The sequence below is a fragment of the Macrotis lagotis genome, chromosome 7 (assembly GCF_037893015.1).
Source record: "Macrotis lagotis isolate mMagLag1 chromosome 7, bilby.v1.9.chrom.fasta, whole genome shotgun sequence".
NCBI lineage: Eukaryota > Metazoa > Chordata > Mammalia > Peramelemorphia > Peramelidae > Macrotis > Macrotis lagotis.
In genome coordinates, this window is record NC_133664.1 from 5,863,188 (window position 1) to 5,935,276 (window position 72,089).

A 72,089-nucleotide genomic window follows, 5' to 3' on the forward strand; every position below is an offset into this window, starting at 1 on the left:
AATTCCATTTAATTGCATCCTTTGAAGATAGTTGATGTGAAGAAATGAAAAAAACAAGGGTGCTTCGTTTTCAGGAAGTTATAAGAAGTCTTAAATTCCTTGATTCAGATTGATTATTTGGGGGACTGTTTATTGAAAGCCCTCTAAATAGAAGCAGGGTTCTTTTTTTCTCCCCCTTAGAAGCAGGTGATATCATTTCAATATTTTATTTATGAAGAACCTGGCAGTCATCATCTTTTCCCTGGCAAGGAATGACTCTAGGACCACAGTTGTTTGTCTGAATGAAACTTTGACAGTCCACTTCATATCTTCTGGCAAATGGAAAAAGGAAAGGCTTAGGGGTCCAGATAAATAATCTTCAAATGTGATCACAAATGAGAAAAATACCTCGTCTTTGTTACTTCTCTTTCTTAAAGTACAATGAATGACAGGATAAGATATTACAAGACAATTAGCTTTTGAACTGGATTAGGATGCCTGAGTTTTCAAATCAGAAATTTAAAAATTTTCTATTTGTGAAAGTATTGGCATTTTTTTTACTAAATAAGTAAGACATCAACTATGGTATCAATATTGCTTACAGATCTGTTCACTTTGTGGGTTATCTTTCTTAGGAAAACTTGAACAAATAATGTGTTTATATTAAATGACTATTTTCTGAATGAAGAAATTCAGTTACACAATTTGAAATCTTGTAGAATTTCATCGTCCAAAATGTCACTGCCAGGGTCAAAACGTATCTGTGTAAATACTGGGAGGAATGAACCAGGCTCATAGCTGAGAGGTTAGTTTCTTCAGGAACCATGTCGATCATTATTGATCTAGGATGATTCCAGCCCAGCTTCCCTGACTGCCGAGTTCTTTCTCCTGTATGTGCTTAGCTCAGAATTATAGTTACATATATTGAAATCAGTTCATTTTTTTATCCATATTCTATGTGTGTGGAATTGACCATTAGAGGCCATGGGTATTATTGGTGCTCTTCTGGAAGAGGAAAATTGATAAATCTGAAATCATCTGAGATAAGGGTTTGAATCTTTTCTAATATCAAATCAATCTGGGCCTTCTCTGAGGCTTATTCATCTACCATTAATATTTATGTAACTTCATTGAAATAAGGATAAAATAAGATAATGAAAATAAAGCATTTTGTATACCTGAAAATTCCATATGTGAGTTAGATATTTTTCTTTTGTTATGATTTGTAATTTCTGTGAGATCATGTTTAAAGGTTGCATATGGTTAACTTTCTCCCTTCTCTTTCATTTTCAATTCAAACCCTTTTAACCAGATCTTATTGTATCTAGGCAAGTCTATTTCTCAGGGACCTGTAACACATATTCATTCCTGTTCAAGGGTCTATTTATCAAATGGTTGTGGCCCAGAATCTAAATTTCATTCTTTTTTTTAGGTTTTTTTTTTCAAGGCAAATGGGGTTAAGTGGCTTGCCCAAGGCCACACAGCTAGGTAATTATTAAGTGTCTGAGACCAGATTTGAACCCAGGTACTCCTGACTCCAGGGCCAGTGCTTTATCCACTGCGCCACCTAGCTGCCCCTTAAATTTCATTCTTTAATACCACCTTCTTTGCTAACCAGTTGTTCATTTCCCACATTCTACTTTTTTCTATTGTCACCAGCTTCCATGGACAGCAGTGATTTCATGATTCCTAGAATGCTTTCCTGCTCCCATCTAGTGTTATCCTTTGTGCTTATAGAAATATCTTTCTATAAGTGTTTTAATTGACTGTTGCTTTGTTTCTGTCTTTGTATCAAAGGGCAGTTGGGTTGTGCAGAAGAGTATGGGAAGACCTGACATCAAATGTGATCTAAGACCAGATGGGACCATGGACAGGTCATTTAACCCATTTACCTCAGTTTTCTCATCTGGAAAGTAAGGTTAATAAAAGCACCTACCTCCCAGGATTGTTGTGAGGATCAAATGAGATAATTACAAAGTATTTAGAACAATGTCTGACACATAGAAAGTTGGTTGATTTTTGTCCTTCATTATTGAAGAAGACCAAAGCAACATCACTCTGTCACAGACATGTTACAGTGTGCCCAACTGTGACTGATCAGACTAATCACAAATAGACAATGAGGTAGTTTGATTTTCTTTTTAATATGTCTCCTCAATGCTCAACAGTGCCTTGATTATGGGATAGGCATAACAAATTCTGGTTGGATTAGTTTGCAGGAAGAATTTATTTTTAATACACTTTATATATTTTGTTAAATATTTCCCAGATATATGTGAAAAATATTTAATATTCTTCCTTTTTAAAATTTTTTGAGTTTCAAATTCTCACCCTTACTTGCAGTTCATTGCATCTGTCAGTGGACCTTGGAATCAGGAGGACCTGAGTTCAAATTTGACCTCAGACACTTGCTAGTTGTGTGTCCTTGGATAAATTACTTAACCCTGATTCTCCAATTGTCATGATTCATATCTGGGCACTGGACCCAGATGACTCCAGAGGAGAAAGTGAGGATGATGATTTAGCATAATCCCTCTCACTCAATTGCATTTCTCACACATGCCAGTACATCACCTCCATGATGTCATGGAGAATGAAGGACAAACATCACTATTTCATAATTCTGTTCATTTAGTCCCAGAGTTTGTCTTGGCATGTTGATTCCCAAGTATTTTATATTGCTTGCAGTTATTTTAAATGAATTTCTCTTTCTATTCCTTCCTGCTAGATTTTGTTGGGGATAGAAGAGCAGATGACTTAGGTGGATTTATTTTATCTCTCTCAACTTTGCTAAAGCAGTTAGTTGTTTCTATGAGATTTTTTTTAGATGCTTCTCTAGGGTTCTCTAAGGATCATCAGCAAATAGTGATAGTTTTGTTTCCTCATTGCCTATTTTCTTCCTTTGCTATCTTATTCTTGTCTTATTTCTATAGCTATTAGCATATTAAATATTTCAATTCAATATTAATTTATCTTTTGGTATTGAGTCATAGTGATGATGATGATGGCCATCCTTGTTCCACTTCTGATATTATTGAAAAGGCTTCAGTTTATCCCCAACGAAGATCATGTCTGCTCTTGGTTGAGCTAGATACCACTTTTCATTTTCAGAAAGTCCCCATTGATTCCAACATCTTTTGGTGATTTTTAATAGCAGTAGATCTTGCATTTTGTCAATGGCTTTTTCTGCCTCTTTTGAGATTTCCACATGATTCTGTTGTTGACAGGATCAATGATGCTGATATTTCCCAAACATTGAACCAACCCTGCCTTCTCACCCAGTCTTGCATGATCTTTGTAATATATGACTGGAATCTTCTAGATATGATTTGATTTAATGGGTGAAGACTTGGCAAAGAAACATAAATTGCAGCTTACTCTTCCTATTTCCTTTTCTTTTTCCCCCTTCCCCACTTAGTCTTGCCTCTTCCATAGGCCATCATGGCCCTCCTTGTTTTTCAGCTAAGCACAAAAGAGTCAAACTGGGTCCCCCTTCTCTCTGGGATGCCCAAGACTGCCTCTGACCTGGATCTGAGACTCCAGGCTTCTACTCTGGGCCTGCTCGCAATCCCCCCTCCCCAAACTAACTGAGCTAAATTTTATTGCCTCCTTTACAAACCTCTTTGCGTCTACTAAGAACCCCTGACAGGCTTCAATTTCACATTTTTTCCAAAGGCAAGCTGCTTCTCAGAGGGACTTTACCTTGTTTTGTTTTTCTTTTTATGATCATAAACATAACTTGAACAAAACATATGAAGAATCTGAAGAGTAATTTCCTCCCAATCTGGAAGAAGCTGGATGCTGGCTACATGTGAAATTGATTCCCCAGAATTACTCGTATCATTCCCTAAGTGGTTGTTATGATGTCATACTGACAAAATTATCTCAATGGGGTAATTTCTCCAGTGGTGTGCACTAACATACACTGCTGCTCCGAGATGTGGCTCTGCCATGAGGGTAGGGTGCTGGGGCGGCAGAGCAGGTTTTAATGCCCTCTGTAGATGACTTATTCCTCTATGTTTGCTTCCTGTTTCAAAGGGTGAGTTCATTCCTGCCATTTGGAATTTGTTCTTTCAATCTGGTTCAACTTGACTTTCCCTTTTGGGGCCAAAAAGTGTGTGGGGGGTGGGGGTTCAATTCCCATCTACTGAGGATTCACTAAAACTCTTCTCCCTCTTCCTGACCTGCTTTTCTTTCAAAGAGTTTATGACCCACCAAAGCCTGCATGCTAGAAGACACTACTGTAATCCCCCCCTTAAGTGAAGAGGAAGAGGAAGGTTGCTCCAAATGGGCTTAGGCATTCAGCAAGCATCCAAGAAAGAGGACACCTCTGTCCCTGGCCTTACCTGGACTGGTCTCCCCTCCTCTAGTCCCATAAGCCACTCAGTCAGGTCAACTTCTGGACTGATTGCAGTCCTGGGGAGGTGAGCTGCCAGGGTGGAGAGTGAGCTGGCCATAACTCACACATTAGACTTGGGCAATGACAGGCTGAGTCAGAACCCAAAAGCCAACTGAATGGGGCATCTGTGACAGCACCAGCCCATTGCCTAGTCCCCTGGATGAAGCGAAGTGGACAAGGCAGATCTGCCTTCTCCTGTGACCCCCTGCTAAAACATCTGACTACTCCATGGTCTTGTCAGGTACCCACTAGTGTCAAAAGCACTGAAATCAGAGGATCTGGTTTCAATTTCAGCCCTGCCTCTTGATGGCATTTGGAGAAGTCATAGATTCTCTGGCCTATAGTCCCCTTTTCTATAAAATGGGGCAAGTACAAGATCTTTCTTCCACCATTAAAGTCTACCACTAATGTCTTGGTCATAAGTTTTTAGGGCCAACCTCAAGCATCTGCCCTTTCAGTTTTTGCATGGAGGGCCCTTCTACCTCTAAAGTCTACAAACTCTTAGCCAACCTCTGCCTTTTCATCTTTTGCTCTGAGGGCCCCTCGTGCCCATAAGACAACAATAAAGACAATCCAAAGATGGCAAGGCACTTATTAGGCATTCTTTCATTTACCAAAAATTCTATAAGAGTGAAATTTCCAAATGTCTGAGTTTGAGAGGGGATGTATCTAGTTGAGTTGCCTATGGGCATATGGCTAGTAATTGTTAGAGGTGGGATTCACACCCAACTCTTCCTGACAAGAAGCCTAGTACTCTATGCACTTTATCAGAACACTGATATGATTGTTCCCTAGTTCAGGAAGGCTGCAGTTTAGTAAGGGCAAAGAACAAATAATAACAGTTCTGATACATAGTCAATGTTACTTGATCATATTACCTCTAGCTTCTAAGTTCTGGGTTCAAGATAAACAACAGAGAAATCATTTTTGACCTTCATCATTCCCCAAGCTACAGAGTCAATATTTTTGATGTGTTCAAAACAACCCTAAACAGCTAACCAAATTTCCAGGACAGCAACACTTTTCTTATAAGGATCAATAAACACATCAAACAGCTTGTCTTTTCCTCTTTGTTCCTAGCTGGGTCAGAAGCACTTGAAGAGCCATCTAGCCTGGGCACCATGCCCATGGTGGTCCCAGACAACAACTGCCCATCCATTGTGGGAAGAGATCAGGAAGCCCATGAGATGATAATCATAAACCCTCAGTCATACCCTGCCCCCAGTTTACCTAGGGCTTCAGATGATTCAATTCAACCAAGGGCTTGTCCTTTGCCATCACTAGAAGACATTCCCTAGGGTTGTCAGAGCTCCTGACAGCTTCCTGTTAGACCTGAAGACTTGCCTATCATTATTCTGCTCTTGAGAAGGTCCTGGGGCTTGTGAGGGCAGGGGCTTCCTTGCATGGCCCCTTTCTCATTCCTCTCAAAAAAGAAACACAACTAGTGAACAGTTCTAAAACACTGCAAGGACCCCAAAATATTTTATATAGTTTAGCTCATTTGAACCTCATGACCTGTCTTGAAAGTAGCTGTTAGTCTGACCCTCAGTTTATATGTGAGGTTGGATTTGATCTCAGAGCACTTGAGCCACTAGAAATTAGGTTATCTTACAAACACAAAATCCTTCAAGATGGGGACTTTTCAGTGGTACAGCAAAAAAAAAGAAAAAATCCAGAAGCCTTCTCTCTTGTCCACTCAGAAATATGACTGTAAGTTTCATTCCCTTGGATAAATTGCTCTTATACAAATTTCAGCTTCCTTTGTAAATGATTTTATTCAGGTGAATTAAATTAAAATTCTGGGCCATAACTTACTTGGGCTGATTAAAGGCTGGATCGTAGCTCAAGCTGTTGGTGAATTTGCTTTTTTCATTTATTTTAACAGAGAAATGACTCTGAATTGCCATATTTTTTTGTTTCATCTTTCCTCAACAGTTTACTCCAAAATTCATTCTGCAGAGGAGATAGTTTTCTAAAAGAGAAAGGTGCCTCTCCAAGAACCCCAAGAAGAAGAGGGGAGCACACATTCTCATGGGCTTTAGTTCTTACCCAGAATCCTTTTAGACAAGAAAGTCTGTGTTTCTTAAAATGAGTTTTCTCAAGGTGAGATGAAGTTCATTATTTCTTAAAGAAATGTGGATCTTTCTGTTTTGCAGGAGTTTCAGAATCACTTTAGTAGTGAAATCAAAGGTCACCTTTATAGTCTCTGTCTTATCAACCAGGAGCCCAAGGAAAAGGAGAGGTCAGCAACAAGATTCAGGGTGCACAGGGCAGGTCTCAGAACCCAGTATGGTCTGGAGCCTCATGGAGACAAGCTCCCTGCCCTCTGGGGACCCTCCATGATGAGCTCCTCCCTGCTCTCCTGGACCAGAGGGAGAAGGGTGTTGGGCAGTATCCAAATGCCAAGAGAGGAAGAGCTGAGGATGGCACAGATGAAAAGCTATGGTGTCCATTCCATGCCAGACAGTATGGTCAAGTGGAGAGAGATTTCTCCTCCTAGGCAGCAGGATCTGAGTTCAAGTCCTTCCTTAGATACAAACCAACTAAAGGACTTCTAACACCTTGAACTTTTGGTGTTACACCACACACACACACACACACACACACACACACACACACACACACACAATAATACCACCTCAATTCTCTATAAATTATAGAACATGCATGCATCAAAGTAGTGAAGACAGTTTCCTCAGTGCTAGTTTCCTAGGCAGCTAGGGGGTTTCATAGTGCACAGAGTGCCAGGCCTGAAATCAGGAATACTCATTTCCCTTTATTCAAATCTGACCTCAGATACTCTCTAGCTATGTGACCTTAGTGAAGTCACTTGGGGAAGTCCTGTTTGCCTCAGTTCCCTCATCTATAAAATGAACTGGAGAAGGAAATGGCAAACCACTTTAGTATCTTTGCCAAGAAAACCTCATGGGATCACAACTGAAATGACTGAACAATGACAAAACTTTCCTATCCTAATGAAATCATATGACATCCTTCCAGTGATGGGAATTATGCAAGATATGAGACAGAGACAGACAGAGAGAGACAGAGAGAGAGAGAGAGAGAGAGAGAGAGAGAGAGAGAGAGAGAGAGAGAGAGAGAGAAAGAGAGAAAGCACAAAGCCTTCCCTCCCCTCAAGGATCTTGCATTCTGATATGGAAGAGGCAACATGGGGCAAGTAAAAAGTCCAAGAGCCAGTTTCTGGGTAACTGATCATTTCATCAATCATTCTAGAACATAATTAATAAAAGGTGTCAGTGACTACCCCCAAAACTAAAAACCCTTTATGGGACCCACTCAATGCTTCTATGCCCTTAGAAGAGTGTTACTGAGGGTGGTGGCAATAGACAAGTGAAGAGAGAGGATGGATATTATCATGAGAAGAGATTCTCTCTAATGGAGAGCAGGGGAAATGACTTTGGTGATGTCATTTACTTCCAAAACACCCCCAGTTTGTGGCAATCTAATCAAAGTATTTATCCCCACCCAAACTTGAGTTGGGGATCGATAGATCTGAACAAGATTGAGGAGAAAATAAACACAGGCTCATTATCAGTAATGTCTTTCAGTTGCTATCCTGGCTTAGTAGAGAATAAGGTTTCAGAAAGGGATAAAGCAGGACTCACCTAATATTAACAATTAGCTGTTTAATAATTATTTCTCTTACTGTACAGAGGAAAGCAAGGAATCTCAGAATCTCAGAATCTGACAACTTTCAGGGAGTTTTACTACCACCTAGTCTAACCCAGACAAAAATATAAGATGCCAAATACCTAATGAGGATAAATGTAAACACTTTGCCAACATTAAAGCTCTAGAGAAGTGCAGGCTATCATCACTACCACCTCCACCACCACCACCATCATCACCCTCATCATCATCATCATCATCATCATCATCATCATCATCATCATCATCATCATCATTCTGACACCTGACAAGTGTGTGGATAATGGAGAGTTGACTTTTCCAAAACCCTTGAAAATTTTCCAAGTACTTTCTGTAAATTAACTTTTTGGATCCCCAAAACAAGGCTGTGAATCAGAATAGCAGGGATCTGGCCTCCCCATGTCCATGGTGTTTATTCATTTTGTCCATCTTCAATTTTGAAGAAGGCCATGACATCATAGGATACCTTGACAAGCACATAAATTGGATTTAAATGAGTGCTTAGCCTGTGCTAAGTCACCAGTCCCACTTTCTTGTCTGGAGCCATCTGAATTCAGTGATCAGATGTGAATCAGGATGACTGAAGATGGCCCTGAATGGGAGGCAATCAGGGTTAAGTGATTCATCCAAGGTCACACAGCTAGTAATTGGTCAGTGTCTGAGACTGAATTCAAACTCCCATCCTCCTGACTTCAAGGTCTGTGCTCTATCCAGTGCCACTCAGCTGCCCTTATACCCTAGCATACCCATGGGCATAATAGAAAGCACCATCCAAAGACAGATCTCCCATAGAACCAGAGTTGGGACCAATAACCAAATTCAATGGAACTTCAAAGTTTGTCAGATCTCCAAGGTCACAAAGGAGAAGGAATGTTTAACAAGAACATGAAAAAGGAAGTGTCCCAAGAGTTCCTAAGAAGCACAAACATTGGGGTGGAGTGAATTAGGTGAAATTTAATAAAGTGTAAAATTCTACACCAGGTCAAAAAGTCAATTTCATAAGTAGAGTGACTTTAAATTATTATTATTATTATTAATTACCATTGTTTTATTGATAACAAAAACAAATTTGCAACTTCAACACGTTCATTGAATTACAAAAATCAATCATTGCATCCACTTGCTCAATATTCACCGTATATGAAAAATTAAATTAAACAAAAGAGTGACATAGCCCTGAGATCATTTCTTTCTAAACTTGATTGAAAATAAAAATGACAACAAAACAATAATAACGACAGAAAACAGAGGACTGAGTATAAATTGGGTCCCTTATATATTTACAGTCTTCTCATGCCCTGAAACAGCAAAGTAGCACAGTGGACAGAGCACTGGGCCAGGAGTCAGGAAGACATGAACTCCAATGAAATCAGCTAAGAGACCCTGGGCAGGTCACTTAATCTGTGTTTGCTGCCTCAGTTTCCTCAACTGTAAAACAAGGAAAATAATATGGCCAACTTCCTAAGGCAATTCATTCCCATTACTGTTGCTATCCTAAATTCATAGGGCAGAATAGATTTTAGACTTGGAGTCAAGAGGATGGGAGTTGGAATCCAGGCTCAGACACAGATGCCTTCCTAGCTGTGTGACACTGGGCAAGTCACTTCACCCTGATTGCCTCACATCCAGGCCCATCTCCAGTCATGGGACTCCTATCTGGCCACCAGACCCAGACAGCTCTGGAGGAGAAAGTGAGATTTGTGATTTAGCACCCCCCCCATTCAAATCCAATCCACGTGCTTATCACTGCCTTTTGTGAGAAGGAAATACGAACATCATCATTCTAAGATCTAGAAATAAAAATGAAAACAGTTACAAACACAAGCCATTCCGGCCAGCTCCATTTATTGCTCCCATGCCTTTGATCTGGCTCTCTCTCCCCTCAGCTTCTTAGTTTCCCTAGATTCTTTCAAGTTTCAGCAATAGACCTTCCCCTTCCCCAGCAGGCCCTGTGTAGTTCAACCCTCCCCTCTAAGACTACCACCCATTGAATCTGGAAGAACCTTATAGACTAGCATTATGTAGATATTGTCTCCCTTTAGGACTGTGAGCTCCCTGAGGGTGAGGGCTTTTGCCTTGTAGCCCCAGTCCTTAGGGACACTGGAAGCCTGATCCACAGGCAGCATTGATTAAATGTTCTTTACTTCATTGCTAGATGACCCCTAAGTTGTTTAGTGCTAAAATGAAACGTTATGTGTCTTGCCAAGGTGACTTTCTCATCAAAATCCCTTCCAACCTTTAGAAGCACTCAATAAATATTGAAATAAATAATTAATGGCAAATCTAATTGACAGCATTTAGAGAGAAGGTTGAAATCTCCAGCGTAGACCAGGAAATGGGGGGGGGGGGAAGTTAACACCTAGAAAGGGGCACAACCCTGAGCTGTATAGGAGGGAGAGGAGAAGGCGGCATTCTAGTAGCAGCAAAATTAGTTTATTCTGATTGCCAAGGAATCTTCTTTGGGTTAGCCATCATTGCTAATATTTATATAAGCCTTTAACATTTCCAATTCACTTTCCAAACATCATCTCCCCACCACTCTGTGAGGTAATACAACATAATTACTTCCATTACACAGATGAATAAGCTGAGTCAGGGAGATGAAAAGACTTTCCCAGCTTCATATAGATGCTAAGTTCTGGAGCTATGATATAAGCATAGGTCTCCATTGAGATTAAATGGTAACTTCCATGAAAATGGATTCTAAAATTGTTTCTAAGTGCTCAGAAAACCATTAATAACATATTTTCATGCTCTAAAGTTGTTTTAATTCTCATACGAAATGCCAATCAATATCAGATTCATGGTTTCTTCAGTAAGAACTCCCATTGTGGAGATTCCCTCTAAAAAAGCAGATCATTACCTGCCTATAATTGTGCTGATAAATAGATGTTAAGGAGGTGACCAAAACTACAGAATTTTGGAAGCTTGTCCAGGGTCACAGAACTTACAAAACCAGAGGTGAGATATGAGCCCAAGTGAGTCCAAGAGAACCCAAGAAAGCTTGTAGCTCAGTCCTCCAACCACTGTACCAAGTTGCCTCTCTTCTCATAGGAACCTAGTAATAGCCATGCCACTGGGGAATTCTTTCATCATTTGGATGGCGTCCTACCAGGAGAATATCAAACCCTATCAGAGTGTTTGTGGAACGAGATATTTTTCTTTCATAGCATAATTACAAAAAACCTCCATTAATTTTCTCGATTTTTAACTACAACATCCATGAATTCACTTTCTATTTATTATTTGTATTGTTGACTTGCATTTACTGATTAAAATTTGAGTTCCTTGAGGACAGGACCCATGTTGTTCTCTTTGTAGCCTAGCACTTAGCATGGTGCCTGCCTTATAGCAGGCTTTTAAATATTGGAAACAATGCTGCTTCAGGGGGTCTGGCCTAGCTGAGGATCAAGGTCATTTCTGTCAATTCTGTCATGGGTTTTCATAGAAGCTCACAAAAACTACTCTCATCCAAGGAGCAGCATTCAATTCATTAGATGCTAAGATGGAGACAAACAAAAATATCTGATCATGGATAACTTGAAAATGATCCTTGTCCTCAAATATGAATCACACGTTATCAGTGATCCTCCAGGATCTCGATAAAATATGGCTCAGCGTGGAGAGCCTCCTGAATCTTTGTGAAAGCAGCCTAAAAGTTGGGGTCTGCCTTGTAATCATCTAGCAATTAGGGAAAAGAAAAAGACCAAGATCAGTGATCAGCACAAACTGGCAGCAGATTTCCATCAGTGACCTGAAACCTGCCAACTAAAAGCTGTCCTACAGAAAGCCTTCCCCAATCTCTCTTTATTCTAGGACCTTCTCTCTGTTAATTATCATTTTTATTCATCCTCCATTTATCTATTTATTCAGCTTTCCTGGCACATATTTATTTGCATATTGTCTCCCCCATTAGAGTGTAAACTCCTTCAGGGTAGAGACTGTCCTATCTTTTGGTAATCTTAACTTTACTCAGGAAGTAAAGTGTAAGTAGCCAATAAATATTAGTTCCTCAGAGGATTTGAACGCCAAACACATTTATATTTGATCCTAGAGACAATAGAGAGAGTCATTGAAGTTTATTAAGTGGGGATGGGGGGTGAGTGACAGGATTGTTCCTATGTCCCTCACCCCTAAATCTCTTCTTCATCAGCCTGACATGGGTCCTGAAAAATCTTGCAGATGAACCCTGTTAAAAGAGTCCGCAAAGGCTCATCCAAAATGCATGGTGATGAAGTTCACCATGGTCATCTGAATGAATCTCTTAGATTAGCTGCATTCACTGAGCAGGGCCAAGAATGGAAGTCACCCTGAGGGTGGTCTGTTTTGTGGGTTTTGGGGATTATCTAGGAGTCACCTTAGGAGGGTGAAGGGGGTGGAAGAGACATTGTGGGGCAGAACAGGGTCATAAGTAAGACACAGGGGAGAAGAGGAGGCCAAAAGACAGCAAGCTTGAAATTCTACTCCCCATGGCCTCGTGAGTCTTGTTGGGAAGCATCTCCTGCCATTTTCTCCAGCTTGATCAGTTAGAAATTGGGTCAGGTGGAAAATATTGACAGATTGTTTGCTGTATTCTAGGCAGAGTGCTGCATCCTAGGGAGACCAAAAAGGAAAAAGCCCAGTCTATGTCCTCAAGGAGCTCACATTCTCAGGAGAAAGACAACCTTCCAATTACCAGCTAGGTAGAAGATATATGCAGTGTGGAAGAAAATCATCTGAAAAGGAAGCCGAAGGAAGTAAAAGAGTTTAATTCTTTGCTCCATGACCTGAGCCCATCCCCACCTCCCAAATAAGAAAACATCCTTCTGTTGAAGGAAGATGCTGCAATTCCAAAGCAGTCTTGACTAAGGTAAGGTCCAGAACGTGTGGAGTCTCTTTAGGTATCCCCAGGGCCTGCCAGAGCTAGCTCAGTCTCAATCTGGCACAACAATGAGTAGGCTGACCTGTAAAGAAAGGCCAACCAACTTTCCTTTTTAGTTTTTGTTGTTATTGTTAAATTTAAGGAGCAAGAAAATCATGGAGATGCCCTCAAGAAAATTTTGCATATCCTTTTCTCAGTGACTCATACTCTAGTCATACAGAGTTTGATCCAATCAACTGTTCGGTGTGCCCAGCAAGCAGACAAGACTTCTCAGTTACACTAATGACTTTCAATTAGCTTTTATTGAATGATTACATCTTTAGCATCTCCTGCTCAATTCCTAGGTGATATTGAAACATAGGAAAAAATGGATGGCAGGGATGAAAAATAGAGTGACATTCATATCACTTTTTTTTTTATTAATGAACAAATGTTTTGAAGGACGTCAAAATGCACACCACATCCTCAAGTTGGAAACAAGAATGGCCCCAGGCCTCCCACCATCTTGGCTACTTTGTTCAGGGGTCTATAATATATTCACAAAGGAGGTGGGAGGAATAAGGCATCCCTGTATTTACAACAATGGGTTTCAGTCTATTGATTTCAACATGTTTTTATTTCTCATCTCCACAGGAAGTCTGAGGTCATTGATAAAGTGTTGGCGTTCATGCTCAGATGGAGACCATATCATTGAAGTTATATTACTCCGGACTTATTCTACAGTTTGAATTATTAATATTGTAGAGGAGAGAATGAGCAAGGTGATTTAAGTGGGGATAGTAAGATTCTAACCCACAAAGCCTACTGACCTGGAGACAAAGTAGGCTTATTTCTAATACTGACAGGTGAAGTCTAGGATCGGGTAAAGTGATGAGTTTCTCAGTAAAACCACAGCAAAAGGAAAGAAAAGTTTCTTTGAGAATATAAAAACCTGAGAGCAGATCTCAAATCCCCCAGGACAGAGTCATCCATCAGGTGGAAAAATCTCATTCTCTATGCAGCCTAATTCTCAAGTTGAAGAAGGATGTCGGTTCAGTGAGAGGCAGACACTCACTTCTAAGTTATGCGCGTTGCCCTCAAGAACCACTGGACAGCCCTGCTCAAACTGCTCGATGAAAAAGGATTATCCATAGGTCACCAAGACTTAGCATAAAGACCTAGGATGGTAGATCAAGTCCCTTCATGGCTCCTCCTGGAGATTCATGATGTCTCAATTCTTTATCTTCTGCTCTTTTTATGTATTAAAAAAAATGGCCAATAAGATGGCATCCCATCCCTGTTCAGTTCCCTCCTTTCTGGGTTACTTTAAGCCTCTTGCACTCTAGGGTTGGGCTAAATCAATCTTTCATGAATATCTCCCCTCCTAGATTGCACCTCCAGCCAGTTCAGGTCTCCAGAGAATTTTAAAAAAGAGATTTATCAAGTAACAAGTAACACCTCAGGAAAAAGAAACAGGGTTTTTAATTGCTTTGTGTGCTCTGTAATTGGAGTCAGGCACCTTCTTGAGGCACTCACTGCCAGGAGGAGTGAGACCCCACTTGGCCCTGCCTAATTAATCCTGTGATACAAACCTTCTGGCTTCAATTTTCACATTTCTGTCTCTTTTTAGAGGTGATAATAAAACTAAAAATTTATGTTGGTTACTGTATGACTATAACCGTGCCAGCGGAACACAAATAAAGCCATCTGGACCAAGGAGACCTTGTCTTCTCATTTTGGGATGTTCTGCTGCGGGAGGGGCAGGGCCGTGCTTTGTGATACCAAGAGAAGGGAGCAGGGAAGAAGAGGAGGTCAATTCTTTCTCACAAGTTGGGGGATTCAGTGAAACATATGTCTCATTCCTTTATTGACCAAAAACAATCTCAAATAATTTCAAAATGGCATTGGACCCTCTAGAAGCTTGACGAATTATAAAACGATACTAAACTTCTAACGAGCAACAAATTGGGTAGCTTGGCCTTGACAAGATGGCAAGGGGCAGTGCCTTGTAAAACAGCTTTGCAAGTTGTTGAGGCCAAGCGGACAAGACCATTTTCCACATCCCCAGCAACATCCGTTTGACAACGGGAGGAGGCCTTAAGAGTCCAACTTTCTTTAAGGTTCTATTAGCACATAATTAAATCTCCCTATTAAGTTTCTGGCAATCATCAATGTCTCCAGATCTAGGCTAATTGAGTGTTTGAAAAGAAATCTATTTTCTCTGGGAAGATCTTGCAAACTATAGCGCCACGAAAAAAAAAAAAGGTGTTGGATTTGGAGCTAAAGGATTTGAGTTCAAATCTTTACATCACTGAAACTTTTTTGTGTGACTTTGGTCAAGTTACAAAACCTTCCTGGTACTGTATTTCTTCATCTCTAAAATGAGGGCATTGGACAGTTTTGATTTAGGTCTTGTATCTAGGTTTAAGAAGAAATCCGATGAGATTATGCTAGATGAATTCAAAGGTTCCACCTAGTCCTTTGTCAATGAACCTTTGATGGTATACCATGGGTATCAGCTTCATTCTCCCATTAGAGCAGGAAGTACCCTGTCAAGCTAGTGTTTCTTTTCTGTGTGATAGACATGGTCAAACATGCCAATGTCATCCTACAATTTGGGGGTTTTAAGGAAAAACAAAGGTAAGAATCACATAGATGGAGAGGTAGGTCAAATGACAATGAGATCACGTACCTATCCACATCACAGTTCTATGACAAATGAACTCACTTTCTTTGTCTAATTTTATTCTCTTTTAATCCTCTCTCTGCTAATTAGGAAGTTATAAATGGAAATATAATAATATTATTAAACAATAGCTTATAACTCAAATAATTCTCTTTTGCCTTGTAGCAAGAAAGCACCTTATGCCATAGCTCAAATTTTCCACTAGAAATTTCACCAGAACAGCTATATTACTGGTGCTTTTCAGGCCCCAAGTCTGTCCTTTTTGTAATGTCTCATTACGTTTAGGTGACGCCTCAGTTTTAGCTCAGATGTAATGCCAACTATTCTTACTAAAGAAAAGCAAATTATGGATAGAAGCTTGGGTTTTGGAATCAGGAGGATACAATTTCACTGATTGTTTGTTTCTCCAGCTCCTAGCATATCATTTTATCTCTATGTCCCTCAGGCAACTCCCTTGAATTTAAAAGTGAAATAACACAACAGGCCATCTGAATTAAGAGACAGGGTTCCCACTTTGAGCATTATCCCAACAAAATCTCTGGGTTCCCAGGTTTGGGGGAGATATTCCCTGGAGGATTAAAAGGAAAGCAATGGCAAGAATCACATGGACTGAGAGGGAAGTCATATAACAATGAGATCATATGCCTAACCACATTATAATTCTATGACAAATGAACTCAATTTCTTTGTCTAATTTTATTCTCTTTTAATCCTCTCTCTCTCTCTCTCTCTCTCTCTCTCTCTCTCTCTCTCTCTCTGTATATACACATGTATGTATGTTTGTTTCTTACTAGGTACAAACAAATGGTTAAAATGTATGGAGGTTGCCTGGTTTCTACCAATTGTACCTTTCATTTTCTCACAATTTGAGTAAAAAGACCTTTGAAGATGAGTGCCCCAAGAGTTGGAATGAATTTGCAGAAGGGGACAATGGGTGAACTCACCATTTTCTTCAATGGTATCTTTTCAAATGACTGCAGTCATTATTAGCCCCCACACATACTGTCAACATCTTAGGCAAAAGTTTTCCCTAAAGTTTTTAAGTGCTTAGTATTCAAAAACAGAAAATAGACAAAACTGCTGCTTTTCAAGACTTTTCTGTATCTAAAAGAGACCTATTTGGACTCTGAGGCTATGACTTTTGTGTCCCAGAAATTGTCAAAAATGCTAATGTCTTTATAAAAATATTTTGCTGGATTTCTTTTTACCATTGCCAATGCAATACAACCTACTATTGTATAGTTTTCTTCAGATAGGGTAGAAATTGGTAGGAACTAGATGTGGTGACTCCTAAAGACACCCAGAAAGGAAAAGAATAAAAGGGGGGAAAGGGAGAAATGGAACAGCTGGAAAGAACCAAGTGCTTACCAGAGCTGGGGAAAGCGAAGGAGCAGACCTGCCTCTGACTGCTCTTGTTGGGATTCAATATGTCTCCTTCCAACTGAATTCTAATGAGCGGCTCACCCCTCCTTTCAACAGCTCCTCTAAGGAGGAAAGTGGAATGTCTTACAATGACAATTGTCAAGTACAAACCTCTGTGAATAAAAAGTAATTTCATATCATTCTCTTCTGATGCTATGTGGGTGCGTGGGGGTGTGGTGGGGGATAGAATAAATTAATCGAATTAACCCATTTATCTAAATTAAATGATAAAATGATCTTATACTTTGAACCAAATCAGTCAGAGGCATTTCAATAGAGTGTAAAAAGAGATGACTCTGGGGGGGCCAAGAAAAAAACATTGCACCCTAGGGAGAGCATTTGAATTGGCGGAGGGAACCTGCTCCCATTCTAGACATCATGTATAAACCATCAAGTCTGTTTGACCCAACACATGGTGGAAGTTGGGTGAACATCTGGTAGTAGAGAGAGCCACCTCTCAGAAGGAATCAAACTGGAAAGAAGCGAGAACCTTGTCTCCCTTTGCCTCCCACCCCCTTACCCTACCTGATCAGAGAAAGAGTACTTTGTCATCCTCAAAAGGAAGATCTGAAAGACTCCCCTAGGGACCATCAGGATTGAGTCATGTGGGCCCTCAGGTTGAGCCTATTTTTCCCTGTATGAACTGATGGGAGAGTGTGATCAACTTTAGAGGGAGGTTTTTGTAGCATGTGTTTTCATCCTAATGATTGTAACTAATTGTTATAAGTAGTATTTAGTGAGACCTTATATCTATGACTTCCTAAAAGCTACTTCATTTTGGTTGATGGACTATGGTATTAGAACCCTCCCACCCCAATTCCTGAAAATAGTTATAAAACCCTGAGGGACTTGAGTAGTTGAATTTTGGGTTTTCAATCTGCTTCTGGAAGGAGTTAGCCAAAGCTCCCTAGCATAGTCTGCACACATTTCAACAGAGGACTTTTGCCTTGCTTTATACATAAGCAAACTTTCTCTGAGGACTTAGTTCCTCACCATTTTGTGAAGGGCAGATGACTCTGGGATTCAGAAGGGTACTCAAAAGGGTACAAACTTGGGCCCAGTATACAAAATTGGAAAGGTTTGACTTATAGATTCAACAGTTGTGCTGCCCTATCTCAGGTTCAGCTCTTCAGTTTGCAAAGCTCTTTTCTGAGAAGTTGACACCATGACAATGGATTCAATGGATCCTTAGGAGTCAGGATCAGGCTCAGAAAGCAATGAAGAATCTGCCTGTGCAAAATACTGCATTCTGGAAGCATAAAGATAGTAAAGGAGTGAAAGGGAAAGAGAACATTCCAAATACCATTTCTTTTATCCACATATGAAAAAATGGTCAAGGAGCTTCAGGCAGATGTGGATCCCAAGCTGTAGCAGCAACTTGCATTACACAGCTGGATCAGCCCCTGATTTCAAGTCAGTAAACCTGAAGTCCCATTCTGTTCTCCTGCCCGGGACTTGTCTGGCTATGGGCAAGTTCAATCCTCATTTAGAAAACAAAGGAAGGTTTGTATGAGAGGAACTCCCAGTTCTAAGTCTAGGAGCCTAATCACACCTCTACCACAAATGTCCTGGCATCTGTTGAATGTGACAATAAATGGAAATACCTTGGCAGATAGGGCACACCCATGACAGATTAAAACAGTGTTGACCACAATTGAAACTCAATTGTCTAGCAACTGAGTGTGTAAATAAATACTTTCTGCAGAAACAAAGTCAGCCTGGTCTACTTATACAGGAAATCTGGGGAGCTGGGTCTTAGAAGACCATACTGGGGGTAGGGAGAAGGCAAGTTCTGGAATGTCAGCAGTTGTGATTAGTGCTGGCATTGCTAATAACTGATATTTTTCTTGTCTTGATCTTTCAATTCTCCAATCTGTCAACTGATCTATGAACTCATCCATGGGTGATGAAGATCCCAGCCTATGCATCACTATTAATGGTGAGTGGTCCTTCTGTATGGCCTCCCATCAATTCCCCTTGAGCAGAGAGGGTTCACTCAAGGTGTTAGGGGACTCCCTCTAAATCTCTTGACATATATTTGTCTATAATTGAGAATTTGACAACAAAGAAATAACAATCCAATAGAAACTATGCTATCTTGGTTGGGACTTGACCCAGAGCAGATAATGCCATGAGTCTATCATAAGCAGGGCCCCAGACAGAGGACCCTGTTTCTACAAGATGCTTATTTAAGAAGCAAGAAAGGAGTAGATGCCTCTCCTTCAGGGGCATGTTCCTGCCCAGGGTCAATCTGGGGGTTTCCTTGCTTGGTACTCGAGCTATCTAGGGCACCAGCACAATGCCAACCACGTAGCCGAGGCAGCAATGCCAGCAAAGACATAGGAACAGCCCAAGAGGTGGCAATGGGAGATATACCAGCAGCAACACCACCAACAATGAGACTACCAACCCCTGCTTCAGGAGCGATAACCTCAGAGACAATGGCAGCACGGCAAGAAGAACAGCAACAGCGATAACCCCACAAAGACCAGCGGCCAAAATATCCCCCCCCAGAACACCAGTAACAGAAGCTGCACTGTAACAAAGCAAAACAATTAACAATCGTCTCCAAATGATTCTGAAGGAAACCTGTTGAGTGTATATGGAAACCTAATTTGTGGAGCAAATTAAAACTATGGGAAGAAGATAAAATTCATGATCTCTCTGTCACTCCACCTGCCACAATAGTTGTATCAATGATGCTTTCAGAGAGCCCACAGAGGTGAAATCATTGCCACCATCATCATCATCACCAGGATATACTGTAGTTTGTTTTACAAAGTGCTTTAGAATTATTGTCTCATCTGATCATCATGATAACTGTGGGAAATAGATACTGCTATCATCACCATTTTATAGATAAGAGAACCGTGACATCTAGAGGTTCAGTGACTTACCCAGGGTCATACAACCAGTAAGGGTCTGAGACAGAATTTGGAATCAGGTACTCTTCCCTTCAAATCCACTACTTTCCCCATGGGACAGCTTGGTGGTATAGTGGATAGAATACTGGCCTTAGAATTAGGGGGACCAGGAGTTTGAATCCAGCCTCAAACACTTGACTAGCTTGTGACCCTGGAAAAGTCACTGAACCCTGATTGTTTCACATCCAGGGTCATCTCCAGTCATCCTCATTCATATCTGACCACTAAAATCAGATGACTGGAGAAGAAAGTGAGGCTGGTGACTTAGCACAGCCTCCCCACAAATCCACTACATGTGCTTGTCATGGCATCACTTCCCTAATGCCATGGCCTTCTTTGATAAGAAAGGGCAAAAACATCATCATTTACCACAAGCAATAAGTATTTATTAAACATCTATTACTTAGTTATCTTATTCAAATGAAAAAAGTAGCTATTTGTTCTACCTGTGCAATGGCCCATAGAGCATTAAGTTAAACAAAAAGAATAGCAGGAAAGGGACTTGTCCTTGGGCTCTTTCTATCTGGATTCCATCAAGGCCAAGAAAAGGGTGAGATTATATTTTAAAAAAATCATAATTCTGAAAACATTTCATAAACACCTATTCTATGTATAGGGGATTAAAAATCCCTGATTTCTTAGAAGTTACAGTCTAAGTGGGTTGAAGACATGTGCCCCCACGATCCAATACCATGTCAGAATTTGTGATCTTGACTTAGTGTCACTCTTTAGATTTTTCTCTTCCAAGATGGATTTTGGAGTGAATGAGTTCACAGCCTCAAGAATCAAACCTCCCTAAGAACAGAATCATTCTACTTCCTTGGACTTTCTTGGGCTTAGTTTCCTGAGCAGTCAAAGGAAGCCATGGCCCCCAAACTTCTATCAGTCTAGCTGCCTGATCTGAGGAACTTAAACCAATCTGTCTAGTCAGCTTAATAGGGAATCACTTGGATTGTCCTGAAGATGAGACCAACCACTCTCTCACATCTATGAGGAAGGATCCCAATGAAGTTCCCTCATCCTAGAGAGCCTGGACCTGTGAGATCTGATGCCTCCCCCACCTGACTCACTGAGGCAGTTGAAGGATGGAGCAGGAGGCAGAGAGTTCCAAAGCTAGGCCTGCCCTTGGTTCCCTTGGCCTTCATGCTAGCTTGACTCTCTTCCCAGCAAAGCTAGAAGAAACCAAAGTCATAGACCATCTGAGCTCTGTCCAAACTTCAGTTATGTTTCTGAATTTCTGGTTAGAAGTATAATATATGAATGCTCTACCACTTTTATTGTGTTCCCCTTAAAATTTATATTAAGTAGATTGCTACATTATGGTAATGTACTAAATTACCTAAAGCAAAGTAATACGATGATTAACTAGCCATAAACACTGGTTTATGGTCAGTTTGTAAAGTATTTCGATGATTAACATTATACATTTCCATATCAGTTGCAAACTGCAGGATGAAATATCTTTGGATTGACTCGGAGCTATTAAGAATAATGAAACAGTGGTATAACTTAGGATCCAGTTACATTTCTGCAAGTAAACTAGCTTTTATAGCTCCTTGCCAAGTGCCTGTGAAATTCATTACTTTAAAAAGAAATGCCCTGGGCTCTCTACGTCCATCCGGAAAATGAGATGGGCATTCACATTGCCATGTGTGGTAGTCGTGGCAAAGGAAGCTGACTCAACGTAGCTCACTGTGTTTCTCCATGGGGTTCTGTACTATGGGACCATGAAGTGTGGACTTGGGGTATGCATTCATTCATTTGCTATTGACTTAGACTGTCAGCTCCCCGAGGGCAGGAACTGAATTATTTTCATCTTTGTCTTCCTGGTGTCTAACTCATTCCCAAATATTTGACTTTTGTTCAACTGTTGCAGTCATATTTGACTCTTTGTGCCCTCATTTGGGGTTTTCTTGGCAGATACTACTACAGTTTTCCGTTTCCTTCCCCAGTTCATTTTACAAATGGGGAGACTGAGGCAAATGTGGTGAAGTGACTTGTCCAGGGACACACCACCAGTAAGGTTCTGAGGCCAGATTTAACTCAGGTTTCCCTTACTCCAGGCCTGTTGCTCTATCCACTGTGGCATCTGGCTGTCTTTGTTAAATATACAGTAGGCACTTAATGATTACATGATTATTGATTGTTTGGTTTTGATTAAGTGCAATACAAGGAAGTGAACCTTGAATTTAAAGGCAGAAATCTGACTTCCAATCTCGCTTTGCCACTTCATGGCTACCTGACTTATAGACAATTAACCAGTCTAGCTCTTGGTTTCCTCTTCTGTAAAAATCATGGAGTTAGCCTAGAAGACCTCTGAGATCTTTGCAGCACTAAACCCATAAGGCCCATGAAATCAAGTCAAGGTGATTAAGGAATAGGATTTTTGACTCACACACCCTTTAATTTGTCCAGGTCACCAAGCTGTCCTCTTCATGGAGGGGCTGGCTCCACCATGCTGTCCTTATTATGAAATCCCAATGCTCAGTTAAATCATGGCTGAGGTGGTAAGTATTTGCAGAACTGGGGGAGGGGGATCGTGAGATTATAAGGATTCAAAAATCCTTTAATTTACTCTCCTTCCTGTTCTAAAATAGTTGCCAAAGGTATAGGAAGACTAACCATGGCCACAATGGCTCCCAGTATCTGGGTTGATATGGTCCATACCAATGGAGAAGCTCATGGAACTGGGCCAGAACAGGGCTTGGAATGTCCTGGGCAGGTCTCCACCTAAGCCATCTGCCAGAGTTGGCTGTCCAGGCCTCAGAGAAGAATTGTGTGTATTTTGGGACAGTGAGGCAGCTGTCTCACCACCACTCCAATTTCCAGGGACAGTCTTTGGCATGAAGTTAGAGAGTTTACAAAATATTCACACTGGACCAAAATCACTTTTAGCTAAATTGTGTTTCCATTTCTTTTTTATACAATAAAAGAATTATAAATTCTGAATCACTATTGTGGGCGCTTCTAATTTGAATAGTCTTTCATGCTGCAAAATTCTCTGAGTGGAAAGGGACCTGCAGTTACATCCAGTCCAAGCCATACCTGAATACAAATTCCCTCCAAAGCACTATACTTCACAAATGGTCATTCAGTCATTGATGTTAGCATCTGGTGAGTCGTTTGGTTTGGTTCTAGATCTGTGATTTCACTGGTGCAGAGAAAACTCTCCAACCATGAAGATCAACAATTGTCTGTGATCTTGGGGAGGTGCTTGGATTGATCCTGGAAGGCTAAGTGACCTTCCCAAAGTCACAAAATCATGATGTATCCAAGGCAAGACCTGAGTTTAAGCCTTGCCTTGGATGCATAATGACTGTGACTTAGTCTACCAGTGATTGGGGGGGAGAGGGATTGAGAACTCCTGGCTTCCTTGGTCATCTGGAACTTGAAGGAGGAAGGGAAGTCCACCCTCTTCACCAACAATTCAAAGAAACCACAGGTCCTGGAGGAGCCAAATTAGCCACACTCTCAAATTTCTCTCATTTTCAATGTATCAACCACAATAATAATTGATGATGATGGTGAAGGTGAGCATTTCTATGGCATTTTTAAGTTTGGTATCTCAGTCCATCTTCACAATTACTGGGTGATAAAGATGCAGTTATTATGGTCATTTTAAAGTTGAAGAAACAGGCTGAGGAAAGGCAAGCAACTTGTCCAGGGTCACATATCTAGGAAGAATCTGAGGCTAGATTTGAACTCACGTTTTTCTTGACTCCATGTTCAAAATTCTATCTACTGAATCAACCAGTTGTCTCCAAGTAATTTTCAAAGCAAGACAAGTCCCTCAGTGCTCCTTCCAAAGTGGATAGAAATCTGGAATAAAATTGTTCACCGTGATATTCCATGGACATTGAGATTCATGTCCAGGCCAGTCCTATCAGTACTGATATGTGTCCCACACCAGCAGCACCCATTTGGATGAGAGGGGCTCCCTAAACCTTCATCTGGAGGGAGGGGGCTGTTTGCTCTGTTTCAGAGTGGATGGTGCCACAAGCAAGGGGAAGGAGAAAGAGCAGGAAGAGAGTGGGAAGACAGTCCTGAGGGGACCTGCTCTTCTCCTGATCTGAAACTACCTAGTGACCTGATAGAACAGCAGACAAACCCAGAGGTGGTTCCTGGACCCATCTCCCTGGACTGACCTTTATACCCCACCCTGAGGAAGGAAAGCAAGAGAGTCAAGGAAGGTCTCTGTGGGGCATTGCTCTGGTGAGTCTCCTTGCCTCCTGGAGGGGGCTGTGGATTAGCCATTGCTTATTCGTCTGGGCCATGTGTGTCCCTGGGAAAACTGAATGCACTGGGCTGTGCCTGTGGTCTTAGGCCAAGGGTCTGGGCAGGAATGACTCTGTGTCCAAAGTGACTGATGGAAGGATCCTAAACAGAATCCAGTCTTTTATCTCAGGGTTGCTTATGTTTGCATACTTTGGTCACAAGATCCTGAAAGTAGCAGTCATTTGCAAAAGAGGACAGGGTGCCCAGCCAGGGACCACTTCCCTAAGTTGCCACACACTTTGTTGGCTGTGAGAGCTCACAATACCAACAAGTCAGCTAAAGAATTCAAATAAATTAGAAGGTTAGAAATGAACTAGATTTGGAGCCAGGGATCAGGAATCTGGACCTATGCGTGATATTGGGCAGGCTTCCCCCTCATCAGGGGCCAGGTGAGGGGACTGCCAAGATGCCCTTTGGGATTTCAGTCCAGTCTTTTCCCTAGCCATGAATCTCTCTAACTTTTCTATTCAGAGCATCTCCAACACTGGGGCCTTGAATGTAGTCCCTAAAACCACCCTGGGCTATGATTGGTGAGCTTCCCCCCCCCACACCTTATTTTGACCAAATCTAGGCTTCCCCTATATTTCCCAATATTTCCATACCACCCTCTTTTTCCATGTTTGAGATCCTGGTAAGGCCTGATCCCCTATCTAGACCTCAGTTTCCACTTATGTAAAATGAATAGGTGAGTGTATACTAAAATTGGAGCAATGTTCAAAAGATTGCCATGGCCCCTGGGCAAGGATAACAAGCAAACCTATGATATAATAAACGAATACAATGAAAATATCAGACTAGATGACCTCCAAGGTCCTTTTGAGCTCTAGAATTATGGTCCTACATTGTGCCTCAGTTTCCTCATCTGTAAAATGAATATGTTGGCCTGGATTATCTCTCAGTTGCCATCCACCTAAATGTCTCCCCCTACTATTGCAACCCCACCTATGTATATGCAGAGGCATGTGTGTGTATGTGTGTGTGTGTGTGTGTGTATGCATCATTTCAGCTATGTATGTTTATATATGATCCAAAAACCTGATGACACGGCAGACATGATCACTTCCTATCTAGCACAATTCTGGTGTCCTGTCACAGAACACATGTGACCTCCCCTCCCACCCCCAGGTTTCTGTTGCCTTTATTTGACCACCTCATAATTAAAATTGCAAACAATTTGACAAGTCCTGTGCTATTGATAAGGTTCCGATGAGGCAGCCAGGCTTGGGGGTAATGCACAAGGGACTTAAGGCTGATGTTGGCATTCCTTGATTGTTGGGATGAGGGAGGAAGAAGAAAACCCGAGGCCTGCACAGTCGGAGTGTGGAGAGCCCCATTAGGCAATCGGGCCTGCTAATATCCAGGACATTAAGTATCTTGCAATAGCTCTCCCGTGCTAACTGTAATCTCACTATCTGAAGGAAAAGAGAAATCTCCTGCATCATAGAAATATATTTCCATTTTCAACTTTACCAAGCAATTGCCCATGTGGAAGGAGGGGCACTGCCTGGGGATTAATGACCAGCCGAGGGTAATGACTCCTGGCCCCGTGCGAGGCCATCAACGCTTCTCAGTTGGTTATTAATCCCCAGGAAGCAGGCATCAATCTGTCAGGGCTGAGCCAGCATTTGCTGCCAATGAGTGGGGCCGGAGAGTGCCAGCAGCCGACTGCTCCGAAGCAGGACCCTTCCAAAAAGGACAGCCATCCCAAGGAAAGGGGGCTCCCTGGGAAGTAGAGTCGGACGGTCTGCCCATCACCTCTTTGCCCTCTGGTCCATCACCAACTGCCTTGCCTTCTAGATGAAAGATCAGCGATTGGCTTGGGAAGACTAGAAGTTTCCTGAAGGCAGGGGCTCCATACCTCTCACAAAGTCCCTTTCAAATAAGACCCAATAAACCTCAATGGATGATTTATCTATTATCTCTCCTTATCAGCAGACATGAACCCCACATCAATAGGCAGCTCAAGAACATCATTGCCGAGGAACCCAAGATAAGCAAGAATAAAAACCTTTCTGAAAGCTGCTTTTCACATAACATAGACATAACTAAAACAGCAATAAGGACACTGACTGGGCTTTAATGTTTACAGAAGCCTTTAGAAATAACTCCGTTGATCCTCAACATAAGCTGGGGAAGGAGGAACTCTTATTCTCCTTATTTTATGGATGAGGAAGCCAAGGAAGATTTGTCTGGGGCCACTGAACCAATAAGTAAGTATCTGAGGGCAGAGCTTCTGGAATTTCAGGCCCACCTACATACATACATTTCATTTCAATTTTGTGCTTGGTCTGGGTCAAAATGGTTCCCAAAAAAGATGGGCCTTTCTTTTATTTTTAACTTAGGCAATTGATAGCTTATGTTTTTGATTATATCATTGATCAAGGAACAGCCCTCCCCTCTCAGACAGTTATTAATAAACCAGTCTATGAAGTATTACCTGGTGACAGTGGTTCAGAGTGCATAGTACATAGACAGGCTGTGTCCACGTGCATCACATGTATACACACATACAAAGACATGCAGTCTGTGTGACCATGTGTCATTCACTTCTCCCTCATCCCTCTAGGCAACCAACTAAGCTGCTAAATTTCCAAGAAAGGGCCACATTGGATTATTATAGAGATTCCCTAAATGGAGGAATGCTCTGGACCAAAATGTTCACAAGTCATGTTCCTGTCCTCATTGCCAGGCACCTGGAGAAGAAACGACAAAAACAGAAACTTCTGCCCTCAAAGAGCTTCTAATCTGGCCACAGAAGACAGCAGATTTTGGGAATTTGTGTGTGTGTGTGTGTGTGTGTGTGTGTGTGTGTGTGTGTGTGTGTGTGTGTGTTTGTGTGTGTAAAGAATAAAACAAAGACTAAAGGATAAACAAAGAAAAAAAGGAAAGATAACTCAGTGGAGGAATCATCCTGTCCACCAAGGTCAGCTTCAGAGTTTTTCCCTGGAGGCTTCACTGTTCTCTACATGTGATACTTTTCTTTCAAGAGTTCAGAATGACTTTCATTTTTTTTTCTTTCTGTCTTTTTAAAATTTTTCGCAAAGCGGTTTGTGGAAATCAAAGAAGATAGTTATTTTCTGTGAAATGATTTTTTTTTTTTTGCCATACAGTTTTCAAAGGATTGCCACAATTAGACCAATTAAAGTTTCTTTTCCATTAACGATTGAACTAAAACTCCCCACTCAACCTTCACGTATGTTAAACGACTCGAGCAGCCTGGTTATGGTGGGGTGCTATTTAGGGCTGACTTCAGTGTATTCAGGGGCAGGGCGGGGGGCTTGGAGGCAAAGCAACTCTCATATATATTATACATACATGTGTGTGACAGAGGGACAAAACCAAATAGAGAAAGGAGAGATGGAGAAACAGACAGACACAGAGACAGAGAGAGACAGAGAGGGACAAAGAGAAAGACAAACAGAGAGACAGAGGGAAAGGCAGATGCGGGTGCTGGTCCAGATGGAGTTGGAAAGCTGAAAACGTAAAACCCAGCCCCTTCTGCTGACTCCTCCAGAGTGCTCTCCTCTCTTCTGGTGGAATGGGAAGGACATCAGACTGAAGGAGTTGGATCTGGAGTGTTCTGAAACCATGGGTGAGTCTCTGGCTCTCTCAGGGACTCAGTTAACTATGGAATGGAAAAGGTGAACTGATATCTCTAAAGTCTCACTTAGTTTGATCATTTAGTTTAACCCATTAGGTTTTAACCCCCTCTCTTAGTTATTTATTTCAATTAGTGAGGATTCTGATTTAACAAAGAGCCTCTTTTTCTTCAAGGCACAGGTCAATCAGACTCTTCCTCCTCACAACTGCTAGGGTCACCCCCCTGCCCCAGTTACTTTTTATTTGTATCAATTGTGTTGTTCAGTTGTTTCAGTTGTGTCTAGCTCTTTAGGACCCCATTTGAATTTGGGGGGCAGAGGGGTTTGACATATACTTTTCCAGTTCACTTTAGAGATGAGAATTGAGGCAATCAGGGTGAAATGATTTGCCCAGGATCACCCAGCTAGTGTGTGTCTAAATCTGGATTTGAACTCAGGTCTAGGCCCAGTACTCTATTCACTATACTATTTAGCTACTTCATTAATATTTATCTATATAGGCATCTCTGGTACCCCGGATGTGGCCAGTATCACTTTCAGACAATTCCACAAACATAGCTAGGCACCTAAGTGAAACACTCCCCTGGAGAGGATGGAGGGATGATAGATAGAACCCCAAAAGGCAGAATGCTTTTCAAGCCCTACCTACCATTCTCATGTTATAGAGGTGGGAAAAAATGTCCAAAGAAGTTGATTTCTCCAAAATGCTAGAGGCAGAATTTGAACCTGTGTCCTTGTTTATGGAGAAACACAGTCCAGTCTTATGTTTTTATTTCTTCATTGTTATTTCTTGAATCAGGGTTATTTAAGCTTCCTTCCAATTTTAGGGATCACCCACTATCAATCAATCGATGAGCATTCATTAATTCATTAAGAACCTAGATTTGATTCCATGAATCAAAGGGTTATTGAACTAGAGAAGAGGCCCACAGGGCCTCCTTGGAGGCAGAGATGTCCACACCACTGAGGGTTCAGAGTGTTCTTCTTTGTGTCATCTGTTCATGTGACATCTCCTCAGTTGGAAAGTCCGTCTTCTCCCTATCCCTATCTCCAGGGCTTTAGCATTATATTATCATTATTATTATGATGTAAGGTTGCTACTTAATATTGAGTTTAGTTTTGCATTTTTCTCTCTCCCACATGAAATGCAAACTCCCTGTCACCCTTGGAGTCCAGGGATTTTACATCTATATCTATATCATCTATATCTATGTTTATATCTATATCTATATCTATCTAGATATAAAAAATTAAATTATTACATTATCTAAAATTATATATTATGTATGATTAAATATACATGCATATTTATACATACATACACATATATGTTTAATTGTTATATCCTTAGTCTGGCACTCAGTAGGTCTTTAATGAATGCTCATAGATTGAATGATTGATTGATTGATGATAAATTTAAAGGAAACTTCAATAGCCAAGACGAGCCCCACTAAGTCCAGGCCAGACTCCTAGTCTAAGCTTAGAAAAAGACTCTTATATTTGTTCCTGTGAAAACTCACGAGTGCTGATCCAACCCAGACCTGAAGTAAGGGATGATATCCAAGGGATACAAAACAAAAGTTTGTCTAATAAAAAGCTAATAAAACACTTTTTCAGGTTTAGGGAGGAAGGGAGGGAGGGGACAGTCATAAACCTTACCCATCTGAGTCTTAACTCTCAGGTTCTTAGTGGGATCAAATGAGATTGTATCTGAAAGGCATTTCCCAAGCAAAGTTATTCATAAATTATCATAATGAGTTATTATTATAATTTAATCAGCTTAGCATAGTCAGAAACACCATTATCTGGGTCCATGCATTAGACTCAGTTTCTCTGACTCGGAGCTGATACTGCCCTCTAGCTGCGGAATCCAATTTTCTTTCTATGCACAGAGACAAGCAAGCTCTCAGCTCAGAGACTTTTCTAGAAGCCACCTCTGTTGAGGAGGCAGGAGCCGCTGGGAGGTTGGGCAGCCTCCTCTTCCCACCCAGCTCCCTCCTAACCCACCAGCCCTCAGCTTTCCCTCAGGTTTTGATAGCCAAGATTTCCAATGGGGGGAACTCTTTCTTTCCCATAGGCCTGGCCCTCGCCAAGCTCCCCAGACAAGCACAATGGAAACCAATTCCTTTCGCAGCGTCTCCGGCTTTCCCATGTTTTTGCATAATGAAAGGGCTAATAGAACATAACAAATCCTAAACTGTTTTCACAAGGAGTAGGGGAAAGATGTGGAAAAGGATGCTCCGGCTTGCTTCCTTCTGTTCACAATCTAAGGAGATACAACAAATGGTGTTCTTGCTCTTTCTGTCTGTTTCCCAATCTGTTTGGAGAGTAGCCACCCTCCCGAGCCAAACCTAATATCTGACACTTCCTGACATCGTGAAAGCCTCCATCTGCCCATCACGGGGCCTGGACTCTGCAAAGGCGCCTTGGCTCGATCCCGGACCAAGCTTCCCTTGGAACACAGGGATCCCTTTTCAAGGGAGCCGGGATGAGCCCACAAAAGGGATCATGGCAAAAATCACATTTTCATGAAATTCCATATGAAAATGCGAAGGACGTCCCCAGGCCCCTTTCCATGAAACAGTGACAATGCTGGCTTGGCTTAGATTTTCATATAGTTTTCAGTCCCCCCACCCCCTCACACACACACACACACACACACACACACACACACACACACACACACACACATACACGTCAGCCTAAGATATAGGCCAGAAAAACCAAAATGTAAACTGTTTCCAGTTTGTAAACATTAGAAAATCAGACCATTTCCCTTCATTGGTGGTGGGTATTTTTATTGCCTTATGTTGGGAGAGGAAGAGGGTTTTTTTAGGTGTTTTTTGTTGCTGTTGGTTGTGTATGTGTGTGTGTGTGTGTGTGTGTGTGTGTGTGTGTGTGCATGTGAGTATGTGTGTGTGAAAGATAACAAAAGAAAACTCATGAACTAATTTCCTAGACTTCTGAGACACCCACCCACCCACATACACACACACACAGACACACACACAGACACACACAAAATTTGGAAACTGGAAAAAAGAATAGAAATCAACCCCATTTATTGATCACCTTGTAAGGCTAGAGAGCATTCCATGTGATCATAGGATATCTAGGCCAACCCCCCATTGAAAAAATTAGCAATAAATTAAGAGACATCTTGGATCACAAAGTTGGTAGGTACCTGAGACAGGATCTGAAGACTGGGCTTCCTGATGGCATGGCCAATACTTTTAACCCTCCCCTCAGAGTGAGCAAGACCTGAGTTCAAATCTTGGATACAATCTACCTTTGGGGCACTGTCCAAATGACTTCACGTTTCAGTGCCTCAAGCCACCCTAAAATTATTAGTAGCAGTGCAAGAACCTATCCATGTTGGGAGAGGATGTTTTCTTCCATCACAGAAGTCCCTATAACAAGGAAATCCCAGATCTTGTACTAATCAGTGTGCTCAGACCCAAGGCCAGGTCCAGAGGCCAGGAAGTCCTTGCTCTGAAGGACTCACAACGACAGGAGGCATCATGCCACTAAGACCCAGAGAGGTGAAGCCATAAGCCGAAAGTCACACAGCCTAGATCTGCTCCTCCCCTGAGCTCTCCTGCTGTCCCATGGACTCTCTAAATTCCTCATAGTGTTATAAATTAGTGAATAAAATAATAAATGCTCAGATCTCATGGTGTAGTGAGATCAGCACCAGATCTGGAGGCAGAACACCTAGACTTGAACCTTGGCTTCAAATAATAATAATTATTATTATTATTATTACTAATAATAATGATAATAATCTTGTCTTACATGAGTCTGGTTTGTAATAACCAGTAGAAGCTGGTAGAGAGTCTGTTAAAGATTGCAAAGGGCTTAAAATGATGATCCCATTGGATCTTCACAACAACCCTGCAAGGGGAGCCTTCTTATTATCTCCATTTTACAGTTGAGGAAAATGAGGCAGACCAGATTCAAATGGCTTGCTCATAGAAAACACAGCTAGCAAACGTCTGGGGCTGGACTTGAACACAGGTCTTCCTACCTAGTCTCAGCATTCTCTCTGCTGGGTCACCTTTGTACAAATAGGGATGGACAAAAAGCATGAGATTGGAAAGCAAAGACCCTCACTTCAAATCCTAGCTGGTATGACTTGGAATACATTAGTGAACCTCTCTGGGCTCAGCAGTTTCTAGAAGCCCTGGAGCTTTCTTTGAGCTCTAAATAAAGGATCCGATTGTCCTAAGTGTCTCCAAATACCTGAACCTCATCTTCCTCATCTGTAAAATGGGGGCAGATTTAGACAAGGCACCTCACAGAACAGTGGCGACTACAAAAAGGGAACCATCCAAAGGGTGATTGTTCTGTCCAAGATCCTCAACTGAGAAAGGGAGAAGCTAATGAAAGAGTCGCCCTACAGAGTCTAGTCCACTCCAAAGAGCTGAACCATCACTGGGGCAAGAGAAAGAAGCCATCATTGAGCTTCCTCATGGGAAATGTCACAAGGGGAAGCTGCCAGAGTCTCCTCCGTTCCCATGAGGGGTCTCTTTGCTTCACAGCTTGGGAAATGTGGAGCAGTGGGAAGAGACCTGAGAGAAAAGAGAGACTTTTCAGGTGCTAGCAGCAGCCCATCTAAAGTTCCTTACAAATGGATATTCTGGGATTAATGTCTTTTAGAAAAACAAAAGTAGTTAGGCTTTCAGAGGAAGAAGTGAGCAAGTGGTGGAAAGACCAGGGACTCATAGTTTGAATGACTTTGTTTACCAGCTGGTGCCTAGAGAGACTTCACTGTGCCTTCCCCTGCCTTAGTTAACTCACATGTAAAATGATGGAGTAACGATATTCACTGTGTCACAGGTTTAGGGGTCATGGAAATGTTTTATAAATTATAAAATATTAAAGATTATGGAATGAATGGCAGCCCTCTCACAGATCCATCCCAATAAACATCTGTGGTTACACTGACAACCCCACAAAAGAAATCAGACTCAGGCTGGTTCTGTTTACAGGCTGCTATGCAGTCTGGGTTTCAGTCTTGCTTCTCACTGTTACTAGCTGAGTGACCTTAGTCAAGTCATTTAAAGTAAAACCTCGGTTTCATTATTTGTAAAAGGGTGATGATACTTGCACTTTGCCTTTAAAGATTGTAGTGAGGAAATTATTTTGTAACCTTTAGAGTACTAACAACAACTGATAGTGACCATTTCATAATTGTGGTTAATATTCATTGTCATTACTAAATTTTGTTATTTATAGTGACACATGCTGGCCACATGATCCTGGGCAAGTCACTTGACCACTGATAGTTCATTCCAAACAGGACCAGTGAGAGTTGCCAGCACATTTTTTACCAGCTTTGCCTTTGAATGACTTTTACTGTTGCTCAATCCACCATCCAACAGATATGATTTGCTACCATTGAGAATATTAAAAAGAATTTGAGTATAGCCTCATCCTTGATTTGGATATTTGAGATAAGAAAAGTCGGCCTAGTGTGATCTGGGGAAGAGACTCCTATTCAGAAGAGATAAGATGAGTCCTGGGTCTCAGTTTACTACCTCTGTGAGGGAGCCAGGACAGTTGCTTGGTGGGGTCAGGGCAACAGATCCATAGGCAATTATCTTCCCCCATGCTGGTGTTATTTGTAGCCAAAGTATGGAAAGTTAGGAACAATCTGGGGCCTGATTCATATCTACATAACTGGTCTACAAGGCTGGAGGTAGAAGGAACTACACTCTTTTTGGGGGCGCCATCATGCATCTGCCATGAAGACCAAATGAGCCACTTGAAGGACCATTTGGGGAGGGTGAATGTCTTCACCTACCTCATTGCTATGTCCTGAGCCAGGAGTCAGATTCTTGATTTTCTCCAATCTTTGCAGTTGCTAGAAAAGTGATGTCTTATCTGTTTTTTTTTTTTCAATAAATGGCAGTCCAAGTTAAGCCAAAAATTGGCCTCTGGGGAAAATGTGAGGTTTGATGCCAAAAATATATCATATTGCATGGAGTTTAGTCTTTGTGGAAGCTCCTTCACTTACCTGAAAGTCACTTTGCCTAGTAGAGGAAAAAACCAGAAAAGCTCAGGAATGAAACCTGGAAAAGAAACAGGGCTAAGATCAACTCCTTTGGGAAACTTGTACTGGTCCTACCATTTGTGAGTCCTCAGGCTCACCCTCATATGTCTGACATACTCATCTTACAGAAGAATAGAAAGTTCTGGGAAGTTGCAGATAGCTTAACTGTGACTTTGCAACCCACAGCACCAAGTAAACAGTAAATGCTTAATAAATGAAGATTCATTTTTGCATTCTGTTTTTATCCTTAGGAATCCTCCCAGATCCACTCTGCAGAAATTCCTATGGACCTCTGGTACACGTAAAGGACGTGCTAAGATTTACCACTCCATCTACTGCCATGGAATGCTTAAGCCATCAAAAGAAATCAAAGAAGACCTGTTGTGGGGGACAGATGACAGACTAGAAACAAGAGCTGCCCAGGGGAGAAGGTCCAGATGGGTCACGATCTTCATCTCTGGAAAGAATATGTCCAGCTCTATCAGAGGGAGGGCTGGAGGGGAGGACATTGACTCTTTCCCAGGAGGTTCAAGTTCATGGATTCGAGTGTAGAGGCCAGGCTTTTTTCAGAGCAACACATTGCATTGAAAAATGAAAGCAGATTGCTTAGTTTTAAAAAAATATATATATATGAATAAATTATTCAGACCAGCTGTTTTGAGTTGGAAAGAACTTTTAAGTGTTGATTAAAACCTAATTTGTTTTGTTTTCTCAAGAAACATATGGGACAAAAATCCCCAGAGACCAGGGTTGGGCCCAAATGATCTGGGACAACTGCAGATATGTGCATGTTCCTTAGTATACCCCCAAATCAATTAGCCATAAAACACCGGGGGTGTGGCCTGTGACATCTCATCATCCCAACTGATCTGAAAATGTGGAATCATGGCAGACTCTTAAGGAACAGGAGTCAGGAAACCTTGAAAGCGAAGTTGAGGAAATTAACTCCTCTTTGTCTTCCAGGATCACAGAAGGAATGTGAAACCTTGGAGGCCTCACTAAGAGGTCCACCCAGATCTCAACACATCAGGAGGATTTTTCAAACATCCCTAAACAGTGGCCCAGTCAAGGGCAGAGTTAGGGGGTCTGGGTTTGAATCTAGGACATGTAGGCTCTTTGACAACTCACTTCCTATCTTGGGGTCTCATGTTGCTCATCAGAACAATAAGCCCCCTCCAACTTTAAGCCTGTAAAATAAAACCCAAACTTACAAACACACCTGTAACCATGAGATTTCCTTATGAACTATCTCAGAAACTGTGGATTTTTAAATGAATAAAAGATAAAAAAATAAAACAAAATATTGCAACAAGACGATAATATTTGCCATAAGGGTCATTGAGGCAGGCTGTTTCCCATTGAGATGCTTCTCAAAGGACACAACCCTCTGCCCATTGTGCCCCTGGAAGAAATGGACAATGGGACCACCTGACCACCACCCTGCCTAATCTGAGGTCCTGGTTAGTGGGGACTCATATAACAGGCTAATGACAGGGAATTTAGGTCATTCAAATGATCCCTGCAGTATGGCAGACAAAGAGAGATGGGCAATGGAAGAGGGGAAGCAGCTGCCATCATTCCCAGAGCCCCCCGCACCAGCATCCTTTAAAGGGTGCAGGAGAGTTGTCAAGGAAGATCTGTGGCTTTCCACCTGAACCATGTGGAGACCCTGGAGAATTCGGGAAGGAGGACGGTGAGAACTGCTGGGAAACCGGATCCCAGGCTGCTTGTGGGGCAGGCTGCCCAGGCCTGCTGCCATCACATGCGTCATCCCTCCAAGGCAGGTGTGGTTTTCTTCACAGAACCTAAACATAGCGCAGTCTGGGGACAAATTGGACTCAAGGTTGGGAAAATCAAACAAAGCAATTCAATTGAGCAAACATTTATTCCTCCAGGCCCCCAAGGAGGCACTTATGAGGGAACAAAGATGAACAAAGCTCTGTCCCAGACTAAGAAGCTCAGGATAATAATAGCCACTCACAGTTCTAGAATCCTGTGAGGCAGACAGTCCAGCTAACTCACAAGGATCTTGTGAAGGGGTGAATGGAAGCACCATTACACCATGTTGTGGCTATTGTTGTTTAGTCAGCTTTCAGTCTTGTCCTACTTGGGCTTTTCTTGACGAAGATGCTGGAGGGGTTTGCCATTTGCTTCTCCACTTCATTTTACAGATGAGGAAATGGAGACAAACAAGGTGAGGTGATTTGCCCAGGGTCACGCATATAGGTAGGAAATGTCTGAGGCTGAATATGAACTCAAGTCTTCCTGACTCCAGGTCCAGTGCTCTATCTACTGAGCCACCTAGTTGCCTCATCCCGTGTTACTGAAGAGAAAACAAAGGTTAAAAAAATCAATTTGCCCAGAATCACCCACCTTGCCCCTTCCTGACACTTTTGGATCATCTGCTGGCTGAAACAAGTCGGGACACAGAGAGATAAATACTACACCAAATAGACAGCTAAGTGGAACAAAGGATAGAGTACAGGGATAGTCATCAGGAAGATTCTTTGGGTTTAAATCTGGCCTCAGATACTAGGTGTGTGACCCTTAGCAAGTCACTTAACTCTCTTTGCCTCAGTTTCTTCATCTGTAAAACAAACTGGAGAAGGAAATGGCAAACCATTCTAGTATCTTTGCCAAGAAAACACTAAGCCCATGGGGTCATGAATTGTTGGACATGATTGAAATTATTTTTTAAGTGTATAAAATACTCACCTGCTTTGCATTTTCAAAGGAAGGAGAGATCATTTCCCCAAGGATTTTTAAAAAAAGGAGGTGCTTAAAGAATATGTGGGCTAAGCTGTTCAGTTCCCTCTTTTGTTTTTTCCTTCTCCTTTATCAATTAGAATGGTGCTTGAGTCATAAAAGGAAGAAAAGAAAATGAGACTTAAAAAGATAAATAAGATTACTGGGGAGAGCCCATTCCCTTTAGAATCACTTCAAATCTCATGGCCCAGATGAAATAAATCAATAGGTAGGGAAAGAATGGCCAGATGTGATCCATAAGCCTCTGCCAGTGACCTTCAAAAAACCTGGGGAGAAAGAAAACTGCCCCAGGGTCAATGTTCATCCACCCAGTTTTCCAAAAAAGAAAGAGAATAGAAGCTGCCAACTCTAGATCTATCCATTGGACTTCAGCACCTCACAGGATTTGCGAATGTATTTTTAAAGAAGCTGCCCACAAAAATCTAGTAAAGGGAAAGTATGATGAAGACCCTGCTAGTGACGATTTCAAAAAGGGAAAGTATAATCTTAATCAATTCATCAAGAACAATTCATCATTCCTGTTATACCAAAATTATTTCCTGTCTCAATAAAGTAAGGGAATGCCATAGATTCAAATTGCATATTTTTTTTTAGCTAAGCACTGGATAAAGTCATCTTATGCTAATTCTCCGAGGGGAAAAGAGAAGAATGTGGGTTGATCAATAGGTATATTCTGAACTTGCCAAAGGGTGAGAACCAAATATTAATATTTCAAAGAGATCTTGGAAAGTCTCTATTATAGTGCCCCAGGGATCTACATTTTGGGGCTCTGTTCTGTCATATATTTATTGTTAACTTAGATAAAAATTTAGAAGGAATACTGGTAAAATCTGGAGTTGATCTAAATCTAGTCATGATACCTCCCCTCCATGAATGATATAGTCAGGATCCAAAAAGATATGCCAGAGCAGGGAGGTAAACCATAGAGTAGCATAAAACCTGACCTGCATAAATAGGAGATGGTTAAGAAACACTAAGTTCACAAGAACAGAAGGGGGTGGACCAAAGCTAGGCAGCAACACTTCTGAAAAAGAATTGGGAGAACTAGTGAACTGCTAACTCAACACAAGCCAACAGTCATGTAGTAGCCAAAAAGTTATCTTAGCCAGTGGTAGGAGAAAGTTAGCCTGGGAATAGTGAGAACCCCCATAATACAGACTTCCCTGTTAGACCTCAGAGTACTGAGGTGTCATTTTAGAAAGGTCATTGATACTGGAGGGAAATCCAGGGAAAGCAATCATGACAGTGAAATGCCTTGAGTTCATTCCATATAAATATTGGCTTATGGGAATTTGATAGTTTAGTCTGAAAAAGAGAAAAAAGGCAAGAAGGACATAAAAGTTATTTTCTAGTTTTTGAAGGGTTGGAAGACACATTAAAGATGGAGGATTTGGTGGATGAATGAAAAGAGAGGTCATAACAACTAAAATTTGGAGCCCAAGTATCTGGAACTATCATGATGCCATCAACAGAAATGGAAAAACCGAAAGAAGGAAGTTTGGTGAACAGTCTGCACAGCCTTAGTGGTTGAGATATCCAGGGACTAAGATAGAAATGTGGAGACTGGGAATGGGTTATCACTTAGGATGCCCATAGGAAGGAAGAGAAAGGAATCAACCAGAGCCAAGGGAGCATCAGGAAAAACAATCTTATAGAAGTCAAAGGAGAAGGTGGTATCAAGGAAGGGAGAAGGACTACGCAAGCTGCAGAACCTCAAACAGGATGAAGACTGTAGCAGAGAACTTTGGATTGGTCATTAGACTTGCAAAAGAATATTTCCAATTGGGCTGTGAAGATAGATGCCAGACACAGGAGAAAAAGAGTCAGAGAAAAAGAGGCAGGGACACAGAAACAGAGATAGAGAGACAGAAACAGGCAAAAAGATAGAGACAGAGACAGAATTAAAGATATGGAGGTGGGAGAATTATGGATGAAGTGAGGGCTAAGAGAAAATGAGAGGGTATAGAATAGTTAGAAGGATTAATTGGCCAAGAACTATGACCCAGGGCATCATCTTTCTAGACTTCCAAGTTCACAACTTTGAAGTCATCCTTTATTCTTCAGAAACTGCCTTCAGGAAATAACACAAGCTTGAGCTGAATCCTGAAGGGAGATCGATATCCCAAGAGGTAGTATGGAAGAAAGAGATCATTTCAGATCTGAGGAAAAAAGATCTGTGTATGGGAAAGAGCAAAGAGGATGCTAAATCTGAAGCTCAGAAGAGGAGTCATATTAAGTCAGAAATCCTGGAGGGAGCCAGATGTTAAATTCCAAAGAGACAGGTTCATATTTTAGTTTAAAGGCAATAGAGAGATACGATATTGAAGAATCATGGTCAGATGTTCTGAGAAGGTCATTTTGGCAGCTCTGGGGAGAATAGGTTGAAGAGTAGAGTCTTGAGATGGGAGATCAGTTAAGACTGTATGACAATAGGACAAGTGAGAGGTGATGGGTGCATGAATTAACAGAGAGGCCAAAGTGGTAGAGAAGAAGGAATGGATATAAGGAATATTATGGAGGTAGAGACCACACGATTTGAGAGTGGAGAGGCGAAATAGAAATATTCCTTTAGTTTTAGAAAAACAACTGACTATGAAGACAGAGAACTTAAGTTCACACCCCAACTTTGTCACTGACTACTTATTTGACTATAGGTAACTCATTTAGCATCTCTGGAAAAATGAGGTTTCACTAGATGACCTCTAAGATTACTTCCAGATCTAAATATGATTCTATAATATTACTTTCCTCCTGCCACCCCCATAGCCATGGGATTGACTTCAAGTCACTATATTATTTTTTAAAAGTTCCTGAAAATTGGAAGGTGATACCAGTCATCATAACCAAGGCCTCCACTTCCTTGGTCTGTCCTGTTCTACAACTGCATGTGCTTCAAATTATATAGTCAGCAAGAGAATATGTTTGTGCTCATTTCCTAAACTTCCTCCACCAACTAAAGGGTGTTGGCTTTCTTAGCCTGAACGATTTTTCATTGTCACATCAGCTTCACGCAGAATTAGCAGCTATACTGACAATGTCCTGGGACATGGAGATTTATAGTCCATCTCAAAGTAAGGGAAATCCAAGAGAGAAAGGAAATCTGATGATTCCCATGATAGCCCCTAACTATTTTGGTGGATTTAAGCCAACTGCAAGCCAAGTCAAACATCTCTGAGCCTCTTATCAATAGGACTCTAAATACAGCCTCATTTCCATGAGGTTGTTTTAAGAGATTATGAAGTTTTTCTAGTCCCCCCAAAGTCACAAATAATAGTATTGCATACAATGGAAAATTAAATAGAATGTTCATTTTACTATAGAGAATAGTCTCTTCTTCTAGTCTGAGATGGGGATGACTGGAGGATCAGCATCACCAGAAGTAAAACATGGTGCCTTTGTTCATTGCTGCTTCCTCCCAGATAGAAATTATTCAAATGAATTTTTAAAAAAATAGAAATTCAGCTGAAATTGCTATATTAAGATAAGTTTATCTCAATATCTCTATAGTTAAGCATCTGTATATGTATACATGTCTTTAGATAAATTAGAGAGAGAAAGATAGGCAGGTTCCTTTTCCAGAATTTAGGGGTCCCACAAACTAATGCCATTCTATTTATCCATCTCATCTCTCATCACTCTCCTCCATGCAAACTTCTGGTCAAATTGACCCATATATGTGAGCAAGTATTAGTACCACAAGGGACCTTAGAGTCAGCCTTTACTCTCTCTAGTTCTTTGCTGATGACAAAGTGGAGAAGTGAGGAGGAGATGTGATTTGCCCTGGTTCACACTGGAATGAAGTGGCTAAGGTGGGATGCAAACCCAAGGCTTCTGCCTTAGTGTTGTCTCTACTCTCAAGTCAGTAACTCAGTCAGCATGAATGCAAGCATTTATGGGCTAAATTTAGGGAATATAAATACCAGCCATCTCCCACACACTCACAAATAGCCCCTGCCCTCAAGAATCTTCAATTGAATTCAAGAAGCAGACATATATGTCTTCATAGAGATAGTGATCTTGACAAGAGAGGTGCACAGGTTCTTCCAGGGTGAGAAGGTTGCTCTAGGATGGAGGAGAAAGGAATTCAGGTAGGAACCAGGTGAGAGACCAGGAAGGAACACAGCGGGCCTGAGCACTTTCCTTCAAGTAAAACTTCTAGGAGGAACTGGCCAATCAGAGAAAGGGGATGGGGAACATTCCACAATGACAAGGCTACCATGGCATAGTGCAAGGAGTCTAGACAGTTAAACATAGAGTTTGGCAAGGGCCTTGCCCTGGGTTACCAGCCTCCATATTTTTGCTCATGCCAGCATCCTCCCTGCCCACCTCACTGCTTGTCCGCTACACATACTTTAAACCCAGTTTAAATGCCATCACTCCAAAAAGATCTCCAGTAATCCCATTGTTGGTAACATCCTCCTCCTTCTAACCTCATGAAATACTTCCCTGATTTCTGTGACTCTGGTCTGGGAATGCTATATGGTGTCTGAGGAAGAGCTCTCTAGATTTTATTTCCTTTCTTTATTGTAAGCTTAGAGAGGGCAGAGATTACCTTAAGGAAACCTTTTATTTCCTCCAGTCTCGCAATCAATCCACAGACCTTTACCAGGAACCAGGTTTTTTTATGTGTTATCTTCCCCCACTAGATTATAACCTCTCTGACTGTCTGCAAATCTACCATCTATCTATCTACTATCTATCCATCCATCTACAATCATCCATTGATCTATCTGTCTGTCTACTATCTATCCATCCATCTATCTACTATCATCTACCCACTATCTATTCATCATTCATCTATCTATATATATATCTACTATCTATATCTATCATCTATTTTTCTTTTTTCTTTCTATGATCTATCTACTTATCTTTAAAATCATCTCTCCATCTAACAATCTTTCTTCTTTCTTGTCATGGATGGCAAAGAGAACTTAGGTGAGTGTGATCACACACCTGAAAGACAATAAATGACTGCCTGTATTTGTAGAAATGGCATTGAATTACCCCCAAGTATCTTTTCTTTTCATTTCTTTTTAATTCTGGATACTCCATAGTCATTCACTCAGACCACACTCATTAAACAGCTACAATTTGCCAATCTTTGAGGTGAGTCCTAGGGATAAAGAGACAAAATGAAAATCATGGCCCTCCCTCAGGGAATTTACTTTCTATGGAAAAGAAGCAGCATGTACACAAATGAGTTAATATGGACTAAGAGTAACTTAAGGAGGTGGAGCCTCACCACTGGGAGGAGTCAGAAATGATTTCACTTGATTAGAAGTGAGAAGGGTCCTGACTAGGGGTCCTCAGGGATGAAGAGGAGGAAGAAGAGCATCCAACCATGAAGGATAAATGTAGGAAGTAAAAGATGACATACTTTCTTTAGAAAGCAGAAAAGACAGTTTAGCTAGTATAGGGTGGAGAGGGGGGTGTCTGATGTAATCAGACCAGAAAGAAAGGGTGTAGCCATTTTGGGAAAGCCCTTCTACACCAAAACAAAACAAAAATTTACATTTTATCCTGAGGCAATAGAGACTCACAGAAGATTCTTGAGAAAGGGAATACCTCATGTTTTGATAATATCTATTTGGCAGCTCTATAAATGATTTCATTATGTGATTATTTTACTTGGAATCAAGCAGGTTTATGTGCTCTTTCTCTCTCTCTGCTCGCTGGCTCTGTCTGTGTGTGTGTGTGTGTGTGTGTGTGTGTACATGTCTTTCTCCTCTCTGTGTCTCTGTCTGTCTCTGTCTGTCTGTGTGTCTCTTTCTCCCTCTGTCTATTTCTCTGTCTCTGTCTCTGTTTTTCTCTCTAACCCCTTCTCTCCCTCTTCAATCACCCTCTCCATTTTTTAAATGTCCTGGGTTTGAATTCAGTGAAGTTATTGAATATCCCTCCTATTCAGGGGCCAAATGTCTGTAAATTCATTTTGAATGTATTTTTCTCTCTTCACACCCCACCCACCTGCCCACAGCCACACAGTATGTGCACACACATACATGTTTGTTTCTCTGCATCCGTGTGCATACCCCTATGTATATAGAGCCACCCCAGACATGTTCATGCACACACACACACACACACACACACACACACACACACACACAGATCTTGCCCAGGGTCACCCAGCTGCTAGGTGCCTGAGGCTAGATGTGAATTCTGGCTTTCCTGGCTGCAGGACCCCTCTTCCCCAGGCATCACATACACTTTGCCAGAGTTTAACATGTCATAGATGCATTTATATGCACACATATGATACACATTAACATATTAGTATGTGCATAGGCATAAGTATGTGAGCACCCTTTTAGATGAGTATCCATGCAAATAGAAAAGCTCTATGTCTGAACAAAGTTTTCGAGAGCCTGGTAGACTCTAGGCCGGGGTACACTTCTTTCCCCAAATGCATCTGCCCCAATTATTTTCCTTATTTTTATATATGAAAAAAAGTTGGACATCTGTACTCAGCCACTCTGATTTGAAAAAAAACAAAACAAAACAAAACCTTCCATTTACACAAACAAAATACCAGGAAACAGGAGAGGGGGAAAGAGCTGCCACCCAGGGTCCTGTCGCTAAGCAACAGGCTGTCTCTTTTTCTGTAACCACATCCCTCTTCCCCCTCCTCCAGCCCCTTGCCCACAGCCTCCTGGCTGGGCACCGTTTCCATCACTTGACTTGAGGCAATCATCTTCATCCTGTCAACTTCAGGGGGCTTGAACTTTTATCTGCACCTTGTCCAGATAAGCCATTGGAGAGGCTGTTTGCAACAAAGCATCACAGGAAGCAGCTAGGAGAGGAAGAATGGGATGCAAGAACACCCAGAGCCAAGTCGTGGTTTCTCAGCCATCAAAGAAAGAGAAAATTGCTTAGACTTGAGATCATCCTGACTCATCCAGATGCTACGTGTTAACTTTCTCCTCTTCCTTCAAGCTCAATCCTGGCTCCTTCTCCTGCCCAAAGTCTTGTCTCATTCATCCCCCTGAGTGAAAACAATCTTTCCTTCCTCTGGTTCCTTCTTACATCCTGTCTGGCTCTCTCCTTTGCACCACCCAAATTCTACCCCAGATCACAACTAGGTAGATAATTGCCATATTCAATTTATTTGGAAGTAAGGTCCTTGAGGAAAGGATCTCCCTTCTTATTTCTTTAGGTCTGGCTCAGGACAAAAAAAGCTGTATCCCCATTGTTTGGGATGAATTATTTAACTTCTCCAGCCCTCAGTTTCCTCTTCTGACACTGGTAGCAACTTAAAAGCAGTCTCAGTGAATTTTCTTCTCCTTATGAATATTGCTGAATGTTACAACATCAGGGAAATTACTGTACAAATGAGCTATTGATGATGGAATGCTGAGACATTATCAACCAATACTACAAACCTTCTCTCCCCAACATGGGGATTTTTGAGTGTGTGTGTGTGTGTGTGTGTGTGTGTGTGTGTGTGTGTGTGTGAGAGAGAGAGAGAGAGAGAGAGAGAGAGAGAGAGAGAGAGAGAGAGAAAGAGAGAGAGAGAGTGCACACGGGTGTATTCTTGAGGCTGCCTTTGTCAGCATGTCCATGTGTCAGGCACCTATGACTTCTGGAACCTGGCAAAGTCCCTCTTTTGTGGGATCAATGCCATCTCAACAGATGGGTGTCAGCGCAGGCATGCCAAGGAATGGGGATGTACATCGCGTTCCCCTACAAGGGGCAGAATCTCATCCAGGAGCATCCGTCTGTGTCCCTGGATGGTGGAATCTTCCATTCCTGTTCCATCTCAGTGCCAAATCACTTAGAACAATGTTTTCAGTCACCACAGAAGACGGTTGGTTTGGGCTGTGGTGTGTCTGTATGGACATTCTACAAAAAAGAGCAGGGTGGAAGCCATCACGGTGGCATTCCAAAGAGCAGAGATGCCTTTGTGGCCCTTGCATTCTCTGATTGAATGGCTAACCAGAGCACAAAAGCTAGATCTCTGGCAGTTGGAATAGTATTTCAGCTGAATAGAGCTCGGAAGGTCCCAGCTGGCACAATGTGAATTTCAATGTGGTTTTCCATCTTGGCACTGAGGAAAATGAGTTTTAATCAAGAGTAAAGAATTGCCCTGGTACTATCCTACAGAACAGGCAGGCATAACTATAGGAACAAATGAACTGATCATATTGTGGGCACAAATGGATGGTGACTCCAATGACTACAAGGTTGCACATAGACCATAGCAAAAAGAAGCCACCAAAGCCTGTCCAATGATAGATGCTTTCAGGAAACTTTGGAACACAATGGAAAGAGAGTCAGTTCGATGAACAGAAGCCTTTGGTTAAGATACCAGTTCTGTTATTACTGCCTAGATAACTTGGGAAAAGTTATTTAATTACTCCAGTCCTAAGTTGCCTCTTCTGTAAGACAAGGGACCCAGACTCAGAATCTACTGAATGGAATTTATATTCAATATCTATGAGCCTACCATCCTAGGTTCTTGACCTTCCTTTCCTTTGCCATTTTACACACTTCTCAAAATTACTTACTGATTACTACCCACCTCACTGATCTTTGTTGCTTGTTGAGTCCCCTTTGTACAGGGTGAGCTGCCTAAAGATGCAGACATTGTGGCCTTAAATAGCAAGTGTGGGAACTCATTACATTCCTATGGACAAATCTGCTTGTCCTGATCTTCTGCTCTCTCTGCATCCATCAGACCAGTGTTTGCCAGATCTCCCAAATCTATGACTTATGACCTAGTAGCAGCTCAGACTTATCTGTTTGGCACTTGGGTGTTTGTGTCCATGGTTCCATTTTTGAGGTGAAGAAACTGAGGCTCAGAGAGACTTTGTATTATTTACCCGTGGTCATTGCTTGTCTCGTGTCAGTCTCCAGTTTACTTCTGCAGGCATGACAGCCTTCCACTCATGCTAGAGTCCAACCAGTTTCATCTACTTGTTCACTGTTGTCCCTCAAATCTAGAGTTCTGTTCTCCCTCCCCTAACTCGTGGGATCCTTTGCTTTCTTCAAGGTTCAATTCCAAGGCCAATTCCTAGGTAAAGCCTGTATTGTTCTCCTTGAGTCAACAATGACTCTTTCAGCATCCCCTCGGCATCACCTGTGATGCTTCCACTTAGTAGACTGTCACTTTCAAGGTGAGAACTGGTTTTGCTCTTGGCTTCCTGTATCTGGAGTTTGGCCTGGTGACTTGTAGAGGTTTTATTTGATTTTGGTTTGATTTCCTAGAACCATGATTCAATGGGTTTAGGGAGCTTCATGACCCACATAGCCAGGATACATCTGAGCAGGATTTGATTCACTGGATCTGGACTTTTAGTTAGTTCTTCATCCATTCCATCTCTTAAGACTTATGTAAGTGCTTCTGCAAGGCTAGCTGATGAGTGAGATGAGCAGAGCCAGAACATTGTACAACAGAACAGCAACATGGGGGCGATGATCAATCTTGATGGACTTGCTCATCCCATCAGTGCAACAATCAGGGACAATTTGGGGCTGTCTGCAATGGAGAATACCATCTGTATCCAGAGAAAGAACTGGGGAGTTTGAACAAAGATCAAAGACTATTACCTTTAATTTTTAAAAAAAACTGTTATTATGTAATTTTGCTATCTAATATTTTATTGTTTTTCCTTAAGGATCTGACTTCTCTCTCAACACATTCAACTGAGATCAATGTATACATGGAAACAAAGTAAAGACTAACAGATGCCTTCTGGGGGGGTGGGGGAGGGAAGCAAGATTAAGGGGAAAATAGTAAAATTCAAAAATAAATTAATTAATTAATTTTTAAAAAGGCTAGCTGAGTGAATGAATGGGACTGCCCAAGGCATATCCTGGCTCTTTGCACCACATCCACTTCATGCAGAGTCACATATATTCCCTAAACCTTAGGAAAGGTCAGATTTGAGCCTATCTTCTAAAGTTGAAAATATGATGATGCATCAACTGAAAAACCAAAATGCCTCTGTCAGTAAAGAATCAGATAAGAACTTTTTTGGAGGTCAATTAGCAGAAATTAAAGCCACTAACTGGTTTCTTTCTGACTATGAGAAATAAAAGATTAAATAAGAAAAAAGAAAAATACTAAAAGATGGTTTTTTTTATTTTATTTTGTTCTTTGTTAGTAATGTAAAGAGTAAAATGTCAGTAAAATGAGAATGAAACAGAGGTGGGAGACTTACCAAAAAAACCAACCAATCCAGAAGATTGTATTAAAGAAAATGGAGATCTTGTTTCTGGACTCATTGACAGGAAACTCCATTGGAGACATCTAGAGTTACTCCATCTCTAAATCAGGGCAAAGAGGGCATTACTGGACATCATGGCAAAAGAAATGGATACATTACACATATAAACCAACCAAAGTTGACACTAGACTCATCCTCAGATCTACCCCTCCCAGAACTTGGACACCAACACAAATTTAATTTCCTACAAAGTCTCCCCCTTCCTCAAAAATAACAGTAAATCATAGTAAATAGTACAAATAGTAAATAATTGTAAATCAGTCAGCAGTTGCTGTCCACATGTTCTATATAAATTTATAAACATATACAATATAAAAATATGTCTGTATAGGCACACACGTATACATGATATCTTAGCACAGTGGATAGTGAGCTCCAGTTCTGGAATCAGGAAGACCTGAGTTCAAATTTGATCTCAGGCATTTTACTAGCTGTGTAACTCTGGGTGAGTCCCTTAATCTCTGTTTCAGTTTTCTCATGGGTAAATTTAGGATCATAATAGAGCTTATTTCACAGGATCATAGTGCAGATAGTGTGAAGCTCTTTGCAAACCTTAAGTATTCCATAAATGCACATTATTATGACTGAATGCTCAATTTCTGTCTCAGACACATCTTGGTTGTGAGAGCCTGGGCCATTCACCTATCTTCTCCACAGCTTGAGCTGTTGAGATTAGAAGCAGACATGTACCTGCAAAACTGGGGGAGCTTCCTCACTAGGAGATCCCTAAACCATAAAAATTCATGTATCTTTGAAAATATCAATAATTATAATGTGTTGATAATTACATAATTATGACTATAAGGATTTTTAAAGGATAATAATAATTATTATTATTATTACATATTTAAATATTTGAAAAGCATAGCTTTTTAAACAATTCCTTCATTCTATGGGTTATAATCCAGCTTTCAAATAAACCAAATGTACATATTAATGAAGCTATGTTTCCTATCTGTAAAGCCTGACATTGCCCAAGAAGGAAAGTGCTTTCATTTTCCAATATGGCGCTTTTCTTAGTGGACTATGGGGAAACAGAATGCAGCTGTTACCTACAGAGAAGCATCTCTAGTTGGTAATAACTCTTATTTAAATGTCTTGCTCTTTCATTTGTTCCTTTTATTTGCAAAAGTGCCAAGCTTCCTAGTCTCCCCATTAAAAATAGATTACCTAAGCCAAGGAAGAAATTGGACACATTCTCAGCTTTGTCTGCAAACATGCAGAGGAAAAATAGACTAATGGAAGCAGCATGATTCTTCATTACAGTCCCCTCCAGGTCTTGAAAAGCATCCAAAGAGTTATCTCATATTTAATGTTGAAAGTCTTCCAAGGATCCCCTCACACCTCCCTCCCACTTTCAAGAGGTAAGTTCTCACCAAAGTGTCCATCTCCTGAATGTGGGGTTAGGGACTCCTGGAAAACTTTCCTTTGGTGAATCCTGCTTCCTTTCTTGCTCCAGGATGAATCCCTAGAGGGTGGCTGGTCACCCATCTCATCACTGCCCATCTTTCAAGGACACCTCTGGCCCAAGCTAAAGGAAAGTTCCCAATGGCGCCAGTACTGGCGCCAAGTGTACATCCTCCTTCGACTCCAAGGAGTGGAAGACTTCCAAGGTCTCTCTGTTGTCTTCCCACTCACACCATCACAAATAGATTCCTTCTTTCTTCCTGAAAATCTGCCAACATAGATCCTCATAACTTGGGGAAAATGTTAGCCTTGAAAAAAGGAATTTTTAAGGACTTTGTGACTTATTATTTATCTTAGTGTTTGTCTTAAGTTTTCTTTTAATGATAATGACCAAAAAAAGAAGTGTCATTATTTCTACACATATAGAAACACCAGAACATTATCAAGCACTCCACATCTATTGAATATATCAAAGTACAAGAAATAATCGCATATATAATAGTCTAGGGTCAATAGGCTCTATTTCTTTTTCCACAGTCTCTTCATAGCATGAAATCAAAACATTAAAACAGTCAGAAGGGACCTCTGGACTTTTTTGAGTCCAACTGCTTCATTTACAGAGGGGACCCTGAAAGGTGAAGTCACTTGTCCATGGTCCTAAAAGGATTTGGTATCAGGATCCAGATAGAAATGACTCCACACTTAGTAACATGCTACATTGCCTTTCTACTGTAGTGGAACCATTATCTTCAGTAACATCTCACCACATTATACTCACCTTCACGTCTCTAGAATACTATGTATGATTTTATGGACGCTATATCCAGTAATTTGTATTGTGACCCATCTAGACCATGGTAGATGGTCTCCGTAAGGTTTACTAACTCACTTCTTTGAGAAATTTTAACTCCCTTCAGTGTCTAAGCTAATGTGTAACCTCCCACATCAAGCCTTCCCTAATATCCAAAGTGACTAGTCTCAACTCCCCCCTATATTTTGACTTTCATTTTCTTTGTGCTCTGACCTACCCCCAATAAACTGAAATATGGTTGAAAGTGCTTAATGACAGAATCACAACTGGGGCCTCTGTGGAGAGCTAGTCCAACCAGTTCTCACAAACTCTCCTAGCTCCAGCATATCTGAGAAGTGATCATCTAGAATTAGCCCAAAGGGCAATAAAACTATTCAAACCCTCTGACCCTGCAATACCATTGCTAAGTCTGTATCCCAGAGAGAGCACAAAACAGATATAAAAACCCACTTGTACAAAAATATTTATTGCAGTTACTTTTTGTCATGGCAATGAATTGGAAATTGAGAGAATGTGCATCAATTGGGGAATGGCTGAACAAGTTGTGGTATATGAATGTGATGGTGCACTATTGTTCTATAAGAATCATGAGGGAAAGGACTTCAGGAAAGTCTGGAAAGACTTGCTTGGACTGATGCTGAAGGAAGTAAACTGAATCAAAAGAATATTGTTCACACCAACAGCAAGATTGTGATGATCTTCTTCATCTCAGCAAAACAATAATTCCAAGACTTGTGATGACAAATAGCATCCATTATGGAGGTTGAATGCAGATCAAAGCTTACTGGCTTCAATTTTTAAAAGTTGTTTTATGTATTATGGTTTTTTCTCTCTAATTTTTCCTCCCTTTGCTTTGATTATTCTTTCACAAGATTAATATGGATATAGGTTTACCACAGTTATACATGTATAATCTATATTACATTGCTTTCTGTAAGAAGGAAGAGGGAGGGAAGGGAAAGGAGAAAAATGTGGAACTCAAAACCTTACAAAAATAATTGTTGAAAGCTATCTTTACATGAAGTTGGAAAAATAAATAAATAAAATAATATTAATAAAAAGTATATGTGAACATCAAGTCTCTGTTTGAAACTTGAAGGGAAGGAAATATCTCCATGCACCTAGAGGCTGCCTATTACACCTTGGACAGCTCTCATGAGGAAGTCCTTTCTGGCACCAAGCTTAAATTGTGATCTTTGCAACTTTGACCCTTTGCCTTGAGTTCTACTCTCTGGAACCTTTGTTACTCATTTTGAATTTCTCTAGTTTCTCCACCATGCCCCATGTAATTCCATCCCTTGGAAATCTTTTCACTCTCCAAGATCTAATCAAACTGGATTCTCTCACCTGGTCAGTATCTTTCCCTCTTTGATGAGAAGGTAGAGAGAGCCATGAGGGGCTCCTCTTCCCTTTAAAGAGGGAGTGCAGGGAAGACATCCCATTTTCTCACCTCTTCCCTATGTCCTCAGATCGGATTTCTTTGAGTTTTTCTACAATCCAGCTCTGAATTGGATACCTTCCCTCCCTTCCCCTGCTTTTCACCTTTGTTTAGTACGTTGTCTTCCTCCATAAGATTGGAGGCTCTCTAAGAGCAAGGACTATCTTTACCTTCCAGGTTTATTTCTTTTCCTGAAGTAACTGACACTGGGTATTTAATAAACATTTTCTCATTATTGTTCTTGCTGTCCAGTTGCTTTTCAGTCGTGTCCAACTTTGGCAATCTCATTTGGGGTTTTCTTGGCAAAGAAAATGGAGAAGTTTGCCATTTTCTTTTCCAGCTCATTGTACAGATGAAAACTGAGGAAAATGAGGTTAAGGGAGCTGCTAAGGGTCACACAGCTAGTCTGAGATCAGATTTGAACCCAGGTCCTCCTGACTTCAGGGTCAGCATGTGATCCACTGTGTCACATAGGTGCCATATTAATGATTTACTTTTAATGGTGGGCAGGGGAATCTAATCCCCTTTCCATATAACAGAAGTTTTTTAAATGCTTGAGTAAACCTAGTTTATTACCTATAGGTCTTCTGTTCTCCAGGCTAAATATTTCCAGGCCCTTCAACATCTGGGATTCCCTTCTCTGGATGTTATCTGCTTCCTACTTAATGGTGCCAAGAACTGAATTTCTGCAGTGTAAACAGGGAGAAGGTTGGCAGAAATAATACCCTCTTGTACCTGGAAACCAATTTTTAAGTTTCAGTTCAAATTTACATGTGTACTCCTGATCTCCATCTCTCTTTGCTAATTCACATGGAGTACATTTTCATGCATGCTGCCATTTGATCTCCTCCATTTAGTATCTAAGAAGTTGATTACTTTGAACCCAAAGGAAAGACTTTACATTTACCCCCTAATCATTTGGGTTCAAATGAAGCTATATATATAAACAGGCAAATAAACACAAATAGTGTAGGTGAATTGTCTCTAAAAGAAGCAAAGTGATTGGTGCTAGAGGCAATGATCACTACTATCACCCTTCATCTATAATACTCCATACCTCATCACCTAAAAGCATTACAATGAGCTTATTAGACTTCTGACACCACAAGAAATCTGCTATACAATTTCCAGAGGGCTATGGAGTTTCCTTTTAAAACTCAGAATTGAAAGGGGAACAAGATCTTAGAAAATCACAGCATTATCCATCTAAAGGGAAGAGAAAAGAAAAGAGTCGAAGTGTTCATGTCTACAAAAATGCTTAAAGCAGCTCTTTTTGGATTATCAAAGAAGTGGAGACTGAGGGAGTATCTTTCAATGGCTGAATTAATTATGGTATATGAACATAACAGAATATCATTATTCTATAAGCAAAAGGGAAGATTTGTATGGCCGGGTAAGTAAAGTGAACAGAACAAAAAGAATTCATGTAATGACAAGATAATGAAACTAAACAACTTTGAATTTGTTCTGGTCAATGTAATGACCAACAATGATTCCAGAACTCTCGTGATATATCCATCTTTTGACATGCAGTGGACTCAGCTGCAGAATGTCCAATCTTTGGACAGAGTCAACCATACAAATTCTTTTGCTTAAGTATACAAATTGTTACTGGTCCCTTCTTACATTTCCAATCTTTTTATACAATAGTTTCCTCACTCTTCAATTGTACAGAAACTTTACCAAGCTACTCTGGACTAAAGTCCTAGTAAAGACCTGAGTCCAAATCCCATCTCTGATACTTATTAAGCATGTGACCATAATCAAATAATTTTATGTGAGTATTAGCTTTCTATTCCAGAAAATGGGAATGACAGTGCCTATTGCCCCTAACTCCCCAGGTAGTTGTAAAATGATGAGGTCCTGTAGGTTAAAGTGTTTAAACACTCCAGAACTGTAAATATTATTATTATTATACTGAAACTACTGGTCAGTGCAATAAAATTAAGCCACAATCAGATCAGAGAATTAGGAAGTGTTCCCCATCCCCTAATATATTACCAGCTATAGCTTCATTGTCCTGAGCCTCTGTCTCCCCACCTGTAAAATGAAGTTGTCTCTTTCAGTTTTACAGCTAGGATCCAATGATCTCATTTTAGCCTCAAAACTATACAATGATTTGGGTTCAGCAGCCGTTGTATCCCCATTATAAAAAGGAAGAGTTTTAGGATCTTGTCCATGGTTAAACTACTAGGAAGTGCCAGTGTCAGGATTTAACTTCCCATCTTCCTCATTCCAAGTTTCATGATCTATCCACTGTTTCACCTACTGCATAGATTTATGGACCTACTTTCTCAGTCCTGGGTACAGAGCACAGAAGGAGCTGTTACAACCCTTCAAGTACAACTTTCACACATACAGTTTCCGGGGTTTGGCATGCTGGTTTTCATTAAACAAGGTCTTACAGTCTAGAAAAGACAATGGTTAGCAAGTTGAATAAAGCCATTGAGTAGAATGGATGGCTCTGGTTTGCAAATCTCAGGAAAGAGAAAAGGCACAACAGCCCAGACTTCCTTCTTGTCCTCAGTTGGATCCCTTTCTGGAGATTGTTGCTTACATGGTAGTCTCTGGTTCACCCAGAATGGATCCTCTGGAGTAGATCATCTAAATTGAAACTGTTCTGTGAAGAAGGGACTGACCATTCCCACCAACTGACAACCAAGTGTCACTCAATGGGAGTGAGGCTAGTCTAATTGAAGTACAGGGTGCCTTGAAGGAGAGACAAGACAAAATGACACTAGTAACTCGAATACCATCTTCCTTCTGATCCCAAAGAGACAGAAGGCTGAACCTAAAGAACTTTGGGAATAAGAAGGCTTCCATCACAAGGTCCTCAACATCACCTGAGAATCTAGCACTCTGAGCATGCAACTGAGGCCTTGATGGCTCCTATGGGGAGGCCACTATAGCTGTGGAAAGAGCTAGTGAAGACTCAGGAAAGAAAGTCCTAGCCACCAGAACCCTTGGCACAGATGTCAAATGGTTCAATATCAGAAACAACTAGGGTTTCCTCAACAGGATGACAGGAATTGCAAAGTATTACCAAGTGCTTTTCCCCTGCAGCCTAAGGACAATGGTACTTTTCCATTTGATTTGGAATTGAAATCCTCCTGATGTGATGCTTCCCCATTTAGAAAGTGAGCTTCTTGAGAGCAGGGATTGTCTGAATTTACTATCAGGATCCTCTAGGGCTTAGAATATTGTTCTGGATATGATACAAGCTGAAAAAATGCTTCATGCCTTCTCTCACTTAGGATCCAATTCCTTGAAGAGGGTCAACACCACTGGGAAGCATGCTGATGATAAGCTGGTGGTCCTTCCCTTAGAACTTGAGTCTTTGGTACATAAAACACAATCAGTTCTTTAATGTTCAAGGATTCTGCAAATGTCTTCTGAATAAAATGCCAAGTCCATAGCCTGACATTGAAGGCCCTTCAAAATATGATCCAATCCACTTTTTTAGTCTTGCAGCATTAAATGGTTAATAAATTAGTGTTTGATGATTAATTAATGTCCTAGATCCATGCCCAAATAAGTAAAAAAGAAAGAAAAAACAACTCTATTATTGATACTTCAATACCCCTCAGCAGAGTGCCATCAACTACTAAAGCTGGGTTCTTTTTTATTCCAATGGCTTCAACAAATTAATTTTGATAGGAAGGGGCCCTAATATCTACTTGTTCATCCCACAAATATTTTGGAACTGCTAACAGACCACTGAGTAAATTCTGAGTCAATGGATGACTCTGACTCTAGTGATAAATCCCCACCTCAGTTACCCATGGCAAAGATGAATACAGATGACCCAGGCAGATTAAATGTATCAAATCTACAAATAATCCAAAAGTCATCTGTAATAATAGTTTCTGTTCTCCTCACAATCAAACTTTTTATGATAGTTAAGGAGTTCTATCAAAATTGACTGATTTAAATGCTATCAATCATCTTTGCTCTTGCCCAAGTTCCATTGGCGGAATGGCTCCTGGAAGGAGAAAGAAAAATGATAATTTGGATGAATAAATAGATAATAAGATGGGCCCAGCGGCTTCCAAGACACCAACAATTTCATGAAGCATTGATGGTTTGGCTCTCCAAAAGGAACTTTCCAAGTTAGTGCAAGTACTACAAAGGGTGACTGGCTCATCAGCTATTAGTATAAATATATGTGGTTAATTAGCTTTCCTCATTGTTTCTCAATAAGATATGCTTATTGTAACCCCTAACACCAGGGTGAATACCAGACTCACACTTGGTATTGGAGACCAAGTGCATTAACAACAACAACCAATGTGAAAGACTTGCCAGTTCCCCCTATTACCCAGTTCCCCAGCACCTACATGTCTTGGCACTCAGCTTGTGCCAAAACCTGCAGACGGAGCTTGATTCTCATTTGTTTTCTGATGTAGACACTTTTTTTCCATCCATTATCATTACCCTGACAATTTCTCTTTTTGTGTAACTCGGTTTTCTAAAATGCTTAAAATAACTTCCTCTGTAGGGAACCAGGAGAAAGCTTATTATATACATATATGACAAGATATGATCTTCTTCATTAGTACACGATTCTATAATTTCACATTACATGAAGTTAAACTGTCCATATGGTAATCAATATATTTATGTTAATTGCTAATTTTCATGTCTCGCAACAAAGGTGTAAATTGTAGTGTCGTCTGACCTTCAAGGCCTCGTGATACGGGTTATGCTTTTTTTCACCAACTAAGTTGTGCAACTGCTAAAATTAATGGCACCCCAGGGTTATTAGATTATGCATGAATTGTCACTGAAATGAATGGCAATGTTGGAGAAAGAGGGAAGAATGAGGATTTCGACATGTTCCCAGGGAATGCTGCCAGGTCCTTGATAAATGAAATGCTGCCCAGTGAGAGGATTGCTAATTAAGGCCATCAAAAGAGGCCGTGCACTTTGCCCATCCCCAAACTTCAGTTTCTAGATCAAAATCTTCTTTTTCTTACCAAAGCCTTTTATTAGTGAACAGAAATGACATTGTCTTCTCCTGACTTTTCTGGGTAAACCCAAATGATTGTTGACCTGATATTAGTTTCATGGGAAAAACAGAAGTTCTTGGTGCCTCAAGACATGAGATGGCTATGGCAGTCTCAGCTTTCCTTTAGTTTCTACCTAATAGAATGTAAGTTCTGTGAGGGCAGGAACTACTTTTTTTGTCTGTAACCTTCAAGAATCTACTCTAGTACCACTTTTTGTTTTGTTTTTGCAAGGCAGTGGGGTTAAGTGACTTGCCCAAGGTCACACAGCTAAGTAACTATTGTGTCTGAGACTGAATTTGAACTCAGATCCTCCTGACTCCAGGGCCGGTGCTCTGTCTACTGTATGGCCTAGTGGCCCCTGCTACTATCATCTTCTATGTGAGACCTTTTCCCCATTCCTAGTTATTAGTTCCCTCTGCCCCAAATCACCTCTGAGCAATCTTGTGCATAAGGATAAATGTTTGACAATTTAAAATGCTGCTGGTGCCACATGGGGAGAAGCATTGAACCTTCTCCCTTGACCCTAAAGGGTCCTTCCTCTCTGGATACAAGCGGTCTGGATTGAAATAAGCTCTAGGGGAAACTGACCTCTAAGAAATTGAGACTGAGACCCCTTTTCTCACATTCTTTGATATCGATATCCTGTGTCCTAGGAATGTTTAACTTCAAGTTTAGATTTAAGTTCAAGTTTAGGATTATCCCCTTGATTTACAATGAGGTAATCAGTTATGAGATAAGTATTTATTTTCTACAAACAAAAGAACTAAGTATAAACCATTCCAAATCATAAATTGACTGAAAAAATTATTCAGTAATTTACCTTATAACTCCTTCTATAGTTCTCAACTTGGAGTGAAGATTTAAACCTCTTTAGATCATCAATTATATTTACAGGCTTGCAGCTCAGCCACGATCACATGGTCCAGCACCTTTACGCCATCTCCTTGGCTGACCAGAAGGAATGACTTGGGACCATGGTCCTCTTTGTACAATGGTCCTCTTTTCTGAAGCAGAAAATTGTACCACTGGACCCAAATCTCCCAGACCACCCCCCAAGATAAGGTCACTTCCTAACCAAGACATATCCATCTCTAAAAGCAACGATCAGTCCCTTAGGTAAATAAAGATACATGAAGTGGAAGAGAAAACGAGAGAGGTTCAAGCCCTAGCTTTCCTAGCTGAAGAACAACAGCAGCAGCTAAGAATCATAAGCATAAAAATGATCATTTAATGCATGGGAGCTGATGAAATCACCAAGCAAAGTGGTTAAAATGGAGAAGAGAAGAGGGTCCACGATAGAGCACTGAGGTATAGCCATGACAGATAGGTGGAGATCTAGTGATCAAGACAAAGGAATGGTCCACCAATTGGGAGAAAAGCCAGGAAAGAGTAAACAAAATAGAAGACAGTATCACAGAGAAGATAATTCACAGAATTGAGAGATGCATAGAAGTCAAGAAGGATGAGCATTGAGAAAAGGCCATTAGATTCGGCAATTAAGAACTAATAAGTAACTTCCAAAAGAATACTTTCTGTTGAATAATAAGACTGGCAGTCAGACCATATAATTACCAACAGAATTACATAAAAAAGGAAATAGAATCACTTTTGATAGGCAGCTTTTTCACAGAATTTGGTCCTGAAAAGGGAAAAGAGACAGAGAATGAGAGCCAAGAGGAATGAACAGGGCAGTAAGGGACTTTTGCGGATGGTAGAGTCATGGACAGCCTTTTGGGCAATAGAGATGTAACGAGTGGATGGAGCCATGAGAGATTAGTGAGAGAGTCCTATCCTGCCACATTGCAGAAGGCATGTCTCAAATTCACCATCTACAAGGCAGGGATAATAATTCTTCCTTAAGATAACTCTCAAAAAATCATCCAGGCCTCTGGGAAGAGTATTATCAATTCTCAGGCTCATTTGGGGGGCTCTACTGGAAAATGTGTTTAGACCCAGCATCACAGCTAAGTCTAAGAAAAAAAAATGAAATCCCATGAGATTTAAACATGGGTTTCCCTTATTTCCAAAATTGAATTTCAACCTTTCTGGAATGAATGTCATGACAATTTTTAAAAATGCTTTGACTCCTCAAAACTATATTATGTTCTCAGACCAGCAGGAGAAAAGTGAGTAATGGCACAATTGCTGTTTGGGCAAATGCAATTGGTTTGCCTAGAACTAAAAATAACCTCAGAGGTGGATGCAGGTAAACTGTGTCTTGATCTGTTTTGTGGCCATACTTGAGTTCTCAGTTCTGTAACTATTTCCTCCACCAAAGTAGGGCAGATTGATTTTAGATTTCTGTGTGATTTTTTTAATCTTTTCCTTTCTGTAAATCCCCCAACACTCAGATGGACTCTATCTAGGTATACTATTTACTATTTACTATTTAATGGATTCTATTGTAGTCCTCATATTACTTGGCAACAGAAACATATAATAATTTTTTCATTCTTTCATTCATTCATTCATTCATCCATTCATCCATTCTTTGATTCAATCAATTCTCCATCTGCTATCCATCATTCTAGGCACATGACTACCAACTGCATTTCTTTTTCTCATAATAAATGACTTGTCAACCTCTTACATCCTTTCTTCTATGTCAATCATTGATGATACCATGAAGTAGACTGTGACACCTCTCTCATATGTCATCATTGTCCTTTGGGTCATCTAGCATTTTGATTCACCTGAGATCGTGGTTTTTTGTCATTTGTAGTCATATAAAATCACTCAGTTTGGGGTGTGATGAAATAGCTTAGGACTATGCAATTTTCTTTTTTCTTTCTTTTAAACCCTGTGCAGTTTTCTAAAATCCATCCCATTCAATCTTCTTTTCAAGTTTTGGCCTTCTTTGTTGTCTACTTGTGATCCCTGTCTCAGGAACGTGTAACACCAGCATCAGGAGCAACAGCACCAAAGTGATCATTAGAAATTATATGGCACTTTAAGGTTTGCCCAAGATTTTAGAAATATCTTCTTCAATCTCCATAACAGTCCTGTGAGACAGGTGGCACTACGATCTTCATTTAACAGATAAGGAAACTGAGGCAGGCAAAGGTCAAGTGACTTACCCAGGGTCGCATAGCAAGCAAGTATCTGAGATGTGATTTGACTCAAATCTCCAAGTGTCTCCAAAGTGCCACCTAGCTATCCTGTTGGTAGACCAAATGGGATCAATAACTGAAATTTATGGATAATGGACATTTTTCACTGGTTTTGTTTTATCGATCTGTGAAATGATAAATGAATTACTTTTGATCATCCAACAAAATATCCCCAGTGATGAGGGAAATGTAGGAAGCCCACAACAGTATGCAATGACCTTCCAGTTGGACTTTGGGGAGGCATTCTTGATCAGTCTAAGGAGCAAAATTTTCATTTTATTTTTTACCAACAAAGTCAAGCAGAGAAGATAAGGAATAGGAAAATTGACTGTCAAGCTCATTCAAATTTGTCAGAACCAGAAGATGACTATATTATAAGGAATCCACATATGTAAAGGTGAATTTGTACAACAATGAGGAGATCCCAGCTCTAGAGTCCACTGACTTTGATAGTGTTATGGCAGAAAAGGGATTCAATGGACAGCTAATTGGTTACTGCCCACCACCTCTCTACATGGCAATGGCCTTAGAGGTAGCTGCTCCTTTAGAGAAGAAAACAAACTCAGGATTGCAACTGAGGAACTCTGTCCAAGCATTTTCGTAAGGCTAGAAGCAGCAGAAAACAGCCAGGAGTACATAGTGAGATGAGCAAAAACACATTAACTTTTTAGAAAAGGGATTTCAGCAGGACAAATATAGCATTTCATAATTGCCCTTTTTTTAATGTGATCAGATGGAAAGGGTGGTAATTTTAGTAGCCCCTCACACCATGCCATCATTATATTAGACTACCCACAAACTCAATTACAGTACACAGCCTTGAAGTGAGGTCCATTAATGCTGCAGACCAAGGACGAGTCAATAGTGTTTGCACAGGAGGTCAGGGCTAATGAGCATGTGAGAGCTTACCCAGAGTGCCTGTTGTTCAGAAGGTAAAGAATGGACACTCAGTTACTGCAGTTTGTCTGGATATGATGACTTTGGATGTACTGAACTGATGAGAGAGAAAAAAGGGGGGGGGGAATTGAGAGAGAGAGTGTGGGAGCAATAAAGGAGAGAAAACAGAGACAGAGAATAAGGAAGAAGGGAAACAGAGGAAAGATAGAAAATGGAGGGACAGAGGGGAAAAAAGAAGAGAAATAAAGAGAGGAGCTAGAAAGAGAGTCATAGACAGAGAGAAACACAGAGAGACAAAGACAGGCAGAGAGAGAGAGAGAGAGAGAGAGAGAGAGAGAGAGAGAGAGAGAGAGAGAGAGAGAGAATGAACCTCTTTCTTTGAATTGCCAGTCCTAGGGCAATGTATATTTGATTTCTGACCTTTTCCAAGAAGTATTCAATAATCTTTCTTTAAAGTCCCAATGTCCACGACTAAGTACTAAAGTTCTATGCAAGCACAGGATTTCAACACCTAGGAAATGCAAAGCAGAGACAAATCCTTGGAGGCAAAAGGACTTGCCTTAGATTCTTCCTTTTTGGGTGAATCACTTCCTCTCTTGTCCCTTCAGGCAACTCTTGTCAGTGGCATCTAAGAAAATCCTAGAAAGGTGGAAAACTGCATTGATGACAAAGTCCCACGTCCTTCATGTATTCATATCATTTAAAAATATTATGTCTTTTCTAGCCAACTTTGATTTTAAAAATATTTCAGAACAAGGTTACATTTTTTTCTACCAAGTTTGAATTTGGAAACTGTGAACCCAACAGTTCAGATGGACCTATTTAAATAAACCCACAAAAAGGGTGGATCACCTAGGATCTGAGAATAAAGTCTTTACTACTCAAAAATGACTGTGCTATATTTTTGGTGTATTAAATCAACAAGTGTATTAAATCAACATGTAAACACATGTGTCCCGTGATGTGGTTGGCTGCTGGCTGGGAAGAAAGACGTTCACGAAAGGGAAAAAGTCTTTATACTCAAGGAACTGATAGTCTGATGGAAATACGCTATGTAGGGGATTAAGGACCTACCAAGTGATGATAATGATGTTTGTTCTTCGTTCTCGAAGAAAACCAGGACATCAGGGAAGTGATGCCATAACAAGCAGGTGAATTGGGTTTGAGTGAGAACGTGTGATACTAAGGCAACAGCCTCACGTTCTCCTCTAGTCATCTGGGTCCAATGGTCAGATAAAGCCCAACTGGAGATAGCCCAGGTTACCAGGTTATCAGGGTTAGGTGACTTGTCCAAGACCCAAGGTCACAATGTCAAGTACTGAGATTAGATTTGAACTCGGGTCCTCCTGACTCCAAGTCTGGTGCTCTATCCATGCACTGCCTAGCTGCCCACATGTTAGATATACATGGAGTCAATGGAGAACAATTTTAGAGAGGATGCCTATAGCCACTGGGAAAGACCCCCCTGATGAAGGTGGGTTTTGAACTGAAGTTTGAAGGAGGCTTGGGATTCCATATAGAGGAAACAATACACAGTTGTGGAAATGGGAGATTGTATATTGTGTGTGAGGAATATCAAATGGATAAATGTAGCTAGTTCATAAAGTGGGGGGGGGAGTGAAGGGGGGGTGAAATAAGCTGTGAAAACGGCTTAAAGGGGCCAGAATATGAATAGATTTAAAGGCAAGGGGCCCTGATTTCACAATAATAAGGGAGAGAGAGCTCAGTGTAAAAAGCAAGGCCTTAGTGCTCTGGGGAATGTGACATGGGACAGGTTCCTTTCACCTAGGTGCTGGAGCATCAGGGAAGGCTGCACCAGAGGAGATGACTCCTAAACTGAGTCCTGGAGGAAGGAAAGGACTTCTGGGATGGAAGTGAAGATGAGATGGTCAAGGAGGGAGGAGGACAGTGGCCTCCAATCCAGTTTAGGGAGAAAATAAAGTATAAAGTGGGACCCATGATCTGATGAGTCTGGAAAGACACAACAGAGACAGCTTACTGGGGCCTTGATATCAGGTTTTTGAGTAGTGACAAGACTGAGCCAATGTGATCCAAAAATTGTTTAGTGGTGGGAAGAAAAATTAGAGTCATGAGAGACCAAAGATACCAAGAACAATTAAAAGACTCTGACAATAGTTCAGAAAAAAAGCAAAGGGTTCATTGGGCAGCTGCAATTAGAGTCAAAAAGGCTAAGACAAATATGCATTGGAAAGACCAGTACAAAGTAGTGTCAGATCATAGTCAGGGATTAATAAATACTCATTGATTTGTTGATTGATTATAATAGAGAAGTTGATTTGTTATGATTGACCAGAAGATTAGATAGCTTGCTTCAGGGAAAAAACTTGAAATAAAAAGAGTGAAAAATAGAAATAGGAGCAGTGAGTGTAAGTCCCAGAGGGATGCCAACAAGGAGAATGGGTTGTCTCTCATGATCATGCACAACTCCTCATTGGAGGTCTTCAGGCTTGTGCTGAATGACCTCCATGGAGGAATTCTGAGACAGGTTGGACTCATGAGGTTCATCCCAAGAAGTGGTCACTTAATGATAAATGGTTCTGATCAAATTCTCTCTGAAACCCAGAGTCTTCTCAAGTTTGCAAGCTGATGTTGGAGACAATTCTCATTGTCTGAATGGTTTTCCTGATGTTCAACATAAATATGCCTCTACCTTTTCCCTTCATTTTTCCTATTCTTCTTTCCTCTGGAGCCAAACTAAGTTCAAGACTACTTCCATGTGAAACATTCTCATTCATATTGTGGACCATGCCATCCTCCAAAGTGCCCTCCCTCCTGAGTCTGGGCAGGCTCTTCATCCAATGTTCCCTGTCCTTGGTTGGAATAAATTATAGTAAGGAACTATCTACAGACCCAGGACTGCTAAATCTGATCCTATTTTCAGCTCACACACACACACACACACACACACACACACACACACACACACACACACATTCAGAGTCCTAAATCCTGGCTATTGAAATGAGATCAGAACCGGAGGTGACTCACCAAGCACCCAGACATTCTTCATGCAAAGTATAGGAAATATAATAAAGTTTGTCTACAAGTTCACCACAAATGAGACTTAAAATATATCAAAAAGAGAAGGCACATACACATTGGCTGAGATAATCTAATGGCTTCCTCATTAGCAAAATGAAGGGTTTGGGCAAGTTGCTCTTTTAGGCAGCTCCAGCTCTAATTCCTAAGAGTTATAAGCAGCCTGGGATCTTACTGAGTGACGCTGGGTTAAAGGGAACAAGATGGCAGAGTTTCACTGAATCTCCATTCATGTCGAGCCCTATGCCAGAGATATCCCTGAATACTCAAAGATCAAGTCCTCAAAGCAGAAACTTCATCATGTTTTACCAAGGGGCAGAGGCTCCCAGGGTGGACTACAAGATGACTTGTAGACCAAAGACCTACCAAGATCAGTCTGGACAGATTGAAGATAGCTGTAGGATGATTGGTCCAAGAAAGGATTTCTCTCCGCCACAGTCACACAGGAAGCCCAGAAATGGAAAGTTTGGGGGCCTATACTTGCATTAGTAATGGAGAAGACTAAAACCCAGTGAAATCACAGAGTGATAATGATTAGAGAGAGACTTGGAGATCTAGATAGATAGAGAGAGAGAGAGAGAGAGAGAGAGAGAGAGAGAGAGAGAGAGAGATGATAGATAAAATCTCCCCATTCTTCCCTCCTCCTTATTCACTTTTTCTTTAGTTAGTGCTCCCATTCTTCAAGTTGTCCAGATTTGCAAGTTCTAAGTGATCCTTCATCATTCCCCTCTTCCCTTTCCCTGCCCCTCCACTATCTGCTTCTCTGTTTCAATCTCCCTTTCTCTCTCTCTCTCTCTCTCTCTCTCTCTCTCTCTCTCTCTCTCTTTAAGATTTTTGCAAGGCAATGGGGTTAAGTGACTTGCCCAAGGCCACACGTTAGGTAATTATGTAATAATTACCTAATTAATTAGGTAATTATTAAGTGTCTGAGGCCAGATTTGAACTTAGGTACTCCTGACTCCAGGACCAGTGCTCTATCCACTGAACTAACTAGCCGCCCCTCCCTTTCTCTTTCTTGATGTCTCTCTCTCTCTCTCTCTCTCTCTCTCTCTCTCTCTCTCTCTCTCTCTCTCTCTGTTTCTATCTAATTCTGTAGCTGTCTATTTGATCCTTTTTTTTCCTTTAAGGCCAGTTACTAGATAAACTGTTAATAATGTAGCATTTCAAAGCTTTTTCATCCCTGAAAAACAAAACTTTATTGAAAAATGAAGCCACATCAGCCTTGATTCTAACATTTATATCTATGCATTTCAACCTTAACCCAGAGACTTGAGATGTATCATCCCTGAGGTCCAGCGCAACTCAGAGTACATTGACTTACATATAGTGGGTACTGAATAAATATTTCCCAAACTGAATACAAGAAATTCATATGTGAATCTCTGTCTGTAAATTTACAGTAGTTTGAATTATTGATTGACTAAGTTAACCACTTCAATTTTAAATAAACCAAAAAAGAAAAAAAACTTTTTCAGTTCAATTATTTTTGGTCAATTTAACTGTAACTAAACCTCTGTTAAATTAACCATAAACTCCCCTCCCCCCCGAACGTGTTTTGCACAACCTCTGAAAGCCTCTAATTTACAGCATGTCAGAGTTGAGTTGATTTCTTATGTTGTTCTCTGCCGCCTTTGACATTGTTGACCATCCCCTCCTCTCAGATACATCCTCTCTGGGTTCCTCATGCTACTGTCTTTTCATTCTTCTCCTATCAAACTAGCTGCTCCTTCTGAGTTTCCTTTGCTGGATTCTCATGCATGTCCCCTCCCCAATGTGTGTGGGTGTAATGAAAGGTTCTACTTCTTCTCTACATTTAATGATCTTCTCAACTGACATGGGTTCAATTAGCATCTCTATTTAGATGACTCACAGAAGGGATATATCCAGCCCTAGTCTCTCTCCTGAGCTCCAGGTTAGTATGACCAGCTACTTATTCGACTTCTCCAATAGGATGCCACATAGGTATCCAGAGTTTGCTACACCAAAGATACCAGAGAACAACAATAAGGTAGATGGCAAAAATCACGAATTTTTGAAAGACAATTAGTAGGAAATGGAGAAGGTGATGGGAAGAAAGAGGGTTAAAAATAGTCACACTCAAATATTTATTTGCAAATTCTTAAAGATCATTATCTTTTGCCCCCTATTCTTCCCTCCTCCTAATTCCCTTTTTCGTTAATTAGTGTTTTTATTCTCCTATTTGCCCAGGTTTGCAATTTCAAAGTAATCTTTTATCATTTTCCTAGTCCTTTTCCCCTAACATTTCTGTTTTCCAGTCTTTATTTCCCTGTCTCCTTTTTGTTTCTGTCTCTATCTCCCTGTCTCTTTTTTCCTGTCTCCATCTCTTTCTCTATATCTGTGTCTCTTTTTCTATCTGTCTGTCTCTCTCTCCAGTCAATTAGTTACCGAGTCTTGTTGCTTCTGCCTTCACAATATCTCTCACACATTTATTCCCCTTCTCATCACCCACAGGTCTCCACTCAAATACACACTCTTCTCCCTTCTTATGTGGTCTATTAGCTTTGCCTCCTAGGGTCTCACTTCTCTAAGTCTCCTTCCCCACAGGACAAAAGTGATCTTCCTAAAGTCCCCAGTGGACCATATAGTTATTCTGCTTACAAAACCCCAGTGGCTTCCTAGCATCCCTAATATGCAATACAAACTCCTGAGCCGGGCACTCGAAGCCCCTCCCAGTCTTCCTCTGGAGTTATCACTATCCTCCATGTCCTCTCCATACCATTCCAAGCAAAGTGATTTCCTTGCTGCTTTTTGCCCATATCCCATGACTGTCCTTACCTCTTCTTCACTATCTCAAAAAATACCTGACTTCCGTCAAAGTTCAAGTTGTCCAGATATGCAACGTCTAAGTGATCCTTCATCATCTTCCTTTGCCCTTTCCCTACCTCTCCATTGTTCTGCTTCTCTTTCTGCCTCCCTATCTCTCTCACTATCCCTGTTTCTTGGTTGGTCTCTGTAGCTGTCTACCCTGATGCCCACCCCATACTCATCTTCACTTGGGAAGTACTTTGTCAATATTTCCTATTTTCTTTTCTTTGTGTATGTAATTTTCCCTAGAGGAGTATAAACTCCTTGAAGACAGGAACTGTTTAATTTTTAGTTCGGTAGCTACTCCTTGTACTTAGCATCTCATATAATGCTCAATGGTTGTGTGTTGAATGAATAGAGGAATTTCATACTTCCAGAATTCAAACTTATAAAGAACATTAGAGCAAAAAAGAAATTTCATGTGGTTTTAAAAACATTCGTTTTGCTTTGGAGTCAGGAGGACCTAGGTTCAGTCCTGTTCTGATACTTAATAGTCATGAGTAAGTAACTTGACCTCCCACTGTCCCATCCCTAAGAATGTAGATTTTGGAAGTTCAGGTGATTCATCCTGATGGAGGGAATTCTCATACCGAGAGCGCCCTACGGGATAAAATTGCTGGTTCCAACCAAAACTAACCAGCAAAGACAATTCCATACCTTGGTGATTAGGAGTCTGGATCTGTGGTTGTCTTCCTAACCTTCTTTCCTGTTCCTGCAGGAGGCACATCACACCAGTTGTGCTCCCCAAATGTTTACTTTAAGACTCTTCTTGCACATGTTTCTTCCCACCTTTCAAAGGACAGTTTAACCTTTTGCCTTCTTCCTTCTATTTGTGTGATGTGTTCACTGATTTATCAGAAAACCCTTCCCTGGATGAAACTGAAAAACCAGGGATCTACCTATTCAAAGGAGGCCTTGAGAAGTCAGATTTCTTTAGAAAATGAAACACAACAAGACTCCACACTTTTTTTTGCATTGTCTCTTCAATCATTCAATTAATGAGGCTTTGGGATCTTCCTGTGCCTACCTCTTAGTTAAAGCAGTAAAACACAAACCTTAAACTGAGCTGATTCTCTTGTTTATTCTTTGTAGCTAGTGGATTTGAACGAAGGTTATGAAACTGCTGCTGTACCAGCACTTCTCAGACTTTTGGAGTCCATGGATCACTGTTGTTTTCCCAGCCCCACCCCAGATCTCACCTGCATTTATGGGATGATTCATTCGGCAGAGTTCTGGTTTTGTTCAATGTCATGAGAAAATTATTGATTTGTATCAAGAACAAAAGTATAAACAACATCAGATTTGAAACATTAACAACACCAGAGAACAATCCACAGACCACTTGGAGACAAGCTATAAATATAGTCTCATTCCATACCCAAGCCAAACACTTAGATTCTCTTACAGACCCATGGCTCCCAGCAGGTCTGCCCCAGGCAGTTGAGATAGAATAATGGTCCTTTCTCCATGACTCAATGGCAATGCAGAGGTGACCTTAGTTTGCAAAATGGGCAGCAATTAGCCCAAACTCTGGCAGGTTCTACCAAAGGAGAAAATCTCAGAGTATACATGCCTCAAAGTAGACAGTGGAAAAAACCCTGACACTTGGGTCAGAGAGGTTGGGTCCAATCTCACTTTTGATGCTTGCTACCCCTGGGGTAATGTTTCACTCATTCACCACCACCATGGACCTCAGTTTCTTCATCTAACAAATAAGAAGAGTGGATTAGAGGGGTCATTTCCACTTCTACATCTACTCTTCATTCTATGATCCCTCACTTGTGTTTACTATCTGAAGACCACCTGAACTAAGATGAGGGAAACTCCTTAATGGAAGGTTGACCATTAGCTGGTGAAGAATGGTGGTCCATAGCCTCTTCCTTCTTCTAATATGTTATCTGTACTAACTGGTGAACAGAGCACCCACACTAATGAAATCACAAAGTCAGACAAATGTTAACAATCTTTTCCTGGCCCAACCCATTCCTTGTGACCTCTCTTTCTTTCCTTCCTGTGATTACATGACCCAGGACCTGATTCTTGTCTTTCCCACCAAATTCTTCTAAAAACAATTCTTTCCTTGCTGACTCTTTGTCCATGTGTCCATGCAAGTTGCTTAGTTCATATCTGTTCAGATCAGCAGTTTTACACTTTACATGGGGTCTTCTGGAGGCAATGTCTCAAAATAAATGTTTTATTCTAATAAGAAAAATTTTACAAACCACAAGGGGATCCTATTTCGGGACAGTGTCAGCCTTTGTTCTGATGGATTTTCAAGATTTTCAAAATCTTCCTCTGCTATTTAGCCACTGTGTGACTGCGAGCCAATCATTTAGCATCTGAGTGCTGCAGGCAATCCTTTGGAGACTCTGAATTGCAGGGAAGGCAATATGCTCTCCATTAGTTCCTCACCTACATGTGTGCCACCAGTGAAATCACAGGTCCAGACCTTACCCCCATGCACATTAACAACACTACAGAAGAGTCATTGCCCCATAGCTGTGGAAGTGGTGGATGAAGGCCTGGGTATGATCCCCACTATGGACAGGCAAACATCTAACCACACATGCACATCCCCACAAAGAAGGCCTCCCTGTGTGGAGTCAAAGCTGTGATTTTCTCCATAATAAATCCTCTTAGATGCTTGCTGAATTCATTGAAAAGTTAATATAATATAGAGAGGTGGCACATGTCTGAGGGAATACTTGAATCCACATCTTCTTGCCAGCCTGCTGTGTGTGTGTCTCTCTCTCTGGTTACTACTTCTCTCTGTTAAGGCAGCGATGCTCTCATCATTGGTTGTGCCTCGGAGCCCAAGCAAGGAGGTTCCTGATTGTGCAAACAGGTGATGGGGGTGCCTGTCACTCTGTGGGAGATGCTTCTGATTAGGGTTTGTTTCTCTTTTTTCCTGTCAAACACAAGCCATATAATTTTCTTCCTTTTTCTTTTTGCCTTTCTTTATTTAAAAAAACATTTCCCTTCCTTGGGAAAACATCTGCCGTTCAACTCCACTGACTCAGCCAGTGGAGGGAACTGTTGTTACACAAGGATTGAGAAACTGCCACAGGAGCCAAGTTTGTATGGTTCAAGTCAATTTAAAGAGTTTAAGTAAGCACCTGCTGTGTTCACAACTTTTTGTTAGATGGACATTAATCTATCATAATGTGTCCTGTATCTGAAAGTGACTTCGGATCTCAAGAAGATAATAAACCATCTTTGCTGTGTATGGAGAAGAATGCTATCATTAGGAAGGAAAGTCTTGGGGTCTGGAGCGCAGTCTTTCAATTTCTTAGATGTACAATTTTGAACAAAATACTTCATCTTTCTGGGTCTCAGTTTCTTCATCTGTAAAAGGAAGTATGTGGTTTAGACCAGAGCCCACCACAGCCCCAAGTGTGGCCTGAACCAAATTAAAATGCAATTAGGAAATATTTAACAAAATAGGTAAAGATTAAACAGAACCCAGATAATGTTAAAATTTGGTTTTCTAAGTCAGTATGTGGCATCTTTGTGTACGGTTGGGTAGCCAACTATTGGAGCTGGATACCCCTGGTTAAGATGATCTCCCATGGTCCTTCCAGCTAAATACTGTAGTCCTGCAGTATGTGTTCCCTCTGAAACTGAAGATCAGGAATTGTCACCAACCTGAGACCTTGGTGGACTTTGTCCTGTGTCCAGTCTGAAAGTCACTGTCCCACCCTCTTCCCCCTTTGCCTGCTACAACTAGTGCCCCTTTCCTTACAAGACAAGACAAAAAGTAGCAGCTCAAGGATTCAGGTTTGTTCTACCCATGAGGAATCCCATCCCCGACTGAAGGAATATCCCCACCATAAGACAATCACTGTTCTTCACCTAGATAGGAGGAGGAAGAGCTGGCATGTATGGAAGGTTTCAAAGTTTATAAAGGATTTTATATACACTATTATGTGATGTCCTCAGCCATTCTCTAGCCAATCTTGCCAGTAATTTAAGCATCTTCCACCATTTTGCTGATGAAGAGATTGAGGTTCATCCACATGAAATCCCTTACTTATGAACCCACAGAATTCATCAGAAGGAATAGACTTGAACTCATCCCTCTTAAACCCAAGTTTCACAGTTCTTTTGCCTTTTCCTTCTAGTCCTCAAGTCAATTTCCTCTTCGTTGATGGGGCTCAGAAAATCATAGATTTAGAGCTGGGAGAGATTGCAGAGATCATTTATTCTAGGTCTTTGAATTGGAAGCTGAAAAAAATGGAGACCTAGAAAGGTCAAATGACTTGTCCAGGGTAACACAGGTAGCAAGAGTCAGAGCTTAGGGTCTGCCCAGTCCTCTGACTGGAGTATTCTTTTCATTGTAGAGTTAAGAATCTGCACATGAGCAAAAGCTTTCAGTCAATGCTGAAAAAGGAATCAAGGCAATAACAGGAGATGATGGAACAAGGGGAAAACCAATCCCTGAATTGGTAGCTATAGAGCTGAATTCAATTCCTTGTTCAGACACTTGCTGATATGTGATCTTCCATTCCCCCACATGCTGCTAGGTCCAGAAGGAGGAGGGAGCATGAGCCAAGTGACAAAGTCATTCCCACTAACCCAAAAGAGCAAAGACCCTTGTTCATACATTAAATCTGACTGTTGATTCTTCCTAAAAGTCAGGAAAGACCATAATATAAAGAAAGAGGAACTGATAAAAGAAAGAATTCTGGAAGTACCACTACCAGCCCTTTTTCATGACCAGGAATTATCAAGAAATCTCAAAATGGATCAAAAGAGAAATATGGATAAAGTGAAAAAAAGGGGGAAATACAATCAGAGGGAATATAGCATGGAGGGCAATAAAGAGTAATTATAACTTTGAATGTGAATGGGATGAACTCTCCCTTAAAATGTAACTGAATAGCACAGTGGATTGAAAACCAGAATCCTACAATATGCTGCTTACAAGAAACTCATTTGAAGCAGGAAAAATACACATAGAGTAAAGGTAAAAGGTTGGAGCAAAATATATTTTGCTTCAGCTGAAGTGAAACATAGGGGTAGCAATCCTTACCACAGACAAAGCAGCTAAAAAAATAGATCTCATTAAAAGAGATAAGGAAGGAAATTATATCTTCCTAAAAGATACCATAGACAATGAAGCTATTTCTATACTAAATATGTATTCACCAAGTGGTATAGCATCCAAATCCTTAGAGGAGAAGCTGAATGAATTACAGGAAGATATGGACAGCAAAACTCTACCAGTGGGAAACCTCAACCTCCTGCTCTCAGATTTAGATAAATCTAACCTTAAAATAAACAAGAAGGAAGTTAAGGAGTTAATAAATTGCTAAAAAAAAAAAACCTAGGCATGATAGAACTTTGGAGAAAATTGAATGGGGAGAGAAAGGAATATACATTTTTTTCTGCAGTACATGGCACTTACACAAAAATTGACCATGTATTAGTACACAAAAACCCTATAATCAAATGCAGAAAGGCAGAAATAGTAAATACATCCTTCTCAGATCATAATTAAATAAAATTCATATAGAATAATGGGCCAGGGAGAGATAAATCTAATACTAATTGGAAATTACATAACATCATTTTAAAAAATGAGTGGATCAAACAACAAATTATAGAAAGAATTAATGATTTCATCCTAGATAATGACAATAAAGAAACAGCATACCAAAACTTAAGGGATACAGCCAAGGCAGTTGTGAGGGGATATATCTATAAAGGCTTACATGAATAAATTAGAGAAAGAGGAAATCAATGAACTAACATGCAACTAAAAAAATTAGAGAAAGAATAAATTCAAAACCTTTAATTAATTATCAAATTAGAAATTCTAAAAATTAAAGGAGAAATTAATAAAATTGGCAAGAAAACTATTAACTAATAAATAACACCAAGAGTTGGTTTATGAAAAAATAAGAAAATTGATAAACCTCAAATCAATTTGATTTAAAAAAGAAAGAAGAGGGGGTGGCTAGGTGGTGTAGTAGATAGAGCATCAGCCCTGGAGTCAGGGTTACCTATGCTCAAATCTAGCCTCAGACACTTAATAATTACTTAGCTGTGTGGCCTTGGCCAAGACACTTAACCCCATTGCCTTGTAAAAAAAACCTTTAAAAAAAGAAGAAAACCAAATTGCTAGTATCATAAATGAAAAAAGGTGAACTTACCACCAATGAGGAGGAAATTAAAGTATTAATTCAGAATTATTTTTCCCAACTCTATGCCAATGAATTTGATAATCTAAATTAAATGGACGAATATTTACAAAAATATAAATTCTACATATTAAATGAAGAAGAAATTAAATACCTAACCAACCCTATCTCTGAAAAAGTAATTCAGCAAGCCATTATTGAACTTCAAAAGAAAAAATTTCATGACCAAATGGATTCACAAGTGAATTCTATAAACTATCACATATTTAAGGAACAATTGGTTCCAATTCTATATAAACTCTTTGGAAAAAAAGGGGAAGATGGAACTCTGCCTACTCTTTCTGTGACATCAATATGGTGCTGATACCTAAACCAGGAAGAGTTAAACATAAAAAGAAAATTATAGGCCTATCTCCCTGATGAATATAGATGCAAAAATCTTAAATAAAATCTTAACAAAACAATTACAAGAAGTTATCACTAGGATAATAGGATAATATACAGGACCAAGTAAGATTTATCCCAGGAATGCAGTGTTGGTTTGA

General features: G+C 40.7%; 1 long non-coding RNA gene across 1 annotated transcript; it reads right to left on the minus strand.

Annotated features, from left to right (window-relative positions):
• Positions 1-35,793: 35,793 nt before the first annotated feature.
• On the minus strand, positions 35,794-59,262 carry LOC141494326 (uncharacterized). The gene is made up of 3 exons (XR_012470403.1): positions 58,586-59,262; positions 46,778-46,883; positions 35,794-36,171 (listed from the first exon to the last, which is right to left on the minus strand). It is a non-coding gene; the product is annotated as an uncharacterized LOC141494326 (long non-coding RNA).
• Positions 59,263-72,089: the final 12,827 nt, after the last annotated feature.